This window comes from Dendrobates tinctorius, unplaced genomic scaffold, assembly GCF_039654945.1.
Source record: "Dendrobates tinctorius isolate UK_male_01 unplaced genomic scaffold, ASM3965494v1 ptg000204l, whole genome shotgun sequence".
Classification (NCBI taxonomy): domain Eukaryota; kingdom Metazoa; phylum Chordata; class Amphibia; order Anura; family Dendrobatidae; genus Dendrobates; species Dendrobates tinctorius.
This window is the reverse complement of record NW_027361871.1, coordinates 2,188,745-2,248,016: the sequence shown is the minus strand read 5'-3', so window position 1 is coordinate 2,248,016 and position 59,272 is coordinate 2,188,745. Positions and strand designations below refer to the sequence as shown.

Below are 59,272 nucleotides of genomic sequence, written 5' to 3'. Positions count from 1 at the left end.
AAACCAGTGGATTTACAGATCTGACTCTGCAAAGTTTGATAGCAGCACAGGAGTATTGTAAAATTTCATGCTTGAAGTGTCCACCGCTTCACCCATGCACAATGGATTAGCAGTCCATCTCCTTAACCACTCGGCCACCTCGTCTACATAGCGCCCGTGCGTTTAGGTGGGAAGATGTTGAGAGGTTTTTTACCAGTCAGTGTTTTTTCACTGAAGATTGTATGTTGGCTTTTGTCAGAGTTGCCTTATCTCGTCAACTACAGTGCCTGTTGTTTGAAGTTAGCTTGGGGAAAACTCTATCAGAAATGAACCAGTGCTGAGGTTTTTAATATCAATTAGTCATAATTTTTCCTCCTTTTGGTTTTGCCATGGCATTTCTTCAATCTGTCTATTCTGTGTCATAACTTGGAAGCAAAACAAGTCCCAAATTTCAGCTGTGCTAAAAGATGGCTCATTCAATTGCAAAACTTGAAAGCCTTTGTCCTCGATACAGCTTCTGTAAATTTGTCAGTCTTTTTAATGAATGCTCTTCAAAATTTACTTGGCTTCTTAAGTGTTATGACTGAGATTGAAATCTTAATCCATGTTTCTGCTCTACGTGGAATGGAACTCAAGCTCAATATTGTTTTGCTGCGCTAACCAGTTGAATGTTCGATTGGTGCTTCAATCTTCCTTGGATTTCAAATGCATGCTATTTTCTGGTGCTGTGGCTTAGTTGGTTAAAGCGCCTGTCTAGTAAACAGGAGATCCTAAGTTCGAATCTCAGCAGTGCCTTGTTTTCATCTCCTCACAAATAAGCTTCCTATCTTAAAAATAGGTGTTTCACTTGCGACTGATAGTGCAATTGTGAGATTAAAAATCTCTTCTATCTAAGCGATATAAAGGAAGAAAGATGGCTTCAAGCATGACAATGTAAAACCAGTTGATTTAGTTTTGAAATGCCTCCTTTCTATGCATCTCTAATCCGTTTATCCAATGTATCTCACGTTTATGTCCTTTGGCTTAGTTGGTCAAAGAGCCTGTTTAGCAAACAGAAAATCTTGAATTTGAATGCCAGCAGTGCTATTCTTTCTTTATGTCAGTTTGGGGCTTCTTAACTCTCTAAGCAGGCTTTCTAATGTATCACACCTGTTTGTCCTTTGTCTTAGTTGGTCAAAGAGCCTATTTAGTAAATGGAAAATCTTGAATTTGAATGCCAGCAGTCCTTTTCCTTCTTTATCTCAGTTTAGGGCTGTTTAACTCTCTAAGCAGGCTTTTTAATGTTTTTCACCTGTTTGTCCTTTGGCTTAGTTGGTCAAAGAGCCTATTTAGTAAAAGGAAAATCTTGATTTTGAATGTCAGCAGTGCTTTCTATTCTTCATCTCATTTTGTGGGTTTTTACCAGAAAAAAAAGAGGACTTTTACTCTTGCTTGTCATCAAATATTAATTTCCCATAGCCCTAATATAATGCAATTGAGAAAAAAAATTCTCTGCTGTTGAAACACTTTAAAAGGAATTAGAGGATATAATTTTCTTTACAGAATATACGATGGCATCAAGCTTTACAAATTAAAACCAGTGGATTTACAGATCTGACTCTGCAAAGTTTGATAGCAGCACAGGAGTATTGTAAACTTTCATGCTTGAAGTGTCCACCGCTTCACCCATGCACAATGGATTAGCAGTCCATCTCCTTAACCACTCGGCCACCTCGTCTACATAGCGCTTGTGCGTTTAGGTGGGAAGATGTTGAGAGGGTTTTTACCAGTCAGTGTTTTTTCACTGAAGATTGTATGTTGGCTTTTGTCAGAGTTGCCTTATCTCGTCAACTACAGTGCCTGTTGTTTGAAGTTAGCTTGGGGAAAACTCTATCAGAAATGAACCAGTGCTGAGGTTTTTAATATCAATTAGTCATAATTTTTCCTCCTTTTGGTTTTGCCATGGCATTTCTTCAATCTGTCTATTCTGTGTCATAACTTGGAAGCAAAACAAGTCCCAAATTTCAGCTGTGCTAAAAGATGGCTCATTCAATTGCAAAACTTCAAAGCCTTTGTCCTCGATACAGCTTCTGTAAATTTGTCAGTCTTTTAAATGAATGCTCTTCAAAATTTACTTGGCTTCTTAAGTGTTATGACTGAGATTGAAATCTTATTCCATGTTTCTGCTCTACGTGGAATGGAACTCAAGCTCAATATTGTTTTGCTGCACTAATCAGTTGAATGTTCGATTGGTGCTTCAATCTTACTTGGATTTCAATTGCATGCCATCTTCTGGTGCTGTGGCTTAGTTTGTTAAAATGCCTGTCTAGTAAACAAGAGATCCTAAGTTCGAATCTCAGCAGTGCCTTGTTTTCATCTCCTCACAAATAAGCTTCCTATCTTAAAAATAGGTGTTTCACTTGCGACTGATAGTGCAATTGTGAGATTAAAAATCTCTTCTATCTAAGAGATATAAAGGAAGAAAGATGGCTTCAAGCCAAAGTAAAACCAGTTAATATAGTTTTGAAATGCCTCCTTTCTATGCACCTCTAATCCGTTTATCCAATGTATCTCACCTTTATGTCCTTTGGCTTAGTTGGTCAAAGAGCCTGTTTAGTAAACAGAAAATCTTGAATTTGAATGCCAGCAGTGCTATTCTTTCTTTATGTCAGTTTGGGGCTTCTTAACTCTCTAAGCAGGCTTTCTAATGTATCACACCTGTTTGTCCTTTGTCATAGTTGGTCAAAGAGCCTGTTTAGTAAACAGAAAATCTTGAATTTGAATGCCAGCAGTCCTCTTCCTTCTTTATCTCAGTTTAGGGCTGTTTAACTCTCTAAGCAGGCTTTCTAATGTATCTCACCTGTTTGTCCTTTGTCTTAGTTTGTCAAAGAGCCTATTTAGTAAATGGAAAATCTTGAATTTGAATGCCAGCAGTCCTTTTCCTTCTTTATCTCAGTTTAGGGCTGTTTAACTCTCTAAGCAGGCTTTTTAATGTTTTGCACCTGTTTGTCCTTTGGCTTAGTTGGTCAAAGAGCCTATTTAGTAAATGGAAAATCTTGATTTTGAATGTCAGCAGTGCTTTCTATTCTTCATCTCATTTTGTGGGTTTTTACCCCAAAAAGAGGACTTTTACTCTTGTTTGTCATCAAATATTAATTTCCCACAGCCCTAATATAGTGCAATTGAGAAAAAAAATTCTCTCCTGTTGAAACACTTTAAAAGGAATTAGAGGATATAATTTTCTTTACAGAATATAGGATGGCATCAAGCTTTACAAATTAAAACCAGTGGATTTACAGATCTGACTCTGCAAAGTTTGATAGCAGCACAGGAGTATTGTAAACTTTCATGCTTGAAGTGTCCACCGCTTGGGTTAAAAATGAAAACCAAACCATTCAAGATGATAGAAGAAGCAGATTAATCCAACGAGGATGGGATTCGAACCCATGCATGCAGAGAACAATGGATTAGCAGTCCATCGCCATAACCACTCGGCCACCTCTTCTACATAGCGCCCGTGCGTTTAGGTGGGAAGATGTTGAGAGGGTTTTTACCAGTCAGTGTTTTTTCACTGAAGATTGTATGTTGGCTTTTGTCAGAGTTGCCTTATCTCGTCAACTACAGTGCCTGTTGTTTGAAGTTAGCTTGGGGAAAACTCTATCAGAAATGAACCAGTGCTGAGGTTTTTAATATCAATTAGTCATAATTTTTCCTCCTTTTGGTTTTGCCATGGCATTTCTTCAATCTGTCTATTCTGTGTCATAACTTGGAAGCAAAACAAGTCCCAAATTTCAGCTGTGCTAAAAGATGGCTCATTCATTTGCAAAACTTGAAAGCCTTTGTCCTCGATACAGCTTCTGTAAATTTGTCAGTCTTTTTAATGAATGCTCTTCAAAATTTACTTGGCTTCTTAAGTGTTATGACTGAGATTGAAATCTTAATCCATGTTTCTGCTCTACGTGGAATGGAACTCAAGCTCAATATTGTTTTGCTGCGCTAACCAGTTGAATGTTCGATTGGTGCTTCAATCTTCCTTGGATTTCAAATGCATGCCATCTTCTGGTGCTGTGGCTGAGTTGGTTAAAGTGCCTGTCTAGTAAACAGAAGATCCTGAGTTCGAATCTCAGCAGTGCCGTGTTTTCATCTCCTCACAAAGAAGCTTCCTATCTTAAAAATAGGTGTTTCACTTGCGACTGATAGTGCAATTGTGAGATTAAAAATCTCTTATATTTAAGACATATAAAGGAAGAAAGATGGCTTCAAGCATGACAATGTAAAACCAGTTGACTTCGTTTTGAAATGCCTCCTTTCTATGCATCTCTAATCCGTTTATCCAATGTATCTCACCTTTATGTCCTTTGGCTTAGTTGGTCAAAGAGCCTGTTTAGTAAACAGAAAATATTGAATTTGAATGCCAGCAGTGCTATTCTTTCTTTATGTCAGTTTGGGGCTTCTTAACTCTCTAAGCAGGCTTTCTAATGTATCACACCTGTTTGTCCTTTGTCTTAGTTGGTCAAAGAGCCTGTTTAGTAAACAGAAAATCTTGAATTTGAATGCCAGCAGTCCTCTTCCTTCTTTATCTCAGTTTAGGGCTGTTTAACTCTCTAAGCAGGCTTTCTAATGTATCACACCTGTTTGTCCTTTGTCTTAGTTGGTCAAAGAGCCTATTTAGTAAATGGAAAATCTTGAATTTGAATGCCAGCAGTCCTCTTCCTTCTTTATCTCAGTTTAGGGCTGTTTAACTCTCTAAGCAGGCTTTTTAATGTTTTGCACCTGTTTGTCCTTTGGCTTAGTTGGTCAAAGAGCCTATTTAGTAAAAGGAAAATCTTGATTTTGAATGTCAGCAGTGCTTTCTATTCTTCATCTCATTTTGTGGGTTTTTACCCCAAAAAGAGGACTTTTACTCTTGTTTGTCATCAAATATTAATTTCCCACAGCCCTAATATAGTGCAATTGAGAAAAAAAATTCTCTGCTGTTGAAACACTTTAAAAGGAATTAGAGGATATAATTTTCTTTACAGAATATAGGATGGCATCAAGCTTTACAAATTAAAACCAGTGGATTTACAGATCTGACTCTGCAAAGTTTGATAGCAGCACAGGAGTATTGTAAAATTTCATGCTTGAAGTGTCCACCGCTTCACCCATGCACAATGGATTAGCAGTCCATCTCCTTAACCACTCGGCCACCTCGTCTACATAGCGCCCGTGCGTTTAGGTGGGAAGATGTTGAGAGGTTTTTTACCAGTCAGTGTTTTTTCACTGAAGATTGTATGTTGGCTTTTGTCAGAGTTGCCTTATCTCGTCAACTACAGTGCCTGTTGTTTGAAGTTAGCTTGGGGAAAACTCTATCAGAAATGAACCAGTGCTGAGGTTTTTAATATCAATTAGTCATAATTTTTCCTCCTTTTGGTTTTGCCATGGCATTTCTTCAATCTGTCTATTCTGTGTCATAACTTGGAAGCAAAACAAGTCCCAAATTTCAGCTGTGCTAAAAGATGGCTCATTCAATTGCAAAACTTGAAAGCCTTTGTCCTCGATACAGCTTCTGTAAATTTGTCAGTCTTTTTAATGAATGCTCTTCAAAATTTACTTGGCTTCTTAAGTGTTATGACTGAGATTGAAATCTTAATCCATGTTTCTGCTCTACGTGGAATGGAACTCAAGCTCAATATTGTTTTGCTGCGCTAACCAGTTGAATGTTCGATTGGTGCTTCAATCTTCCTTGGATTTCAAATGCATGCTATTTTCTGGTGCTGTGGCTTAGTTGGTTAAAGCGCCTGTCTAGTAAACAGGAGATCCTAAGTTCGAATCTCAGCAGTGCCTTGTTTTCATCTCCTCACAAATAAGCTTCCTATCTTAAAAATAGGTGTTTCACTTGCGACTGATAGTGCAATTGTGAGATTAAAAATCTCTTCTATCTAAGCGATATAAAGGAAGAAAGATGGCTTCAAGCATGACAATGTAAAACCAGTTGATTTAGTTTTGAAATGCCTCCTTTCTATGCATCTCTAATCCGTTTATCCAATGTATCTCACGTTTATGTCCTTTGGCTTAGTTGGTCAAAGAGCCTGTTTAGCAAACAGAAAATCTTGAATTTGAATGCCAGCAGTGCTATTCTTTCTTTATGTCAGTTTGGGGCTTCTTAACTCTCTAAGCAGGCTTTCTAATGTATCACACCTGTTTGTCCTTTGTCTTAGTTGGTCAAAGAGCCTATTTAGTAAATGGAAAATCTTGAATTTGAATGCCAGCAGTCCTTTTCCTTCTTTATCTCAGTTTAGGGCTGTTTAACTCTCTAAGCAGGCTTTTTAATGTTTTTCACCTGTTTGTCCTTTGGCTTAGTTGGTCAAAGAGCCTATTTAGTAAAAGGAAAATCTTGATTTTGAATGTCAGCAGTGCTTTCTATTCTTCATCTCATTTTGTGGGTTTTTACCAGAAAAAAAAGAGGACTTTTACTCTTGCTTGTCATCAAATATTAATTTCCCATAGCCCTAATATAATGCAATTGAGAAAAAAAATTCTCTGCTGTTGAAACACTTTAAAAGGAATTAGAGGATATAATTTTCTTTACAGAATATACGATGGCATCAAGCTTTACAAATTAAAACCAGTGGATTTACAGATCTGACTCTGCAAAGTTTGATAGCAGCACAGGAGTATTGTAAACTTTCATGCTTGAAGTGTCCACCGCTTCACCCATGCACAATGGATTAGCAGTCCATCTCCTTAACCACTCGGCCACCTCGTCTACATAGCGCTTGTGCGTTTAGGTGGGAAGATGTTGAGAGGGTTTTTACCAGTCAGTGTTTTTTCACTGAAGATTGTATGTTGGCTTTTGTCAGAGTTGCCTTATCTCGTCAACTACAGTGCCTGTTGTTTGAAGTTAGCTTGGGGAAAACTCTATCAGAAATGAACCAGTGCTGAGGTTTTTAATATCAATTAGTCATAATTTTTCCTCCTTTTGGTTTTGCCATGGCATTTCTTCAATCTGTCTATTCTGTGTCATAACTTGGAAGCAAAACAAGTCCCAAATTTCAGCTGTGCTAAAAGATGGCTCATTCAATTGCAAAACTTCAAAGCCTTTGTCCTCGATACAGCTTCTGTAAATTTGTCAGTCTTTTAAATGAATGCTCTTCAAAATTTACTTGGCTTCTTAAGTGTTATGACTGAGATTGAAATCTTATTCCATGTTTCTGCTCTACGTGGAATGGAACTCAAGCTCAATATTGTTTTGCTGCACTAATCAGTTGAATGTTCGATTGGTGCTTCAATCTTACTTGGATTTCAATTGCATGCCATCTTCTGGTGCTGTGGCTTAGTTTGTTAAAATGCCTGTCTAGTAAACAAGAGATCCTAAGTTCGAATCTCAGCAGTGCCTTGTTTTCATCTCCTCACAAATAAGCTTCCTATCTTAAAAATAGGTGTTTCACTTGCGACTGATAGTGCAATTGTGAGATTAAAAATCTCTTCTATCTAAGAGATATAAAGGAAGAAAGATGGCTTCAAGCATGACAATATAAAACCAGTTGATTTAGTTTTGAAATGCCTCCTTTCTATGCATCTCTAATCCGTTTATCCAATGTATCTCACCTTTATGTCCTTTGGCTTAGTTGGTCAAAGAGCCTGTTTAGTAAACAGAAAATCTTGAATTTGAATGCCAGCAGTGCTATTCTTTCTTTATGTCAGTTTGGGGCTTCTTAACTCTCTAAGCAGGCTTTCTAATGTATCACACCTGTTTGTCCTTTGTCTTAGTTGGTCAAAGAGCCTGTTTAGTAAACAGAAAATCTTGAATTTGAATGCCAGCAGTCCTCTTCCTTCTTTATCTCAGTTTAGGGCTGTTTAACTCTCTAAGCAGGCTTTCTAATGTATCACACCTGTTTGTCCTTTGTCTTAGTTGGTCAAAGAGCCTATTTAGTAAATGGAAAATCTTGAATTTGAATGCCAGCAGTCCTTTTCCTTCTTCATCTCAGTTTAGGGCTGTTTAACTCTCTAAGCAGGCTTTTTAATGTTTCGCACCTGTTTGTCCTTTGGCTTAGTTGGTCAAAGAGCCTATTTAGTAAAAGGAAAATCTTGATTTTGAATGTCAGCAGTGCTTTCTATTCTTCATCTCATTTTGTGGGTTTTTACCCCAAAAAGAGGACTTTTACTCTTGTTTGTCATCAAATATTAATTTCCCACAGCCCTAATATAGTGCAATTGAGAAAAAAAATTCTCTGCTGTTGAAACACTTTAAAAGGAATTAGAGGATATAATTTTCTTTACAGAATATACGATGGCATCAAGCTTTACAAGTTAAAACCAGTGGATTTACAGATCTGACTCTGCAAAGTTTGATAGCAGCACAGGAGTATTGTAAACTTTCATGCTTGAAGTGTCCACCGCTTGGGTTAAAAATGAAAACCAAACCATTCAACACGAAAGAAGAAGCAGGTTAATCCGACGAGGATGGGATTCGAACCCATGCATGCAGAGCACAATGGATTAGCAGTCCATCACCTTAACCACTCGTCCACCTCGTCTACATAGCGCCTGTGCGTTTAGGTGGGAAGATGTTGAGAGGGTTTTTACCAGTCAGTGTTTTTTCACTGAAGATTGTATGTTGGCTTTTGTCAGATTTGACTTATCTCGTCAACTACAGTGCCTGTTGTTTGAAGTTAGCTTGGGGAAAACTCTATCAGAAATGAACCAGTGCTGAGGTTTTTAATATCAATTAGTCATAATTTTTCCTCCTTTTGGTTTTGCCATGGCATTTCTTCAATCTGTCTATTCTGTGTCATAACTTGGAAGCAAAACAAGTCCCAAATTTCAGCTGTGCTAAAAGATGGCTCATTCAATTGCAAAACTTCAAAGCCTTTGTCCTCGATACAGCTTCTGTAAATTTGTCAGTCTTTTAAATGAATGCTCTTCAAAATTTACTTGGCTTCTTAAGTGTTATGACTGAGATTGAAATCTTATTCCATGTTTCTGCTCTACGTGGAATGGAACTCAAGCTCAATATTGTTTTGCTGCGCAAACCAGTTGAATGTTCGATTGGTGCTTCAATCTTCCTTGGATTTCAAATGCATGCCATCTTCTGGTGCTGTGGCTTAGTTGGTTAAAGCGCCTGTCTAGTAAACAGGATGATCCTGAGTTCGAATCTCAGCAGTGCCTTGTTTTCATCTCCTCACAAAGAAGCTTCCTATCTTAAAAATAGGTGTTTCACTTGCGACTGATAGTGCAATTGTGAGATTAAAAATCTCTTCTATCTAAGAGATATAAAGGAAGAAAGATGGCTTCAAGCATGACAATGTAAAACCAGTTGATTTAGTTTTGAAATGCCTCCTTTCTATGCATCTCTAATCCGTTTATCCAATGTATCTCACCTTTATGTCCTTTGGCTTAGTTGGTCAAAGAGCCTGTTTAGTAAACAGAAAATCTTGAATTTGAATGCCAGCAGTGCTATTCTTTCTTTATGTCAGTTTGGGGCTTCTTAACTCTCTAAGCAGGCTTTCTAATGTATCACACCTGTTTGTCCTTTGTCATAGTTGGTCAAAGAGCCTGTTTAGTAAACAGAAAATCTTGAATTTGAATGCCAGCAGTCCTCTTCCTTCTTTATCTCAGTTTAGGGCTGTTTAACTCTCTAAGCAGGCTTTCTAATGTATCACACCTGTTTGTCCTTTGTCTTAGTTTGTCAAAGAGCCTATTTAGTAAATGGAAAATCTTGAATTTGAATGCCAGCAGTCCTTTTCCTTCTTTATCTCAGTTTAGGGCTGTTTAACTCTCTAAGCAGGCTTTTTAATGTTTTTCACCTGTTTGTCCTTTGGCTTATTTGGTCAAAGAGCCTATTTAGTAAAAGGAAAATCTTGATTTTGAATGTCAGCAGTGCTTTCTATTCTTCATCTCATTTTGTGGGTTTTTACCCCAAAAAGAGGACTTTTACTCTTGCTTGTCATCAAATATTAATTTCGCATAGCCCTAATATAATGCAATTGAGAAAAAAAATTCTCTGCTGTTGAAACACTTTAAAAGGAATTAGAGGATATAATTTTCTTTACAGAATATAGGATGGCATCAAGCTTTACAAATTAAAACCAGTGGATTTACAGATCTGACTCTGCAAAGTTTGATAGCAGCACAGGAGTATTGTAAACTTTCATGCTTGAAGTGTCCACCGCTTGGGTTAAAAATGAAAACCAAACCATTCAACACGAAAGAAGAAGCAGATTAATCCGACGAGGATGGGATTCGAACCCATGCATGCAGAGCACAATGGATTAGCAGTCCATCGCCTTAACCACTCGGCCACCTCGTCTACATTGCACCTGTGTGTTTAGGTGGGAAGATGTTGAGAGGGTTTTTACCAGTCAGTGTTTTTTCACTGAAGATTGTATGTTGGCTTTTGTCAGATTTGACTTATCTCGTCAACTACAGTGCCTGTTGTTTGAAGTTAGCTTGGGGAAAACTCTATCAGAAATGAACCAGTGCTGAGGTTTTTAATATCAATTAGTCATAATTTTTCCTCCTTTTGGTTTTGCCATGGTATTTCTTCAATCTGTCTATTCTGTGCCATAACTTGGAAGCAAAACAAGTCCCAAATTTCATACTGTGCTAAAAGATGGCTCATTCAATTGCAAAACTTCAAAGCCTTTGTCCTCGATACAGCTTCTGTAAATTTGTCAGTCTTTTAAATGAATGCTCTTCAAAATTTACTTGGCTTCTTAAGTGTTATGACTGAGATTGAAATCTTATTCCATGTTTCTGCTCTACGTGGAATGGAACTCAAGCTCAATATTGTTTTGCTGCGCTAACCAGTTGAATGTTCGATTGGTGCTTCAATCTTCCTTGGATTTCAAATGCATGCCATCTTCTGGTGCTGTGGCTTAGTTGGTTAAAGCGCCTGTCTAGTAAACAGGAGATCCTGAGTTCGAATCTCAGCAGTGCCTTGTTTTCATCTCCTCACAAAGAAGTTTCCTATCTTAAAAATAGGTGTTTCACTTGCGACTGATAGTGCAATTGTGAGATTAAAAATCTCTTCTATCTAAGAGATATAAAGGAAGAAAGATGGCTTCAAGCCAAAGTAAAACCAGTTAATATAGTTTTGAAATGCCTCCTTTCTATGCACCTCTAATCCGTTTATCCAATGTATCTCACCTTTATGTCCTTTGGCTTAGTTGGTCAAAGAGCCTGTTTAGTAAACAGAAAATCTTGAATTTGAATGCCAGCAGTGCTATTCTTTCTTTATGTCAGTTTGGGGCTTCTTAACTCTCTAAGCAGGCTTTCTAATGTATCACACCTGTTTGTCCTTTGTCATAGTTGGTCAAAGAGCCTGTTTAGTAAACAGAAAATCTTGAATTTGAATGCCAGCAGTCCTCTTCCTTCTTTATCTCAGTTTAGGGCTGTTTAACTCTCTAAGCAGGCTTTCTAATGTATCTCACCTGTTTGTCCTTTGTCTTAGTTTGTCAAAGAGCCTATTTAGTAAATGGAAAATCTTGAATTTGAATGCCAGCAGTCCTTTTCCTTCTTTATCTCAGTTTAGGGCTGTTTAACTCTCTAAGCAGGCTTTTTAATGTTTTGCACCTGTTTGTCCTTTGGCTTAGTTGGTCAAAGAGCCTATTTAGTAAATGGAAAATCTTGATTTTGAATGTCAGCAGTGCTTTCTATTCTTCATCTCATTTTGTGGGTTTTTACCCCAAAAAGAGGACTTTTACTCTTGTTTGTCATCAAATATTAATTTCCCACAGCCCTAATATAGTGCAATTGAGAAAAAAAATTCTCTCCTGTTGAAACACTTTAAAAGGAATTAGAGGATATAATTTTCTTTACAGAATATAGGATGGCATCAAGCTTTACAAATTAAAACCAGTGGATTTACAGATCTGACTCTGCAAAGTTTGATAGCAGCACAGGAGTATTGTAAACTTTCATGCTTGAAGTGTCCACCGCTTGGGTTAAAAATGAAAACCAAACCATTCAAGATGATAGAAGAAGCAGATTAATCCAACGAGGATGGGATTCGAACCCATGCATGCAGAGAACAATGGATTAGCAGTCCATCGCCATAACCACTCGGCCACCTCTTCTACATAGCGCCCGTGCGTTTAGGTGGGAAGATGTTGAGAGGGTTTTTACCAGTCAGTGTTTTTTCACTGAAGATTGTATGTTGACTTTTGTCAGAGTTGCCTTATCTCGTCAACTACAGTGCCTGTTGTTTGAAGTTAGCTTGGGGAAAACTCTATCAGAAATGAACCAGTGCTGAGGTTTTTAATATCAATTAGTCATAATTTTTCCTCCTTTTGGTTTTGCCATGGCATTTCTTCAATCTGTCTATTCTGTGTCATAACTTGGAAGCAAAACAAGTCCCAAATTTCAGCTGTGCTAAAAGATGGCTCATTCATTTGCAAAACTTGAAAGCCTTTGTCCTCGATACAGCTTCTGTAAATTTGTCAGTCTTTTTAATGAATGCTCTTCAAAATTTACTTGGCTTCTTAAGTGTTATGACTGAGATTGAAATCTTAATCCATGTTTCTGCTCTACGTGGAATGGAACTCAAGCTCAATATTGTTTTGCTGCGCTAACCAGTTGAATGTTCGATTGGTGCTTCAATCTTCCTTGGATTTCAAATGCATGCCATCTTCTGGTGCTGTGGCTGAGTTGGTTAAAGTGCCTGTCTAGTAAACAGAAGATCCTGAGTTCGAATCTCAGCAGTGCCGTGTTTTCATCTCCTCACAAAGAAGCTTCCTATCTTAAAAATAGGTGTTTCACTTGCGACTGATAGTGCAATTGTGAGATTAAAAATCTCTTATATTTAAGACATATAAAGGAAGAAAGATGGCTTCAAGCATGACAATGTAAAACCAGTTGACTTCGTTTTGAAATGCCTCCTTTCTATGCATCTCTAATCCGTTTATCCAATGTATCTCACCTTTATGTCCTTTGGCTTAGTTGGTCAAAGAGCCTGTTTAGTAAACAGAAAATATTGAATTTGAATGCCAGCAGTGCTATTCTTTCTTTATGTCAGTTTGGGGCTTCTTAACTCTCTAAGCAGGCTTTCTAATGTATCACACCTGTTTGTCCTTTGTCTTAGTTGGTCAAAGAGCCTGTTTAGTAAACAGAAAATCTTGAATTTGAATGCCAGCAGTCCTCTTCCTTCTTTATCTCAGTTTAGGGCTGTTTAACTCTCTAAGCAGGCTTTCTAATGTATCACACCTGTTTGTCCTTTGTCTTAGTTGGTCAAAGAGCCTATTTAGTAAATGGAAAATCTTGAATTTGAATGCCAGCAGTCCTCTTCCTTCTTTATCTCAGTTTAGGGCTGTTTAACTCTCTAAGCAGGCTTTTTAATGTTTTGCACCTGTTTGTCCTTTGGCTTAGTTGGTCAAAGAGCCTATTTAGTAAAAGGAAAATCTTGATTTTGAATGTCAGCAGTGCTTTCTATTCTTCATCTCATTTTGTGGGTTTTTACCCCAAAAAGAGGACTTTTACTCTTGTTTGTCATCAAATATTAATTTCCCACAGCCCTAATATAGTGCAATTGAGAAAAAAAATTCTCTGCTGTTGAAACACTTTAAAAGGAATTAGAGGATATAATTTTCTTTACAGAATATAGGATGGCATCAAGCTTTACAAATTAAAACCAGTGGATTTACAGATCTGACTCTGCAAAGTTTGATAGCAGCACAGGAGTATTGTAAAATTTCATGCTTGAAGTGTCCACCGCTTCACCCATGCACAATGGATTAGCAGTCCATCTCCTTAACCACTCGGCCACCTCGTCTACATAGCGCCCGTGCGTTTAGGTGGGAAGATGTTGAGAGGTTTTTTACCAGTCAGTGTTTTTTCACTGAAGATTGTATGTTGGCTTTTGTCAGAGTTGCCTTATCTCGTCAACTACAGTGCCTGTTGTTTGAAGTTAGCTTGGGGAAAACTCTATCAGAAATGAACCAGTGCTGAGGTTTTTAATATCAATTAGTCATAATTTTTCCTCCTTTTGGTTTTGCCATGGCATTTCTTCAATCTGTCTATTCTGTGTCATAACTTGGAAGCAAAACAAGTCCCAAATTTCAGCTGTGCTAAAAGATGGCTCATTCAATTGCAAAACTTGAAAGCCTTTGTCCTCGATACAGCTTCTGTAAATTTGTCAGTCTTTTTAATGAATGCTCTTCAAAATTTACTTGGCTTCTTAAGTGTTATGACTGAGATTGAAATCTTAATCCATGTTTCTGCTCTACGTGGAATGGAACTCAAGCTCAATATTGTTTTGCTGCGCTAACCAGTTGAATGTTCGATTGGTGCTTCAATCTTCCTTGGATTTCAAATGCATGCTATTTTCTGGTGCTGTGGCTTAGTTGGTTAAAGCGCCTGTCTAGTAAACAGGAGATCCTAAGTTCGAATCTCAGCAGTGCCTTGTTTTCATCTCCTCACAAATAAGCTTCCTATCTTAAAAATAGGTGTTTCACTTGCGACTGATAGTGCAATTGTGAGATTAAAAATCTCTTCTATCTAAGCGATATAAAGGAAGAAAGATGGCTTCAAGCATGACAATGTAAAACCAGTTGATTTAGTTTTGAAATGCCTCCTTTCTATGCATCTCTAATCCGTTTATCCAATGTATCTCACGTTTATGTCCTTTGGCTTAGTTGGTCAAAGAGCCTGTTTAGCAAACAGAAAATCTTGAATTTGAATGCCAGCAGTGCTATTCTTTCTTTATGTCAGTTTGGGGCTTCTTAACTCTCTAAGCAGGCTTTCTAATGTATCACACCTGTTTGTCCTTTGTCTTAGTTGGTCAAAGAGCCTATTTAGTAAATGGAAAATCTTGAATTTGAATGCCAGCAGTCCTTTTCCTTCTTTATCTCAGTTTAGGGCTGTTTAACTCTCTAAGCAGGCTTTTTAATGTTTTTCACCTGTTTGTCCTTTGGCTTAGTTGGTCAAAGAGCCTATTTAGTAAAAGGAAAATCTTGATTTTGAATGTCAGCAGTGCTTTCTATTCTTCATCTCATTTTGTGGGTTTTTACCAGAAAAAAAAGAGGACTTTTACTCTTGCTTGTCATCAAATATTAATTTCCCATAGCCCTAATATAATGCAATTGAGAAAAAAAATTCTCTGCTGTTGAAACACTTTAAAAGGAATTAGAGGATATAATTTTCTTTACAGAATATACGATGGCATCAAGCTTTACAAATTAAAACCAGTGGATTTACAGATCTGACTCTGCAAAGTTTGATAGCAGCACAGGAGTATTGTAAACTTTCATGCTTGAAGTGTCCACCGCTTCACCCATGCACAATGGATTAGCAGTCCATCTCCTTAACCACTCGGCCACCTCGTCTACATAGCGCTTGTGCGTTTAGGTGGGAAGATGTTGAGAGGGTTTTTACCAGTCAGTGTTTTTTCACTGAAGATTGTATGTTGGCTTTTGTCAGAGTTGCCTTATCTCGTCAACTACAGTGCCTGTTGTTTGAAGTTAGCTTGGGGAAAACTCTATCAGAAATGAACCAGTGCTGAGGTTTTTAATATCAATTAGTCATAATTTTTCCTCCTTTTGGTTTTGCCATGGCATTTCTTCAATCTGTCTATTCTGTGTCATAACTTGGAAGCAAAACAAGTCCCAAATTTCAGCTGTGCTAAAAGATGGCTCATTCAATTGCAAAACTTCAAAGCCTTTGTCCTCGATACAGCTTCTGTAAATTTGTCAGTCTTTTAAATGAATGCTCTTCAAAATTTACTTGGCTTCTTAAGTGTTATGACTGAGATTGAAATCTTATTCCATGTTTCTGCTCTACGTGGAATGGAACTCAAGCTCAATATTGTTTTGCTGCACTAATCAGTTGAATGTTCGATTGGTGCTTCAATCTTACTTGGATTTCAATTGCATGCCATCTTCTGGTGCTGTGGCTTAGTTTGTTAAAATGCCTGTCTAGTAAACAAGAGATCCTAAGTTCGAATCTCAGCAGTGCCTTGTTTTCATCTCCTCACAAATAAGCTTCCTATCTTAAAAATAGGTGTTTCACTTGCGACTGATAGTGCAATTGTGAGATTAAAAATCTCTTCTATCTAAGAGATATAAAGGAAGAAAGATGGCTTCAAGCATGACAATATAAAACCAGTTGATTTAGTTTTGAAATGCCTCCTTTCTATGCATCTCTAATCCGTTTATCCAATGTATCTCACCTTTATGTCCTTTGGCTTAGTTGGTCAAAGAGCCTGTTTAGTAAACAGAAAATCTTGAATTTGAATGCCAGCAGTGCTATTCTTTCTTTATGTCAGTTTGGGGCTTCTTAACTCTCTAAGCAGGCTTTCTAATGTATCACACCTGTTTGTCCTTTGTCTTAGTTGGTCAAAGAGCCTGTTTAGTAAACAGAAAATCTTGAATTTGAATGCCAGCAGTCCTCTTCCTTCTTTATCTCAGTTTAGGGCTGTTTAACTCTCTAAGCAGGCTTTCTAATGTATCACACCTGTTTGTCCTTTGTCTTAGTTGGTCAAAGAGCCTATTTAGTAAATGGAAAATCTTGAATTTGAATGCCAGCAGTCCTTTTCCTTCTTCATCTCAGTTTAGGGCTGTTTAACTCTCTAAGCAGGCTTTTTAATGTTTCGCACCTGTTTGTCCTTTGGCTTAGTTGGTCAAAGAGCCTATTTAGTAAAAGGAAAATCTTGATTTTGAATGTCAGCAGTGCTTTCTATTCTTCATCTCATTTTGTGGGTTTTTACCCCAAAAAGAGGACTTTTACTCTTGTTTGTCATCAAATATTAATTTCCCACAGCCCTAATATAGTGCAATTGAGAAAAAAAATTCTCTGCTGTTGAAACACTTTAAAAGGAATTAGAGGATATAATTTTCTTTACAGAATATACGATGGCATCAAGCTTTACAAGTTAAAACCAGTGGATTTACAGATCTGACTCTGCAAAGTTTGATAGCAGCACAGGAGTATTGTAAACTTTCATGCTTGAAGTGTCCACCGCTTGGGTTAAAAATGAAAACCAAACCATTCAACACGAAAGAAGAAGCAGGTTAATCCGACGAGGATGGGATTCGAACCCATGCATGCAGAGCACAATGGATTAGCAGTCCATCACCTTAACCACTCGTCCACCTCGTCTACATAGCGCCTGTGCGTTTAGGTGGGAAGATGTTGAGAGGGTTTTTACCAGTCAGTGTTTTTTCACTGAAGATTGTATGTTGGCTTTTGTCAGATTTGACTTATCTCGTCAACTACAGTGCCTGTTGTTTGAAGTTAGCTTGGGGAAAACTCTATCAGAAATGAACCAGTGCTGAGGTTTTTAATATCAATTAGTCATAATTTTTCCTCCTTTTGGTTTTGCCATGGCATTTCTTCAATCTGTCTATTCTGTGTCATAACTTGGAAGCAAAACAAGTCCCAAATTTCAGCTGTGCTAAAAGATGGCTCATTCAATTGCAAAACTTCAAAGCCTTTGTCCTCGATACAGCTTCTGTAAATTTGTCAGTCTTTTAAATGAATGCTCTTCAAAATTTACTTGGCTTCTTAAGTGTTATGACTGAGATTGAAATCTTATTCCATGTTTCTGCTCTACGTGGAATGGAACTCAAGCTCAATATTGTTTTGCTGCGCAAACCAGTTGAATGTTCGATTGGTGCTTCAATCTTCCTTGGATTTCAAATGCATGCCATCTTCTGGTGCTGTGGCTTAGTTGGTTAAAGCGCCTGTCTAGTAAACAGGATGATCCTGAGTTCGAATCTCAGCAGTGCCTTGTTTTCATCTCCTCACAAAGAAGCTTCCTATCTTAAAAATAGGTGTTTCACTTGCGACTGATAGTGCAATTGTGAGATTAAAAATCTCTTCTATCTAAGAGATATAAAGGAAGAAAGATGGCTTCAAGCATGACAATGTAAAACCAGTTGATTTAGTTTTGAAATGCCTCCTTTCTATGCATCTCTAATCCGTTTATCCAATGTATCTCACCTTTATGTCCTTTGGCTTAGTTGGTCAAAGAGCCTGTTTAGTAAACAGAAAATCTTGAATTTGAATGCCAGCAGTGCTATTCTTTCTTTATGTCAGTTTGGGGCTTCTTAACTCTCTAAGCAGGCTTTCTAATGTATCACACCTGTTTGTCCTTTGTCTTAGTTGGTCAAAGAGCCTGTTTAGTAAACAGAAAATCTTGAATTTGAATGCCAGCAGTCCTCTTCCTTCTTTATCTCAGTTTAGGGCTGTTTAACTCTCTAAGCAGGCTTTCTAATGTATCACACCTGTTTGTCCTTTGTCTTAGTTGGTCAAAGAGCCTATTTAGTAAATGGAAAATCTTGAATTTGAATGCCAGCAGTCCTTTTCCTTCTTTATCTCAGTTTAGGGCTGTTTAACTCTCTAAGCAGGCTTTTTAATGTTTCGCACCTGTTTGTCCTTTGGCTTAGTTGGTCAAAGAGCCTATTTAGTAAAAGGAAAATCTTGATTTTGAATGTCAGCAGTGCTTTCTATTCTTCATCTCATTTTGTGGGTTTTTACCCCAAAAAGAGGACTTTTACTCTTGTTTGTCATCAAATATTAATTTCCCACAGCCCTAATATAGTGCAATTGAGAAAAAAAATTCTCTGCTGTTGAAACACTTTAAAAGGAATTAGAGGATATAATTTTCTTTACAGAATATACGATGGCATCAAGCTTTACAAGTTAAAACCAGTGGATTTACAGATCTGACTCTGCAAAGTTTGATAGCAGCACAGGAGTATTGTAAACTTTCATGCTTGAAGTGTCCACCGCTTGGGTTAAAAATGAAAACCAAACCATTCAACACGAAAGAAGAAGCAGATTAATCCGACGAGGATGGGATTCGAACCCATGCATGCAGAGCACAATGGATTAGCAGTCCATCACCTTAACCACTCGTCCACCTCGTCTACATAGCGCCTGTGCGTTTAGGTGGGAAGATGTTGAGAGGGTTTTTACCAGTCAGTGTTTTTTCACTGAAGATTGTATGTTGGCTTTTGTCAGATTTGACTTATCTCGTCAACTACAGTGCCTGTTGTTTGAAGTTAGCTTGGGGAAAACTCTATCAGAAATGAACCAGTGCTGAGGTTTTTAATATCAATTAGTCATAATTTTTCCTCCTTTTGGTTTTGCCATGGCATTTCTTCAATCTGTCTATTCTGTGTCATAACTTGGAAGCAAAACAAGTCCCAAATTTCAGCTGTGCTAAAAGATGGCTCATTCAATTGCAAAACTTCAAAGCCTTTGTCCTCGATACAGCTTCTGTAAATTTGTCAGTCTTTTAAATGAATGCTCTTCAAAATTTACTTGGCTTCTTAAGTGTTATGACTGAGATTGAAATCTTATTCCATGTTTCTGCTCTACGTGGAATGGAACTCAAGCTCAATATTGTTTTGCTGCGCAAACCAGTTGAATGTTCGATTGGTGCTTCAATCTTCCTTGTATTTCAAATGCATGCCATCTTCTGGTGCTGTGGCTTAGTTGGTTAAAGCGCCTGTCTAGTAAACAGGATGATCCTGAGTTCGAATCTCAGCAGTGCCTTGTTTTCATCTCCTCACAAAGAAGCTTCCTATCTTAAAAATAGGTGTTTCACTTGCGACTGATAGTGCAATTGTGAGATTAAAAATCTCTTCTATCTAAAAGATATAAAGGAAGAAAGATGGCTTCAAGCATGACAATGTAAAACCATTTGATTTAGTTTAGAAATGCCTCCTTTCTATGCATCTCTAATCCGTTTATCCAATGTATCTCACCTTTATGTCCTTTGGCTTAGTTGGTCAAAGAGCCTGTTTAGTAAACAGAAAATCTTGAATTTGAAAGCCAGCAGTGCTATTCTTTCTTTATGTCAATTTGGGGCTTCTTAACTCTCTAAGCAGGCTTTCTAATGTATCACACCTGTTTTTCCTTTGTCTTAGTTGGTCAAAGAGCCTGTTTAGTAAACAGAAAATCTTGAATTTGAATGCCAGCAGTCCTCTTCCTTCTTTATCTCAGTTTAGGGCTGTTTAACTCTCTAAGCAGGCTTTCTAATGTATCACACCTGTTTGTCCTTTGTCTTAGTTGGTCAAAGAGCCTATTTAGTAAATGGAAAATCTTGAATTTGAATGCCAGCAGTGCTATTCTTTCTTTATGTCAGTTTGGGGCTTCTTAACTCTCTAAGCAGGCTTTCTAATGTATCACACCTGTTTGTCCTTTGTCTTAGCTGGACAAAGAGCCTATTTAGTAAATGGAAAATCTTGAATTTGAATGCCAGCAGTCCTTTTCCTTCTTTATCTCAGTTTAGGGCTGTTTAACTCTCTAAGCAGGCTTTCTAATGTATCACACCTGTTTGTCCTTTGTCTTAGTTGGTCAAAGAGCCTATTTAGTAAACAGAAAATCTTGAATTTGAATGCCAGCAGTCCTCTTCCTTCTTTATCTCAGTTTAGGGCTGTTTAACTCTCTAACCAGGCTTTCTAATGTATCACACCTGTTTGTCCTTTGGCTTAGTTGGTCAAAGAGCCTATTTAGTAAATGGAAAATCTTGATTTTGAATGTCAGCAGTGCTTTCTATTCTTCATCTCATTTTGTGGGTTTTTACCCCAAAAAGAGGACTTTTACTCTTGTTTGTCATCAAATATTAATTTCCCACAGCCCTAATATAGTGCAATTGAGAAAAAAAAATTCTCTGCTGTTGAAACACTTTAAAAGGAATTAGAGGATATAATTTTCTTTACAGAATATAGGATGGCATCAACCTTTACAAATTAAAACCAGTGGATTTACAGATCTGACTCTGCAAAGTTTGATAGCAGCACAGGAGTATTGTAAACTTTCATGCTTGAAGTGTCCACCGCTTGGGTTAAAAATGAAAACCAAACCATTCAACGCGAAAGAAGAAGCAGATTAATCCGACGAGGATGGGATTCGAACCCATGCATGCAGAGCACAACGGATTAGCAGTCCATCGCCTTAACCACTCGGCCACCTCGTCTACATAGCACCTGTCCGTTTAGGTGGGAAGATGTTGAGAGGGTTTTTACCAGTCAGTGTTTTTTCACTGAAGATTGTATGTTGGCTTTTGTCAGAGTTGCCTTATCTCGTCAACTACAGTGCCTGTTGTTTGAAGTTAGCTTGGGGAAAACTCTATCAGAAATGAACCAGTGCTGAGGTTTTTAATATCAATTAGTCATAATTTTTCCTCCTTTTGGTTTTGCCATGGCATTTCTTCAATCTGTCTATTCTGTGTCATAACTTGGAAGCAAAACAAGTCCCAAATTTCAGCTGTGCTAAAAGATGGCTCATTCAATTGCAAAACTTCAAAGCCTTTGTCCTCGATACAGCTTCTGTAAATTTGTCAGTCTTTTAAATGAATGCTCTTCAAAATTTACTTGGCTTCTTAAGTGTTATGACTGAGATTGAAATCTTATTCCATGTTTCTGCTCTACGTGGAATGGAACTCAAGCTCAATATTGTTTTGCTGCGCTAACCAGTTGAATGTTCGATTGGTGCTTCAATCTTCCTTGGATTTCAAATGCATGCCATCTTCTGGTGCTGTGACTTAGTTGGTTAAAGCGCCTGTCTAGTAAACAGGATGATCCTGAGTTCAAATCTCAGCAGTGCCTTGTTTTCATCTCCTCACAAAGAAGCTTCCTATCTTAAAAATAGGTGTTTCACTTGCGACTGATAGTGCAATTGTGAGATTAAAAATCTCTTCTATCTAAGAGATATAAAGGAAGAAAGATGGCTTCAAGCATGACAATGTAAAACCAGTTGATTTAGTTTTGAAGTGCCTCCTTTCTATGCATCTCTAATCCGTTTATCCAATGTATCTCACCTTTATGTCCTTTGGCTTAGTTGGTCAAAGAGCCTGTTTAGTAAACAGAAAATCTTGAATTTGAATGCCAGCAGTGCTATTCTTTCTTTATGTCAGTTTGGGGCTTCTTAACTCTCTAAGCAGGCTTTCTAATGTATCACACCTGTTTGTCCTTTGTCTTAGTTGGTCAAAGAGCCTGTTTAGTAAACAGAAAATCTTGAATTTGAATGCCAGCAGTCCTTTTCCTTCTTTATCTCAGTTTAGGGCTGTTTAACTCTCTAAGCATGCTTTTTATTGTTTCGCACCTGTTTGTCCTTTGGCTTAGTTGGTCAAAGAGCCTATTTAGTAAAAGGAAAATCTTGATTTTGAATGTCAGCAGTGCTTTCTATTCTTCATCTCATTTTGTGGGTTTTTACCCCAAAAAGAGGACTTTTACTCTTGTTTGTCATCAAATATTAATTTCCCACAGCCCTAATATAGTGCAATTGAGAAAAAAAATTCTCTGCTGTTGAAACACTTTAAAAGGAATTAGAGGATATAATTTTCTTTACAGAATATAGGATGGCATCAAGCTTTACAAATTAAAACCAGTGGATTTACAGATCTGACTCTGCAAAGTTTGATAGCAGCACAGGAGTATTGTAAACTTTCATGCTTGAAGTGTCCACCGCTTGGGTTAAAAATGAAAACCAAACCATTCAACACGAAAGAAGAAGCAGATTAATCCGACGAGGATGTGATTCGAACCCAAGCATGCATATCACAATGGATTAGCAGTCCATCACCTTAACCACTCGGCCACCTCGTCTACATAGCACCTGTGCGTTTAGGTGGGAAGATGTTGAGAGGGTTTTTACCAGTCAGTGTTTTTTCACTGAAGATTGTATGTTGGCTTTTGTCAGAGTTGCCTTATCTCATCAACTACAGTGCCTGTTGTTTGAAGTTACCTTGGGAAAACTCTATCAGAAATGAACCAGTGCTGAGGTTTTTAATATCAATTAGTCATAATTTTTCCTCCTTTTGGTTTTGCCATGGCATTCCTTCAATCTTTCTATTCTGTGTCATAACTTGGAAGCAAAACAAGTCCCAAATTTCAGCTGTGCTAAAAGATGGCTCATTCAATTGCAAAACTTCAAAGCCTTTGTCCTCGATACAGCTTCTGTAAATTTGTCAGTCTTTTAAATGAATGCTCTTCAAAATTTACTTGGCTTCTTAAGTGTTATGACTGAGATTGAAATCTTATTCCATGTTTCTGCTCTACGTGGAATGGAACTCAAGCTCAATATTGTTTTGCTGCGCTAACCAGTTGAATGTTCGATTGGTGCTTCAATCTTCCTTGGATTTCAAATGCGTGCCATCTTATGGTGCTGTGGCTTAGTTGGTTAAAGCGCCTGTCTAGTAAACAGGAGATCCTGAGTTCGAATCTCAGCAGTGCTTTATTTTCATCTCCTCACAAAGAAGCTTCCTATTTTAAAAATAGGTGTTTCACTTGCGACTGATAGTGCAATTGTGAGATTAAAAATCTCTTCTATCTAAGAGATATAAAGGAAGAAAGATGGCTTCAAGCATGACAATGTAAAACCAGTTGATTTAGTTTTGAAATGCCTCCTTTCTATGCATCTCTAATCCGTTTATCCAATGTCTCTCACCTTTATGTCCTTTGGCTTAGTTGGTCAAAGAGCCTGTTTAGTAAACAGAAAATCTTGAATTTGAATGCCAGCAGTGCTATTCTTTCTTTATGTCAGTTTGGGGCTTCTTAACTCTCTAAGCAGGCTTTCTAATGTATCACACCTGTTTGTCCTTTGTCTTAGTTGGTCAAAGAGCCTGTTTAGTAAACAGAAAATCTTGAATTTGAATGCCAGCAGTCCTTTTCCTTCTTTATCTCAGTTTAGGGCTGTTTAACTCTCTAAGCATGCTTTTTAATGTTTCGCACCTGTTTGTCCTTTGGCTTAGTTGGTCAAAGAGCCTATTTAGTAAAAGGAAAATCTTGATTTTGAATGTCAGCAGTGCTTTCTATTCTTCATCTCATTTTGTGGGTTTTTACCCCAAAAAGAGGACTTTTACTCTTGTTTGTCATCAAATATTAATTTCCCACAGCCCTAATATAGTGCAATTGAGAAAAAAAATTCTCTGCTGTTGAAACACTTTAAAAGGAATTAGAGGATATAATTTTCTTTACAGAATGTAGGATGGCATCAAGCTTTACAAATTAAAACAAGTGGATTTACAGATCTGACTCTGCAAAGTTTGATAGCAGCACAGGAGTATTGTAAACTTTCATGCTTGAAGTGTCCACCGCTTGGGTTAAAAATGAAAACCAAACCATTCAACACGAAAGAAGAAGCAGATTAATCCGACGAGGATGGGATTCGAACACATGCATGCAGAGAACAATGGATTAGCAGTCCATCGCCTTAACCACTCGGCCACCTCTTCTACATAGCACCTGTGCGTTTAGGTGGGAAGATGTTGAGAGGGTTTTTACCAGTCAGTGTTTTTTCACTGAAGATTGTATGTTGGCTTTTGTCAGAGTTGCCTTATCTCGTCAACTACAGTGCCTGTTGTTTGAAGTTAGCTTGGGGAAAACTCTATCAGAAATGAACCAGTGCTGAGGTTTTTAATATCAATTAGTCATAATTTTTCCTCCTTTTGGTTTTGCCATGGCATTTCTTCAATCTGTCTATTCTGTGTCATTTCTTGGAAGCAAAACAAGTCCCAAATTTCAGCTGTGCTAAAAGATGGCTCATTCAATTGCAAAACTTCAAAGCCTTTGTCCTCGATACAGCTTCTGTAAATTTGTCAGTCTTTTAAATGAATGCTCTTCAAAATTTACTTGGCTTCTTTAGTGTTATGACTGAGATTGAAATCTTATTCCATGTTTCTGCTCTACGTGGAATGGAACTCAAGCTCAATATTGTTTTGCTGCGCTAACCAGTTGAATGTTCGATTGGTGCTTCAATATTCCTTGGATTTCAAATGCATGCCATCTTCTGGTGCTGTGGCTTAGTTGGGTAAAGCGTCTGTCTAGTAAACAGGAGATCCTGAGTTCGAATCTCAGCAGTGCTTTGTTTTCATCTCCTCACAAAGAAGCTTCCTATCTTAAAAATAGGTGTTTCACTTGCGACTGATAGTGCAATTGTGAGATTAAAAATCTCTTCTATCTAAGAGATATAAAGGAAGAAAGATGGCTTCAAGCATGACAATGTAAAACCAGTTGATTTAGTTTTGAAATGCCTCCTTTCTATGCATCTCTAATCCGTTTATCCAATGTCTCTCACCTTTATGTCCTTTGGCTTAGTTGGTCAAAGAGCCTGTTTAGTAAACAGAAAATCTTGAATTTGAATGCCAGCAGTGCTATTCTTTCTTTATGTCAGTTTGGGGCTTCTTAACTCTCTAAGCAGGCTTTCTAATGTATCACACCTGTTTGTCCTTTGTCTTAGTTGGTCAAAGAGCCTGTTTAGTAAACAGAAAATCTTGAATTTGAATGCCAGCAGTCCTTTTCCTTCTTTATCTCAGTTTAGGGCTGTTTAACTCTCTAAGCATGCTTTTTAATGTTTCGCACCTGTTTGTCCTTTGGCTTAGTTGGTCAAAGAGCCTATTTAGTAAAAGGAAAATCTTGATTTTGAATGTCAGCAGTGCTTTCTATTCTTCATCTCATTTTGTGGGTTTTTACCCCAAAAAGAGGACTTTTACTCTTGTTTGTCATCAAATATTAATTTCCCACAGCCCTAATATAGTGCAATTGAGAAAAAAAATTCTCTGCTGTTGAAACACTTTAAAAGGAATTAGAGGATATAATTTTCTTTACAGAATGTAGGATGGCATCAAGCTTTACAAATTAAAACAAGTGGATTTACAGATCTGACTCTGCAAAGTTTGATAGCAGCACAGGAGTATTGTAAACTTTCATGCTTGAAGTGTCCACCGCTTGGGTTAAAAATGAAAACCAAACCATTCAACACGAAAGAAGAAGCAGATTAATCCGACGAGGATGGGATTCGAACACATGCATGCAGAGAACAATGGATTAGCAGTCCATCGCCTTAACCACTCGGCCACCTCTTCTACATAGCACCTGTGCGTTTAGGTGGGAAGATGTTGAGAGGGTTTTTACCAGTCAGTGTTTTTTCACTGAAGATTGTATGTTGGCTTTTGTCAGAGTTGCCTTATCTCGTCAACTACAGTGCCTGTTGTTTGAAGTTAGCTTGGGGAAAACTCTATCAGAAATGAACCAGTGCTGAGGTTTTTAATATCAATTAGTCATAATTTTTCCTCCTTTTGGTTTTGCCATGGCATTTCTTCAATCTGTCTATTCTGTGTCATTTCTTGGAAGCAAAACAAGTCCCAAATTTCAGCTGTGCTAAAAGATGGCTCATTCAATTGCAAAACTTCAAAGCCTTTGTCCTCGATACAGCTTCTGTAAATTTGTCAGTCTTTTAAATGAATGCTCTTCAAAATTTACTTGGCTTCTTTAGTGTTATGACTGAGATTGAAATCTTATTCCATGTTTCTGCTCTACGTGGAATGGAACTCAAGCTCAATATTGTTTTGCTGCGCTAACCAGTTGAATGTTCGATTGGTGCTTCAATCTTCCTTGGATTTCAAATGCATGCCATCTTCTGGTGCTGTGGCTTAGTTGGGTAAAGCGTCTGTCTAGTAAACAGGAGATCCTGAGTTCGAATCTCAGCAGTGCTTTGTTTTCATCTCCTCACAAAGAAGCTTCCTATCTTAAAAATAGGTGTTTCACTTGCGACTGATAGTGCAATTGTGAGATTAAAAATCTCTTCTATCTAAGAGATATAAAGGAAGAAAGACGGCTTCAAGCATGACAATGTAAAACCAGTTGCTTCAGTTTTGAAATGCCTCCTTTCTATGCATCTCTAATCCGTTTATCCAATGTCTCTCACCTTTATGTCCTTTGGCTTAGTTGGTCAAAGAGCCTGTTTAGTAAACAGAAAATCTTGAATTTGAATTCCAGCAGTGCTATTCTTTCTTTATGTCAGTTTGGGGCTTCTTAACTCTCTATGTAGGCTTTCTAATGTATCACACCTGTTTGTACTTTGTCTTAGTTGGTCAAAGAGCCTGTTTAGTAAACAGAAAATCTTGAATTTGAATGCCAGCAGTGCTATTCTTTCTTTATGTCAGTTTGGGGCTTCTTAACTCTCTAAGCAGGCTTTCTAATGTATCACACCTGTTTGTCCTTTGTCTTAGTTGGTCAAAGAGCCTGTTTAGTAAACAGAAAATTTTGAATTTGAATGCCAGCAGTCCTCTTCCTTCTTTATCTCATTTTAGGGCTGTTTAACTCTCTAAGCAGGCTTTCTAATGTATCACACCTGTTTGTCCTTTGTCTTAGTTGGTCAAAGAGCCTATTTAGTAAACAGAAAATCTTGAATTTGAATGCCAGCAGTCCTCTTCCTTCTTTATCTCAGTTTAGGGCTGTTTAACTCTCTAAGCAGGCTTTCTAATGTATCACACCTGTTTGTCCTTTGGCTTAGTTGGTCAAGGAGCCTATTTAGTAAATGGAAAATCTTGATTTTGAATGTCAGCAGTGCTTTCTATTCTTCATCTCATTTTGTGGGTTTTTACCCCAAAAAGAGGACTTTTACTCTTGTTTGTCATCAAATATTAATTTCCCACAGCCCTAATATAGTGCAATTGAGAAAAAAAATTCTCTGCTGTTGAAACACTTTAAAAGGAATTAGAGGATATAATTTTCTTTACAGAATATAGGATGGCATCAAGCTTTACAAATTAAAACAAGTGGATTTACAGATCTGACTCTGCAAAGTTTGATAGCAGCACAGGCGTATTGTAAACTTTCATGCTTGAAGTGTCCACCGCTTGGGTTAAAAATGAAAACCAAACCATTCAACACAAAAGAAGAAGCAGATTAATCCGACGAGGATGGGATTCGAACCCATGCATGCAGAGAACAATGGATTAGCAGTCCATCGCCTTAACCACTCGGCCACCTCGTCTACATAGCACCTGTGCGTTTAGGTGGGAAGATGTTGAGAGGGCTTTTACCAGTCAGTGTTTTTTCACTGAAGATTGTATGTTGGCTTTTGTCAGAGTTGCCTTATCTCGTCAACTACAGTGCCTGTTGTTTGAAGTTAGCTTGGGGAAAACTCTATCAGAAATGAACCAGTGCTGAGGTTTTTAATATCAATTAGTCATAATTTTTCCTCCTTTTGGTTTTGCCATGGCATTTCTTCAGTCTGTCTATTCTGTGTCATAACTTGGAAGCAAAACAAGTCCCAAATTTCAGCTGTGCTAAAAGATGGCTCATTCAATTGCAAAACTTCAAGGCCTTTGTCCTCGATACAGCTTCTGTAAATTTGTCAGTCTTTTAAATGAATGCTCTTCAAAATTTACTTGGCTTCTTAAGTGTTATGACTGAGATTGAAATCTTATTCCATGTTTCTGCTCTACGTGGAATGGAACTCAAGCTCAATATTGTTTTGCTGCGCTAACCAGTTGAATGTTCGATTGGTGCTTCAATCTTCCTTGGATTTCAAATGCATGCCATCTTCAGGTGCTGTGGCTTAGTTGGTTAAAGCACCTGTCTAGTAAACAGGAGATCCTGAGTTTGAATCTCAGCAGTGCCTTGTTTTCATCTCCTCACAAAGAAGCTTCCTATCTTAAAAATAGGTGTTTCACTTGCGACTGATAGTGCAATTGTGAGATTAAAAATCTCTTCAATCTATGAGATATAAAGGAAGAAAGATGGCTTCAAGCATGACAATGTAAAACCAGTTGCTTTTGTTTTGAAATGCCTCCTTTCTATGCATCTCTAATCCGTTTATCCAATGTCTCTCACCTTTATGTCCTTTGGCTTAGTTGGTCAAAGAGCCTGTTTAGTAAACAGAAAATCTTGAATTTGAATGCCAGCAGTGCTATTCTTTCTTTATGTCAGTTTGGGGCTTCTTAACTCTCTATGCAGGCTTTCTAATGTATCACACCTGTTTGTACTTTGTCTTAGTTGGTCAAAGAGCCTGTTTAGTAAACAGAAAATCTTGAATTTGAATGCCAGCAGTGCTATTCTTTCTTTATGTCAGTTTGGGGCTTCTTAACTCTCTAAGCAGGCTTTCTAATGTATCACACCTGTTTGTCCTTTGTCTTAGTTGGTCAAAGAGCCTGTTTAGTAAACAGAAAATTTTGAATTTGAATGCCAGCAGTCCTCTTCCTTCTTTATCTCATTTTAGGGCTGTTTAACTCTCTAAGCAGGCTTTCTAATGTATCACACCTGTTTGTCCTTTGGCTTAGTTGGTCAAAGAGCCTATTTAGTAAATGGAAAATCTTGATTTTGATTGTCAGCAGTGCTTTCTATTCTTCATCTCATTTTGTGGGTTTTTACCCCAAAAAGAGGACTTTTACTCTTGTTTGTCATCAAATATTAATTTCCCACAGCCCTAATATAGTGCAATTGAGAAAAAAAATTCTCTGCTGTTGAAACACTTTAAAAGGAATTAGAGGATATAATTTTCTTTACAGAATATAGGATGGCATCAACCTTTACAAATTAAAACCAGTGGATTTACAGATCTGACTCTGCAAAGTTTGAAAGCAGCACAGGAGTATTGTAAACTTTCATGCTTGAAGTGTCCACCGCTTGGGTTAAAAATGAAAACCAAACCATTCAACACGAAAGAAGAAGCAGATTAATCCGACGAGGATGGGATTCAAACCCATGCATGCAGAGCACAATGGATTAGCAGTCCATCGCCTTAACCACTCGGCCACCTCGTCTACATAGCACCTGTGCATTTAGGTGGGAAGATGTTGAGAGGGTTTTTACCAGTCAGTGTTTTTTCACTGAAGATTGTATGTTGGCTTTTGTCAGAGTTGCCTTATCTCGTCAACTACAGTGCCTGTTGTTTGAAGTTAGCTTGGGGAAAACTCTATCAGAAATGAACCAGTGCTGAGGTTTTTAATATCAAATAGTCAAAATTTTTCCTCCTTTTGGTTTTGCCATGGCATTTCTTCAGTCTGTCTATTCTGTGTCATAACTTGGAAGCAAAACAAGTCCCAAATTTCAGCTGTGCTAAAAGATGGCTCATTCAATTGCAAAACTTCAAAGCCTTTGTCCTCGATACAGCTTCTGTAAATTTGTCAGTCTTTTAAATGAATGCTCTTCAAAATTTACTTGGCTTCTTAAGTGTTATGACTGAGATTGAAATCTTATTCCATGTTTCTGCTCTACGTGGAATGGAACTCAAGCTCAATATTGTTTTGCTGCGCTAACCAGTTGAATGTTCGATTGGTGCTTCAATCTTCCTTGGATTTCAAATGCATGCCATCTTCAGGTGCTGTGGCTTAGTTGGTTAAAACGCCTGTCTAGTAAACAGGAGATCCTGAGTTTGAATCTCAGCAGTGCCTTGTTTTCATCTCCTCACAAAGAAGCTTCCTATCTTAAAAATAGGTGTTTCACTTGCGACTGATAGTGCAATTGTGAGATTAAAAATCTCTTCTATCTATGAGATTTAAAGGAAGAAAGATGGCTTCAAGCATGACAATGTAAAACCAGTTGCTTTTGTTTTGAAATGCCTCCTTTCTATGCATCTCTAATCCGTTTATCCAATGTCTCTCATCTTTATGTCCTTTGGCTTAGTTGGTCAAAGAGCCTGTTTAGTAAACAGAAAATCTTGAATTTGAATTCCAGCAGTGCTATTCTTTCTTTATGTCAGTTTGGGGCTTCTTAACTCTCTATGTAGGCTTTCTAATGTATCACACCTGTTTGTACTTTGTCTTAGTTGGTCAAAGAGCCTGTTTAGTAAACAGAAAATCTTGAATTTGAATGCCAGCAGTGCTATTCTTTCTTTATGTCAGTTTGGGGCTTCTTAACTCTCTAAGCAGGCTTTCTAATGTATCACACCTGTTTGTCCTTTGTCTTAGTTGGTCAAAGAGCCTGTTTAGTAAACAGAAAATTTTGAATTTGAATGCCAGCAGTCCTCTTCCTTCTTTATCTCATTTTAGGGCTGTTTAACTCTCTAAGCAGGCTTTCTAATGTATCACACCTGTTTGTCCTTTGTCTTAGTTGGTCAAAGAGCCTATTTAGTAAACAGAAAATCTTGAATTTGAATGCCAGCAGTCCTCTTCCTTCTTTATCTCAGTTTAGGGCTGTTTAACTCTCTAAGCAGGCTTTCTAATGTATCACACCTGTTTGTCCTTTGGCTTAGTTGGTCAAAGAGCCTATTTAGTAAATGGAAAATCTTGATTTTGAATGTCAGCAGTGCTTTCTATTCTTCATCTCATTTTGTGGGTTTTTACCCCAAAAAGAGGACTTTTACTCTTGTTTGTCATCAAATATTAATTTCCCACAGCCCTAATATAGTGCAATTGAGAAAAAAAATTCTCTGCTGTTGAAACACTTTAAAAGGAATTAGAGGATATAATTTTCTTTACAGAATATAGGATGGCATCAAGCTTTACAAATTAAAACAAGTGGATTTACAGATCTGACTCTGCAAAGTTTGATAGCAGCACAGGCGTATTGTAAACTTTCATGCTTGAAGTGTCCACCGCTTGGGTTAAAAATGAAAACCAAACCATTCAACACAAAAGAAGAAGCAGATTAATCCAACGATGATGGGATTCGAACCCATGCATGCAGAGCACAATGGATTAGCAGTCCATCGCCTTAACCACTCGACCACCTCGTCTACATAGCACCTGTGCGTTTAGGTGGGAAGATGTTGAGAGGGTTTTTACCAGTCAGTGTTTTTTCACTGAAGATTGTATGTTGGCTTTTGTCAGAGTTGCCTTATCTCGTCAACTACAGTGCCTGTTGTTTGAAGTTAGCTTGGGGAAAACTCTATCAGAAATGAACCAGTGCTGAGGTTTTTAATATCAATTAGTCATAATTTTTCCTCCTTTTGGTTTTGCCATGGCATTTCTTCAGTCTGTCTATTCTGTGTCATAACTTGGAAGCAAAACAAGTCCCAAATTTCAGCTGTGCTAAAAGATGGCTCATTCAATTGCAAAACTTCAAAGCCTTTGTCCTCGATACAGCTTCTGTAAATTTGTCAGTCTTTTAAATGAATGCTCTTCAAAATTTACTTGGCTTCTTAAGTGTTATGACTGAGATTGAAATCTTATTCCATGTTTCTGCTCTGCGTGGAATGGAACTCAAGCTCAATATTGTTTTGCTGCGCTAACCAGTTGAATGTTCGATTGGTGCTTCAATCTTCCTTGGATTTCAAATGCATGCCATCTTCAGGTGCTGTGGCTTAGTTGGTTAAAGCGCCTGTCTAGTAAACAGGAGATCCTGAGTTTGAATCTCAGCAGTGCCTTGTTTTCATCTCCTCACAAAGAAGCTTCCTATCTTAAAAATAGGTGTTTCACTTGCGACTGATAGTGCAATTGTGAGATTAAAAATCTCTTCTATCTATGAGATTTAAAGGAAGAAAGATGGCTTCAAGCATGACAATGTAAAAGCAGTTGCTTTTGTTTTGAAATGCCTCCTTTCTATGCATCTCTAATCCGTTTATCCAATGTCTCTCATCTTTATGTCCTTTGGCTTAGTTGGTCAAAGAGCCTGTTTAGTAAACAGAAAATCTTGAATTTGAATGCCAGCAGTGCTATTCTTTCTTTATGTCAGTTTGGGGCTTCTTAACTCTCTATGCAGGCTTTCTAATGTATCACACCTGTTTGTACTTTGTCTTAGTTGGTCAAAGAGCCAGTTTAGTAAACAGAAAATCTTGAATTTGAATGCCAGCAGTGCTATTCTTTCTTTATGTCAGTTTGGGGCTTCTTAACTCTCTAAGCAGGCTTTCTAATGTATCACACCTGTTTGTCATTTGTCTTAGTTGGTCAAAGAGCCTGTTTAGTAAACAGAAAATTTTGAATTTGAATGCCAGCAGTCCTCTTCCTTCTTTATCTCATTTTAGGGCTGTTTAACTCTCTAAGCAGGCTTTCTAATGTATCACACCTGTTTGTCCTTTGTCTTAGTTGGTCAAAGAGCCTATTTAGTAAACAGAAAATCTTGAATTTGAATGCCAGCAGTCCTCTTCCTTCTTTATCTCAGTTTAGGGCTGTTTAACTCTCTAAGCAGGCTTTCTAATGTATCACACCTGTTTGTCCTTTGGCTTAGTTGGTCAAAGAGCCTATTTAGTAAATGGAAAATCTTGATTTTGAATGTCAGCAGTGCTTTCTATTCTTCATCTCATTTTGTGGGTTTTTACCCCAAAAAGAGGACTTTTACTCTTGTTTGTCATCAAATATTAATTTCCCACAGCCCTAATATAGTGCAATTGAGAAAAAAAATTCTCTGCTGTTGAAACACTTTAAAAGGAATTAGAGGATATAATTTTCTTTACAGAATATAGGATCGCATCAAGCTTTACAAATTAAACAAGTGGATTTACAGATCTGACTCTGCAAAGTTTGATAGCAGCACAGGCGTATTGTAAACTTTCATGCTTGAAGTGTCCACCGCTTGGGTTAAAAATGAAAACCAAACCATTCAACACGAAAGAAGAAGCAGATTAATCCGACGAGGATGGGATTCGAACACATGCATGCAGAGCACAATGGATTAGCAGTCCATCGCCTTAACCACTCGGCCACCTCGTCTACATAGCACCTGTGCGTTTAGGTGGGAAGATGTTGAGAGGGTTTTTACCAGTCAGTGTTTTTTCACTGAAGATTGTATGTTGGCTTTTGTCAGAGTTGCCTTATCTCGTCAACTACAGTGCCTGTTGTTTGAAGTTAATTTGGGGAAAACTCTATCAGAAATGAACCAGTGCTGAGGTTTTTAATATCAATTAGTCATAATTTTTCCTCCTTTTGGTTTTGCCATGGCATTTCTTCAATCTGTCTATTCTGTGTCATAACTTGGAAGCAAAACAAGTCCCAAATTTCAGCTGTGCTAAAAGATGGCTCATTCAATTGCAAAACTTCAAAGCCTTTGTCCTCGATACAGCTTCTGTAAATTTGTCAGTCTTTTAAATGAATGCTCTTCAAAATTTACTTGGCTTCTTAAGTGTTATGACTGAGATTGAAATCTTATTCCATGTTTCTGCTCTACGTGGAATGGAACTCAAGCTCAATATTGTTTTGCTGCGCTAACCAGTTGAATGTTCGATTGGTGCTTCAATCTTCCTTGGATTTCAAATGCATGCCATCTTCTGGTGCTGTGGCTTAGTTGGTTAAAGCGCCTGTCTAGTAAACAGGAGATCCTGAGTTTGAATCTCAGCAGTGCCTTGTTTTCATCTCCTCACAAAGAAGCTTCCTATCTTAAAAATAGGTGTTTCACTTGCGACTGATAGTGCAATTGTGAGATTAAAAATCTCTTCTATCTATGAGATTTAAAGGAAGAAAGATGGCTTCAAGCATGACAATGTAAAAGCAGTTGCTTTTGTTTTGAAATGCCTCCTTTCTATGCATCTCTAATCCGTTTATCCAATGTCTCTCATCTTTATGTCCTTTGGCTTAGTTGGTCAAAGAGCCTGTTTAGTAAACAGAAAATCTTGAATTTGAATGCCAGCAGTGCTATTCTTTCTTTATGTCAGTTTGGGGCTTCTTAACTCTCTATGCAGGCTTTCTAATGTATCACACCTGTTTGTACTTTGTCTTAGTTGGTCAAAGAGCCAGTTTAGTAAACAGAAAATCTTGAATTTGAATGCCAGCAGTGCTATTCTTTCTTTATGTCAGTTTGGGGCTTCTTAACTCTCTAAGCAGGCTTTCTAATGTATCACACCTGTTTGTCATTTGTCTTAGTTGGTCAAAGAGCCTGTTTAGTAAACAGAAAATTTTGAATTTGAATGCCAGCAGTCCTCTTCCTTCTTTATCTCATTTTAGGGCTGTTTAACTCTCTAAGCAGGCTTTCTAATGTATCACACCTGTTTGTCCTTTGTCTTAGTTGGTCAAAGAGCCTATTTAGTAAACAGAAAATCTTGAATTTGAATGCCAGCAGTCCTCTTCCTTCTTTATCTCAGTTTAGGGCTGTTTAACTCTCTAAGCAGGCTTTCTAATGTATCACACCTGTTTGTCCTTTGGCTTAGTTGGTCAAAGAGCCTATTTAGTAAATGGAAAATCTTGATTTTGAATGTCAGCAGTGCTTTCTATTCTTCATCTCATTTTGTGGGTTTTTACCCCAAAAAGAGGACTTTTACTCTTGTTTGTCATCAAATATTAATTTCCCACAGCCCTAATATAGTGCAATTGAGAAAAAAAATTCTCTGCTGTTGAAACACTTTAAAAGGAATTAGAGGATATAATTTTCTTTACAGAATATAGGATCGCATCAAGCTTTACAAATTAAACAAGTGGATTTACAGATCTGACTCTGCAAAGTTTGATAGCAGCACAGGCGTATTGTAAACTTTCATGCTTGAAGTGTCCACCGCTTGGGTTAAAAATGAAAACCAAACCATTCAACACGAAAGAAGAAGCAGATTAATCCGACGAGGATGGGATTCGAACACATGCATGCAGAGCACAATGGATTAGCAGTCCATCGCCTTAACCACTCGGCCACCTCGTCTACATAGCACCTGTGCGTTTAGGTGGGAAGATGTTGAGAGGGTTTTTACCAGTCAGTGTTTTTTCACTGAAGATTGTATGTTGGCTTTTGTCAGAGTTGCCTTATCTCGTCAACTACAGTGCCTGTTGTTTGAAGTTAATTTGGGGAAAACTCTATCAGAAATGAACCAGTGCTGAGGTTTTTAATATCAATTAGTCATAATTTTTCCTCCTTTTGGTTTTGCCATGGCATTTCTTCAATCTGTCTATTCTGTGTCATAACTTGGAAGCAAAACAAGTCCCAAATTTCAGCTGTGCTAAAAGATGGCTCATTCAATTGCAAAACTTCAAAGCCTTTGTCCTCGATACAGCTTCTGTAAATTTGTCAGTCTTTTAAATGAATGCTCTTCAAAATTTACTTGGCTTCTTAAGTGTTATGACTGAGATTGAAATCTTATTCCATGTTTCTGCTCTACGTGGAATGGAACTCAAGCTCAATATTGTTTTGCTGCGCTAACCAGTTGAATGTTCGATTGGTGCTTCAATCTTCCTTGGATTTCAAATGCATGCCATCTTCTGGTGCTGTGGCTTAGTTGGTTAAAGCGCCTGTCTAGTAAACAGGAGATCCTGAGTTTGAATCTCAGCAGTGCCTTGTTTTCATCTCCTCACAAAGAAGCTTCCTATCTTAAAAATAGGTGTTTCACTTGCGACTGATAGTGCAATTGTGAGATTAAAAATCTCTTCTATCTATGAGATATAAAGGAAGAAAGATGGCTTCAAGCATGACAATGTAAAACCAGTTGCTTTTGTTTTGAAATGCCTCCTTTCTATGCATCTCTAATCCGTTTATCCAATGTCTCTCATCTTTATGTCCTTTGGCTTAGTTGGTCAAAGAGCCTGTTTAGTAAACAGAAAATCTTGAATTTGAATGCCAGCAGTGCTATTCTTTCTTTATGTCAGTTTGGGGCTTCTTAACTCTCTAAGCAGGCTTTCTAATGTATCACACCTGTTTGTACTTTGTCTTAGTTGGTCAAAGAGCCTGTTTAGTAAACAGAAAAATTTGAATTTGAATGCCAGCAGTCCTCTTCCTTCTTTATCTCATTTTAGGGCTGTTTAACTCTCTAAGCAGGCTTTCTAATGTATCACACCTGTTTGTCCTTTGTCTTAGTTGGTCAAAGAGCCTATTTAGTAAACAGAAAATCTTGAATTTGAATGCCAGCAGTCCTCTTCCTTCTTTATCTCAGTTTAGGGCTGTTTAACTCTCTAAGCAGGCTTTCTAATGTATCACACCTGTTTGTCCTTTGGCTTAGTTGGTCAAAGAGCCTATTTAGTAAATGGAAAATCTTGATTTTGAATGTCAGCAGTGCTTTCTATTCTTCATCTCATTTTGTGGGTTTTTACCCCAAAAAGAGGACTTTTACTCTTGTTTGTCATCAAATATTAATTTCCCACAGCCCTAATATAGTGCAATTGAGAAAAAAAATTCTCTGCTGTTGAAACACTTTAAAAGGAATTAGAGGATATAATTTTCTTTACAGAATATAGGATGGCATCAAGCTTTACAAATTAAAACAAGTGGATTTACAGATCTGACTCTGCAAAGTTTGATAGCAGCACAGGCGTATTGTAAACTTTCATGCTTGAAGTGTCCACCGCTTGGGTTAAAAATGAAAACCAAACCATTCAACACGAAAGAAGAAGTAGATTAATCCGACGAGGATGGGATTCGAACCCATGCATGCAGAGCACAATGGATTAGCAGTCCATCGCCTTAACCACTCGGCCACCTCGTCTACATAGCACCTGTGCGTTTAGGTGGGAAAATGTTGAGAGGGTTTTTACCAGTCAGTGTTTTTTCACTGAAGATTGTATGTTGGCTTTTGTCAGATTTGACTTATCTCGTCAACTACAGTGCCTGTTGTTTGAAGTTAGCTTGGGGAAAACTCTATCAGAAATGAACCAGTGCTGAGGTTTTTAATATCAATTAGTCATAATCTTTCCTCCTTTTGGTTTTGCCATGGCATTTCTTCAATCTGTCTATTCTGTGTCATAACTTGGAAGCAAAACAAGTCCCAAATTTCAGCTGTGCTAAAAGATGGCTCATTCAATTGCAAAACTTCAAAGCCTTTGTCCTCGATACAGCTTCTGTAAATTTGTCAGTCTTTTAAATGAATGCTCTTCAAAATTTACTTGGCTTCTTAAGTGTTATGACTGAGATTGAAATCTTATTCCATGTTTCTGCTCTACGTGGAATGGAACTCAAGCTCAATATTGTTTTGCTGCGCTAATCAGTTGAATGTTCGATTGGTGCTTCAATCTTCCTTGGATTTCAAATGCATGCCATCTTCTGGTGCTGTGGCTTAGTTGGTTAAAGCGCCTGTCTAGTAAACAGGAGATCCTGAGTTTGAATCTCAGCAGTGCCTTGTTTTCATCTCCTCACAAAGAAGCTTCCTATCTTAAAAATAGGTGTTTCACTTGCGACTGATAGTGCAATTGTGAGATTAAAAATCTCTTCTATCTATGAGATATAAAGGAAGAAAGATGGCTTCAAGCATGACAATGTAAAACCAGTTGCTTTTGTTTTGAAATGCCTCCTTTCTATGCATCTCTAATCCGTTTATCCAATGTCTCTCATCTTTATGTCCTTTGGCTTAGTTGGTCAAAGAGCCTGTTTAGTAAACAGAAAATCTTGAATTTGAGTGCCAGCAGTGCTATTCTTTCTTTATGTCAGTTTGGGGCTTCTTAACTCTCTAAGCAGGCTTTCTAATGTATCACACCTGTTTGTCCTTTGTCTTAGTTGGTCAAAGAGCCTGTTTAGTAAACAGAAAATCTTGAATTTGAATGCCAGCAGTCCTCTTCCTTCTTTATCTCAGTTTAGGGCTGTTTAACTCTCTAAGCAGGCTTTCTAATGTATCACACCTGTTTGTCCTTTGTCTTAGTTGGTCAAAGAGCCTATTTAGTAAATGGAAAATCTTGAATTTGAATGCCAGCAGTCCTTTTCCTTCTTTATCTCAGTTTAGGGCTGTTTAACTCTCTAAGCAGGCTTTTTAATGTTTTTCACCTGTTTGTCCTTTGGCTTAGTTGGTCAAAGAGCCTATTTAGTAAAAGGAAAATCTTGATTTTGAATGTCAGCAGTGCTTTCTATTCTTCATCTCATTTTGTGGGTTTTTACCCCAAAAAGAGGACTTTTACTCTTGCTTGTCATCAAATATTAATTTCCCATAGCCCTAATATAATGCAATTGAGAAAAAAAATTCTCTGCTGTTGAAACACTTTAAAAGGAATTAGAGGATATAATTTTCTTTACAGAATATAGGATGGCATCAAGCTTTACAAATTAAAACCAGTGGATTTACATATCTGACTCTGCAAAGTTTGATAGCAGCACAGGAGTATTGTAAACTTTCATGCTTGAAGTGTCCACCGCTTGGGTTAAAAATGAAAACCAAACCATTCAACACGAAAGAAGAAGCAGATTAATCCGACGAGGATGGGATTCGAACCCATGCATGCAGAGCACAATGGATTAGCAGTCCATCGCCTTAACCACTCGGCCACCTCGTCTACATAGCACCTGTGCGTTTAGGTGGGAAAATGTTGAGAGGGTTTTTACCAGTCAGTGTTTTTTCACTGAAGATTGTATGTTGGCTTTTGTCAGATTTGACTTATCTCGTCAACTACAGTGCCTGTTGTTTGAAGTTAGCTTGGGGAAAACTCTATCAGAAATGAACCAGTGCTGAGGTTTTTAATATCAATTAGTCATAATTTTTCCTCCTTTTGGTTTTGCCATGGCATTTCTTCAATCTGTCTATTCTGTGTCATAACTTGGAAGCAAAACAAGTCCCAAATTTCAGCTGTGCTAAAAGATGGCTCATTCAATTGCAAAACTTCAAAGCCTTTGTCCTCGATACAGCTTCTGTAAATTTGTCAGTCTTTTAAATGAATGCTCTTCAAAATTTACTTGGCTTCTTAAGTGTTATGACTGAGATTGAAATCTTATTCCATGTTTCTGCTCTACGTGGAATGGAACTCAAGCTCAATATTGTTTTGCTGCGCTAACCAGTTGAATGTTCGATTGGTGCTTCAATCTTCCTTGGATTTCAAATGCATGCTATTTTCTGGTGCTGTGGCTTAGTTGGTTAAAGCGCCTGTCTAGTAAACAGGAGATCCTGAGTTCGAATCTCAGCAGTGCCTTGTTTTCATCTCCTCACAAAGAAGCTTCCTATCTTAAAAATAGGTGTTTCACTTGCGACTGATAGTGCAATTGTGAGATGAAAAATCTCTTCTATCTAAGAGATATAAAGGAAGAAAGATGGCTTCAAGCATGACAATGTAAAACCAGTTGATTTAGTTTTGAAATGCCTCCTTTCTATGCATCTCTAATCCGTTTATCCAATGTATCTCACCTTTATGTCCTTTGGCTTAGTTGGTCAAAGAGCCTGTTTAGTAAACAGAAAATCTTGAATTTGAATGCCAGCAGTGCTATTCTTTCTTTATGTCAGTTTGGGGCTTCTTAACTCTCTAAGCAGGCTTTCTAATATATCACACCTGTTTGTCCTTTGTCATAGTTGGTCAAAGAGCCTGTTTAGTAAACAGAAAATCTTGAATTTGAATGCCAGCAGTGCTATTCTTTCTTTATGTCAGTTTGGGGCTTCTTAACTCTCTAAGCAGGCTTTCTAATGTATCACACCTGTTTGTCCTTTGTCTTAGTTGGTCAAAGAGCCTGTTTAGTAAACAGAAAATCTTGAATTTGAATGCCAGCAGTCCTCTTCCTTCTTTATCTCAGTTTAGGGCTGTTTAACTCTCTAAGCAGGCTTTCTAATGTATCACACCTGTTTGTCCTTTGTCTTAGTTGGTCAAAGAGCCTATTTAGTAAATGGAAAATCTTGAATTTGAATGCCAGCAGTCCTTTTCCTTCTTTATCTCAGTTTAGGGCTGTTTAACTCTCTAAGCAGGCTTTTTAATGTTTTTCACCTGTTTGTCCTTTGGCTTAGTTGGTCAAAGAGCCTATTTAGTAAAAGGAAAATCTTGATTTTGAATGTCAGCAGTGCTTTCTATTCTTCATCTCATTTTGTGGGTTTTTACCAGAAAAAAAAGAGGACTTTTACTCTTGCTTGTCATCAAATATTAATTTCCCATAGCCCTAATATAATGCAATTGAGAAAAAAAATTCTCTGCTGTTGAAACACTTTAAAAGGAATTAGAGGATATAATTTTCTTTACAGAATATAGGATGGCATCAAGCTTTACAAATTAAAACCAGTGGATTTACAGATCTGACTCTGCAAAGTTTGATAGCAGCACAGGAGTATTGTAAACTTTCATGCTTGAAGTGTCCACCGCTTGGGTTAAAAATGAAAATCAAACCATTCAACACGAAAGAAGAAGCAGATTAATCCGACGAGGATGGGATTCGAACCCATGCATGCAGAGCACAATGGATTAGCAGTCCATCGCCTTAACCACTCGGCCACCTCGTCTACATAGCACCTGTGCGTTTAGGTGGGAAAATGTTGAGAGGGTTTTTACCAGTCAGTGTTTTTTCACTGAAGATTGTATGTTGGCTTTTGTCAGATTTGACTTATCTCGTCAACTACAGTGCCTGTTGTTTGAAGTTAGCTTGGGGAAAACTCTATCAGAAATGAACCAGTGCTGAGGTTTTTAATATCAATTAGTCATAATTTTTCCTCCTTTTGGTTTTGCCATGGCATTTCTTCAATCTGTCTATTCTGTGTCATAACTTGGAAGCAAAACAAGTCCCAAATTTCAGCTGTGCTAAAAGATGGCTCATTCAATTGCAAAACTTCAAAGCCTTTGTCCTCGATACAGCTTCTGTAAATTTGTCAGTCTTTTAAATGAATGCTCTTCAAAATTTACTTGGCTTCTTAAGTGTTATGACTGAGATTGAAATCTTATTCCATGTTTCTGCTCTACGTGGAATGGAACTCAAGCTCAATATTGTTTTGCTGCGCTAACCAGTTGAATGTTCGATTGGTGCTTCAATCTTCCTTGGATTTCAAATGCATGCCATTTTCTGGTGCTGTAGCTTAGTTGGTTAAAGCGCCTGTCTAGTAAACAGGAGATCCTGAGTTCGAATCTCAGCAGTGCCTTGTTTTCATCTCCTCACAAAGAAGCTTCCTATCTTAAAAATAGGTGTTTCACTTGCGACTGATAGTGCAATTGTGAGATGAAAAATCTCTTCTATCTAAGAGATATAAAGGAAGAAAGATGGCTTCAAGCATGACAATGTAAAACCAGTTGGTTTAGTTTTGAAATGCCTCCTTTCTATGCATCTCTAATCCGTTTATCCAATGTATCTCACCTTTATGTCCTTTGGCTTAGTTGGTCAAAGAGCCTGTTTAGTAAACAGAAAATCTTGAATTTGAATGCCAGCAGTGCTATTCTTTCTTTATGTCAGTTTGGGGCTTCTTAACTCTCTAAGCAGGCTTTCTAATGTATCACACCTGTTTGTCCTTTGTCATAGTTGGTCAAAGAGCCTGTTTAGTAAACAGAAAATCTTGAATTTGAATGCCAGCAGTCCTCTTCCTTCTTTATCTCAGTTTAGGGCTGTTTAACTCTCTAAGCAGGCTTTCTAATGTATCACACCTGTTTGTCCTGTGTCTTAGTTTGTCAAAGAGCCTATTTAGTAAATGGAAAATCTTGAATTTGAATGCCAGCAGTCCTTTTCCTTCTTTATCTCAGTTTAGGGCTGTTTAACTCTCTAAGCAGGCTTTTTAATGTTTTTCACCTGTTTGTCCTTTGGCTTAGTTGGTCAAAGAGCCTATTTAGTAAAAGGAAAATCTTGATTTTGAATGTCAGCAGTGCTTTCTATTCTTCATCTCATTTTGTGGGTTTTTACCCCAAAAAGAGGACTTTTACTCTTGTTTGTCATCAAATATTAATTTCCCACAGCCCTAATATAGTGCAATTGAGAAAAAAAATTATCTGCTGTTGAAACACTTTAAAAGGAATTAGAGGATATAATTTTCTTTACAGAATATAGGATGGCATCAAGCTTTACAAATTAAAACAAGTGGATTTACAGATCTGACTCTGCAAAGTTTGATAGCAGCACAGGCGTATTGTAAACTTTCATGCTTGAAGTGTCCACCGCTTGGGTTAAAAATGAAAACCAAACCATTCAACACGAAAGAAGAAACAGATTAATCTGACGAGGATGGGATTCGAACCCATGCATGCAGAGCACAATGGATTAGCAGTCCATCGCCTTAACCACTCGGCCACCTCGTCTACATAGCACCTGTGCGTTTAGGTGGGAAGATGTTGAGAGGGTTTTTACCAGTCAGTGTTTTTTCACTGAAGATTGTATGTTGGCTTTTGTCAGAGTTGCCTTATCTCGTCAACTACAGTGCCTGTTGTTTGAAGTTAGCTTGGGGAAAACTCTATCAGAAATGAACCAGTGCTGAGGTTTTTAATATCAATTAGTCATAATTTTTCCTCCTTTTGGTTTTGCCATGGCATTTCTTCAGTCTGTCTATTCTGTGTCATAATTTGGAAGCAAAACAAGTCCCAAATTTCAGCTGTGCTAAAAGATGGCTCATTCAATTGCAAAACTTCAAAGCCTTTGTCCTCGATACAGCTTCTGTAAATTTGTCAGTCTTTTAAATGAATGCTCTTCAAAATTTACTTGGCTTCTGAAGTGTTATGACTGAGATTCAAATCTTATTCCATGTTTCTGCTCTACGTGGTATGGAACTCAAGCTCAATATTGTTTTGCTGCGCTAACCAGTTGAATGTTCGATTGGTGCTTCAATCTTCCTTGGATTTCAAATGCATGCCATCTTCAGGTTCTGTGGCTTAGTTGGTTAAAGCGCCTGTCTAGTAAACAGGAGATCCTGAGTTTGAATCTCAGCAGTGTCTTGTTTTCATCTCCTCACAAAGAAGCTTCCTATCTTAAAAATAGATGTTTCACTTGCGACTGATTGTGCAATTGTGAGATTAAAAATCTCTTCTATCTATGAGATATAAAGGAAGTAAGATGGCTTCAAGCATGACAATGTAAAACCAGTTGCTTTTGTTTTGAAATGCCTCCTTTCTATGCATCTCTAATCCGTTTATCCAATGTCTCTCACCTTTATGTCCTTTGGCTTAGTTGGTCAAAGAGCCTGTTTAGTAAACAGAAAATCTTGAATTTGAATGCCAGCAGTGCTATTCTTTCTTTATGTCAGTTTGGGGCTTCTTAACTCTCTATGCAGGCTTTCTAATGTATCACACCTGTTTGTACTTTGTCTTAGTTGGTCAAAGAGCCTGTTTAGTAAACAGAAAATCTTGAATTTGAATGCCAGCAGTGCTATTCTTTCTTTATGTCAGTTTGGGGCTTCTTAACTCTCTAAGCAGGCTTTCTAATGTATCACACCTGTTTGTACTTTGTCTTAGTTGGTCAAAGAGCCTGTTTAGTAAACAGAAAATTTTGAATTTGAATGCCAGCAGTCCTCTTCCTTCTTTATCTCATTTTAGGGCTGTTTAACTCTCTAAGCAGGCTTTCTAATGTATCACACCTGTTTGTCCTTTGTCTTAGTTGGTCAAAGAGCCTATTTAGTAAACAGAAAATCTTGAATTTGAATGCCAGCAGTCCTCTTCCTTCTTTATCTCAGTTTAGGGCTGTTTAACTCTCTAAGCAGGCTTTCTAATGTATCACACCTGTTTGTCCTTTGGCTTAGTTGGTCAAAGAGCCTATTTAGTAAATGGAAAATCTTGATTTTGAATGTCAGCAGTGCTTTCTATTCTTCATCTCATTTTGTGGGTTTTTACCCCAAAAAGAGGACTTTTACTCTTGTTTGTCATCAAATATTAATTTCCCACAGCCCTAATATAGTGCAATTGAGAAAAAAAATTATCTGCTGTTGAAACACTTTAAAAGGAATTAGAGGATATAATTTTCTTTACAGAATATAGGATGGCATCAAGCTTTACAAATTAAAACAAGTGGATTTACAGATCTGACTCTGCAAAGTTTGATAGCAGCACAGGCGTATTGTAAACTTTCATGCTTGAAGTGTCCACCGCTTGGGTTAAAAATGAAAACCAAACCATTCAACACGAAAGAAGAAACAGATTAATCCGACGAGGATGGGATTCGAACCCATGCATGCAGAGCACAATGGATTAGCAGTCCATCGCCTTAACCACTCGGCCACCTCGTCTACATAGCACCTGTGCGTTTAGGTGGGAAGATGTTGAGAGGGTTTTTACCAGTCAGTGTTTTTTCACTGAAGATTGTATGTTGGCTTTTGTCAGAGTTGCCTTATCTCGTCAACTACAGTGCCTGTTGTTTGAAGTTAGCTTGGGGAAAACTCTATCAGAAATGAACCAGTGCTGAGGTTTTTAATATCAATTAGTCATAATTTTTCCTCCTTTTGGTTTTGCCATGGCATTTCTTCAGTCTGTCTATTCTGTGTCATAATTTGGAAGCAAAACAAGTCCCAAATTTCAGCTGTGCTAAAAGATGGCTCATTCAATTGCAAAACTTCAAAGCCTTTGTCCTCGATACAGCTTCTGTAAATTTGTCAGTCTTTTAAATGAATGCTCTTCAAAATTTACTTGGCTTCTGAAGTGTTATGACTGAGATTCAAATCTTATTCCATGTTTCTGCTCTACGTGGTATGGAACTCAAGCTCAATATTGTTTTGCTGCGCTAACCAGTTGAATGTTCGATTGGTGCTTCAATCTTCCTTGGATTTCAAATGCATGCCATCTTCAGGTTCTGTGGCTTAGTTGGTTAAAGCGCCTGTCTAGTAAACAGGAGATCCTGAGTTTGAATCTCAGCAGTGTCTTGTTTTCATCTCCTCACAAAGAAGCTTCCTATCTTAAAAATAGATGTTTCACTTGCGACTGATTGTGCAATTGTGAGATTAAAAATCTCTTCTATCTATGAGATATAAAGGAAGTAAGATGGCTTCAAGCATGACAATGTAAAACCAGTTGCTTTTGTTTTGAAATGCCTCCTTTCTATGCATCTCTAATCCGTTTATCCAATGTCTCTCACCTTTATGTCCTTTGGCTTAGTTGGTCAAAGAGCCTGTTTAGTAAACAGAAAATCTTGAATTTGAATGCCAGCAGTGCTATTCTTTCTTTATGTCAGTTTGGGGCTTCTTAACTCTCTATGCAGGCTTTCTAATGTATCACACCTGTTTGTACTTTGTCTTAGTTGGTCAAAGAGCCTGTTTAGTAAACAGAAAATCTTGAATTTGAATGCCAGCAGTGCTATTCTTTCTTTATGTCAGTTTGGGGCTTCTTAACTCTCTAAGCAGGCTTTCTAATGTATCACACCTGTTTGTCCTTTGTCTTAGTTGGTCAAAGAGCCTGTTTAGTAAACAGAAAATTTTGAATTTGAATGCCAGCAGTCCTCTTCCTTCTTTATCTCATTTTAGGGCTGTTTAACTCTCTAAGCAGGCTTTCTAATGTATCACACCTGTTTGTCCTTTGTCTTAGTTGGTCAAAGAGCCTATTTAGTAAACAGAAAATCTTGAATTTGAATGCCAGCAGTCCTCTTCCTTCTTTATCTCAGTTTAGGGCTGTTTAACTCTCTAAGCAGGCTTTCTAATGTATCACACCTGTTTGTCCTTTGGCTTAGTTGGTCAAAGAGCCTATTTAGTAAATGGAAAATCTTGATTTTGAATGTCAGCAGTGCTTTCTATTCTTCATCTCATTTTGTGGGTTTTTACCCCAAAAAGAGGACTTTTACTCTTGTTTGTCATCAAATATTAATTTCCCACAGCCCTAATATAGTGCAATTGAGAAAAAAAATTCTCTGCTGTTGAAACACTTTAAAAGGAATTAGAGGATATAATTTTCTTTACAGAATATAGGATGGCATCAAGCTTTACAAATTAAAACAAGTGGATTTACAGATCTGACTCTGCAAAGTTTGATAGCAGCACAGGCGTATTGTAAACTTTCATGCTTGAAGTGTCCACCGCTTGGGTTAAAAATGAAAACCAAACCATTCAACACGAAAGAAGAAGCAGATTAATCCGACGAGGATGGGATTCGAACCCATGCATGCAGAGCACAATGGATTAGCAGTCCATCGCCTTAACCACTCGGCCACCTCGTCTACATAGCACCTGTGCGTTTAGGTGGGAAGATGTTGAGAGGGTTTTTACCAGTCAGTGTTTTTTCACTGAAGATTGTATGCTGGCTTTTGTCAGAGTTGCCTTATCTCGTCAACTACAGTGCCTGTTGTTTGAAGTTAGCTTGGGGAAAACTCTATCAGAAATGAACCAGTGCTGAGGTTTTTAATATCAATTAGTCATAATTTTTCCTCCTTTTGGTTTTGCCATGGCATTTCTTCAGTCTGTCTATTCTGTGTCATAACTTGGAAGCAAAACAAGTCCCAAATTTCAGCTGTGCTAAAAGATGGCTCATTCAATTGCAAAACTTCAAAGCCTTTGTCCTCGATACAGCTTCTGTAAATTTGTCAGTCTTTTAAATGAATGCTCTTCAAAATTTACTTGGCTTCTTAAGTGTTATGACTGAGATTGAAATCTTATTCCATGTTTCTGCTCTACGTGGAATGGAACTCAAGCTCAATATTGTTTTGCTGCGCTAACCAGTTGAATGTTCGATTGGTGCTTCAATCTTCCTTGGATTTCAAATGCATGCCATCTTCAGGTTCTGTGGCTTAGTTGGTTAAAGCGCCTGTCTAGTAAACAGGAGATCCTGAGTTTGAATCTCAGCAGTGCCTTGTTTTCATCTCCTCACAAAGAAGCTTCCTATCTTAAAAATAGGTGTTTCACTTGCGACTGATAGTGCAATTGTGAGATTAAAAATCTCTTCTATCTATGAGATATAAAGGAAGAAAGATGGCTTCAAGCATGACAATGTAAAACCAGTTGCTTTTGTTTTGAAATGCCTCCTTTCTATGCATCTCTAATCCGTTTATCCAATGTCTCTCACCTTTATGTCCTTTGGCTTAGTTGGTCAAAGAGCCTGTTTAGTAAACAGAAAATCTTGAATTTGAATGCCAGCAGTGCTATTCTTTCTTTATGTCAGTTTGGGGCTTCTTAACTCTCTATGCAGGCTTTCTAATGTATCACACCTGTTTGTACTTTGTCTTAGTTGGTCAAAGAGCCTGTTTAGTAAACAGAAAATCTTGAATTTGAATGCCAGCAGTGCTATTCTTTCTTTATGTCAGTTTGGGGCTTCTTAACTCTCTAAGCAGGCTTTCTAATGTATCACACCTGTTTGTCCTTTGTCTTAGTTGGTCAAAGAGCCTGTTTAGTAAACAGAAAATTTTGAATTTGAATGCCAGCAGTCCTCTTCCTTCTTTATCTCATTTTAGGGCTGTTTAACTTTCTAAGCAGGCTTTCTAATGTATCACACCTGTTTGTCCTTTGGCTTAGTTGGTCAAAGAGCCTATTTAGTAAATGGAAAATCTTGATTTTGAATGTCAGCAGTGCTTTCTATTCTTCATCTCATTTTGTGGGTTTTTACCCCAAAAAGAGGACTTTTACTCTTGTTTGTCATCAAATATTAATTTCCCACAGCCCTAATATAGTGCAATTGAGAAAAAAAATTCTCTGCTGTTGAAACACTTTAAAAGGAATTAGAGGATATAATTTTCTTTACAGAATATAGGATGGCATCAACCTTTACAAATTAAAACCAGTGGATTTACAGATCTGACTCTGCAAAGTTTGATAGCAGCACAGGAGTATTGTAAACTTTCATGCTTGAAGTGTCCACCGCTTGGGTTAAAAATGAAAACCAAACCATTCAACACGAAAGAAGAAGCAGATTAATCCGACGAGGATGGGATTCGAACCCATGCATTCAGAGCACAATGGATTAGCAGTCAATCGCCTTAACCACTCGGCCACCTCGTCTACATAGCACCTGTGCGTTTAGGTGGGAAGATGTTGAGAGGGTTTTTACCAGTCAGTGTTTTTTCACTGAAGATTGTATGTTGGCTTTTGTCAGAGTTGCCTTATCTCGTCAACTACAGTGCCTGTTGTTTGAAGTTAGCTTGGGGAAAACTCTATCAGAAATAAACCAGTGCTGAGGTTTTTAATATCAATTAGTCATAATTTTTCCTCCTTTTGGTTTTGCCATGGCATTTCTTCAATCTGTCTATTCTGTGTCATAACTTGGAAGCAAAACAAGTCCCAAATTTCAGCTGTGCTAAAAGATGGCTCATTCAATTGCAAAACTTCAAAGCCTTTGTCCTCGATACAGCTTCTGTAAATTTGTCAGTCTTTTAAATGAATGCTCTTCAAAATTTACTTGGCTTCTTAAGTGTTATGACTGAGATTGAAATCTTATTCCATGTTTCTGCTCTACGTGGAATGGAACTCAAGCTCAATATTGTTTTGCTGCGCTAACCAGTTGAATGTTCGATTGGTGCTTCAATCTTCCTTGGATTTCAAATGCATGCCATCTTCAGGTTCTGTGGCTTAGTTGGTTAAAGCGCCTGTCTAGTAAACAGGCGATCCTAAGTTTGAATCTCAGCAGTGCCTTGTTTTCATCTCCTCACAAAGAAGCTTCCTATCTTAAAAATAGGTGTTTCACTTGCGACAGATAGTGCAATTGTGAGATTAAAAATCTCTTCTATCTATGAGATATAAAGGAAGAAAGATGGTTTCAAGCATGACAATGTAAAACCAGTTGCTTTTGTTTTGAAATGCCTCCTTTCTATGCATCTCTAATCCGTTTATCCAATGTCGATCACCTTTATGTCCTTTGGCTTAGTTGGTCAAAGAGCCTGTTTAGTAAACAGAAAATCTTGAATTTGAATGCCAGCAGTGCTATTCTTTCTTTATGTCAGTTTGGGGCTTCTTAACTCTCTATGCAGGCTTTCTAATGTATCACACCTGTTTGTACTTTGTCTTAGTTGGTCAAAGAGCCTGTTTAGTAAACAGAAAATCTTGAATTTGAATGCCAGCAGTGCTATTCTTTCTTTATGTCAGTTTGGGGCTTCGTAACTCTCTAAGCAGGCTTTCTAATGTATCACACCTGTTTGTCCTTTGTCTTAGTTGGTCAAAGAGCCTGTTTAGTAAACAGAAAATTTTGAATTTGAATGCCAGCAGTCCTCTTCCTTCTTTATCTCATTTTAGGGCTGTTTAACTCTCTAAGCAGGCTTTCTAATGTATCACACCTGTTTTTCCTTTGGCTTAGTTTGTCAAAGAGCCTATTTAGTAAATGGAAAATCTTGATTTTGAATGTCAGCAGTCCTCTTCCTTCTTTATCTCAGTTTAGGGCTGTTTAACTCTCTAAGCAGGCTTTCTAATGTATCACACCTGTTTGTCCTTTGGCTTAGTTGGTCAAAGAGCCTATTTAGTAAATGGAAAATCTTGATTTTGAATGTCAGCAGTGCTTTCTATTCTTCATCTCATTTTGTGGGTTTTTACCCCAAAAAGAGGACTTTTACTCTTGTTTGTCATCAAATATTAATTTCCCACAGCCCTAATATAGTGCAATTGAGAAAAAAAATTATCTGCTGTTGAAACACTTTAAAAGGAATTAGAGGATATAATTTTCTTTACAGAATATAGGATGGCATCAAGCTTTACAAATTAAAACAAGTGGATTTACAGATCTGACTCTGCAAAGTTTGATAGCAGCACAGGCGTATTGTAAACTTTCATGCTTGAAGTGTCCACCGCTTGGGTTAAAAATGAAAACCAAACCATTCAACACGAAAGAAGAAGCAGATTAATCCGACGAGGATGGGATTCGAACCCATGCATGCAGAGCACAATGGATTAGCAGTCCATCGCCTTAACCACTCGGCCACCTCGTCTACATAGCACCTCTGCGTTTAGGTGGGAAGATGTTGAGAGGGTTTTTACCAGTCAGTGTTTTTTCACTGAAGATTGTATGTTGGCTTTTGTCAGAGTTGCCTTATCTCGTCAACTACAGTGCCTGTTGTTTGAAGTTAGCTTGGGGAAAACTCTATCAGAAATGAACCAGTGCTGAGGTTTTTAATATCAATTAGTCATAATTTTTCCTCCTTTTGGTTTTGCCATGGCATTTCTTCAGTCTGTCTATTCTGTGTCATAACTTGGAAGCAAAACAAGTCCCAAATTTCAGCTGTGCTAAAAGATGGCTCACTCAATTGCAAAACTTCAAAGCCTTTGTCCTCGATACAGCTTCTGTAAATTTGTCAGTCTTTTAAATGAATGCTCTTCAAAATTTACTTAGCTTCTTAAGTGTTATGACTGAGATTGAAATCTTATTCCATGTTTCTGCTCTACGTGGAATGGAACTCAAGCTCAATATTGTTTTGCTGCGCTAACCAGTTGAATGTTCGTTTGGTGCTTCAATCTTCCTTGGATTTCAAATGCATGCCATCTTCAGGTGCTGTGGCTTAGTTGGTTAAAGCGCCTGTCTAGTAAACAGGAGATCCTGAGTTTGAATCTCAGCAGTGCCTTGTTTTCATCTCCTCACAAAGAAGCTTCCTATCTTAAAAATAGGTGTTTCACTTGCGACTGATAGTGCAATTGTGAGATTAAAAATCTCTTCTATCTATGAGATATAAAGGAAGAAAGATGGCTTCAAGCATGACAATGTAAAACCAGTTGCTTTTGTTTTGAAATGCCTCCTTTCTATGCATCTCTAATCCGTTTATCCAATGTCTCTCACCTTTATGTCCTTTGGCTTAGTTGGTCAAAGAGCCTGTTTAGTAAACAGAAAATCTTGAATTTGAATGCCAGCAGTGCTATTCTTTCTTTATGTCAGTTTGGGGCTTCTTAACTCTCTATGCAGGCTTTCTAATGTATCACACCTGTTTGTACTTTGTCTTAGTTGGTCAAAGAGCCTGTTTAGTAAACAGAAAATCTTGAATTTGAATGCCAGCAGTGCTATTCTTTCTTTATGTCAGTTTGGGGCTTCTTAACTCTCTAAGCAGGCTTTCTAATGTATCACACCTGTTTGTCCTTTGTCTTAGTTGGTCAAAGAGCCTGTTTAGTAAACAGAAAATTTTGAATTTGAATGCCAGCAGTCCTCTTCCTTCTTTATCTCATTTTAGGGCTGTTTAACTCTCTAAGCAGGCTTTCTAATGTATCACACCTGTTTTTCCTTTGGCTTAGTTTGTCAAAGAGCCTATTTAGTAAATGGAAAATCTTGATTTTGAATGTCAGCAGTCCTCTTCCTTCTTTATCTCAGTTTAGGGCTGTTTAACTCTCTAAGCAGGCTTTCTAATGTATCACACCTGTTTGTCCTTTGGCTTAGTTGGTCAAAGAGCCTATTTAGTAAATGGAAAATCTTGATTTTGAATGTCAGCAGTGCTTTCTATTCTTCATCTCATTTTGTGGGTTTTTACCCCAAAAAGAGGACTTTTACTCTTGTTTGTCATCAAATATTAATTTCCCACAGCCCTAATATAGTGCAATTGAGAAAAAAAATTATCTGCTGTTGAAACACTTTAAAAGGAATTAGAGGATATAATTTTCTTTACAGAATATAGGATGGCATCAAGCTTTACAAATTAAAACAAGTGGATTTACAGATCTGACTCTGCAAAGTTTGATAGCAGCACAGGCGTATTGTAAACTTTCATGCTTGAAGTGTCCACCGCTTGGGTTAAAAATGAAAACCAAACCATTCAACACGAAAGAAGAAGCAGATTAATCCGACGAGGATGGGATTCGAACCCATGCATGCAGAGCACAATGGATTAGCAGTCCATCGCCTTAACCACTCGGCCACCTCGTCTACATAGCACCTCTGCGTTTAGGTGGGAAGATGTTGAGAGGGTTTTTACCAGTCAGTGTTTTTTCACTGAAGATTGTATGTTGGCTTTTGTCAGAGTTGCCTTATCTCGTCAACTACAGTGCCTGTTGTTTGAAGTTAGCTTGGGGAAAACTCTATCAGAAATGAACCAGTGCTGAGGTTTTTAATATCAATTAGTCATAATTTTTCCTCCTTTTGGTTTTGCCATGGCATTTCTTCAGTCTGTCTATTCTGTGTCATAACTTGGAAGCAAAACAAGTCCCAAATTTCAGCTGTGCTAAAAGATGGCTCACTCAATTGCAAAACTTCAAAGCCTTTGTCCTCGATACAGCTTCTGTAAATTTGTCAGTCTTTTAAATGAATGCTCTTCAAAATTTACTTAGCTTCTTAAGTGTTATGACTGAGATTGAAATCTTATTCCATGTTTCTGCTCTACGTGGAATGGAACTCAAGCTCAATATTGTTTTGCTGCGCTAACCAGTTGAATGTTCGTTTGGTGCTTCAATCTTCCTTGGATTTCAAATGCATGCCATCTTCAGGTGCTGTGGCTTAGTTGGTTAAAGCGCCTGTCTAGTAAACAGGAGATCCTGAGTTTGAATCTCAGCAGTGCCTTGTTTTCATCTCCTCACAAAGAAGCTTCCTATCTTAAAAATAGGTGTTTCACTTGCGACTGATAGTGCAATTGTGAGATTAAAAATCTCTTCTATCTATGAGATATAAAGGAAGAAAGATGGCTTCAAGCATGACAATGTAAAACCAGTTGCTTTTGTTTTGAAATGCCTCCTTTCTATGCATCTCTAATCCGTTTATCCAATGTCTCTCACCTTTATGTCCTTTGGCTTAGTTGGTCAAAGAGCCTGTTTAGTAAACAGAAAATCTTGAATTTGAATGCCAGCAGTGCTATTCTTTCTTTATGTCAGTTTGGGGCTTCTTAACTCTCTATGCAGGCTTTCTAATGTATCACACCTGTTTGTACTTTGTCTTAGTTGGTCAAAGAGCCTGTTTAGTAAACAGAAAATCTTGAATTTGAATGCCAGCAGTGCTATTCTTTCTTTATGTCAGTTTGGGGCTTCTTAACTCTCTAAGCAGGCTTTCTAATGTATCACACCTGTTTGTCCTTTGTCTTAGTTGGTCAAAGAGCCTGTTTAGTAAACAGAAAATTTTGAATTTGAATGCCAGCAGTCCTCTTCCTTCTTTATCTCATTTTAGGGCTGTTTAACTCTCTAAGCAGGCTTTCTAATGTATCACACCTGTTTGTCCTTTGGCTTAGTTGGTCAAAGAGCCTATTTAGTAAACAGAAAATCTTGAATTTGAATGCCAGCAGTCCTCTTCCTTCTTTATCTCAGTTTAGGGCTGTTTAACTCTCTAAGCAGGCTTTCTAATGTATCACACCTGTTTGTCCTTTGGCTTAGTTAGTCAAAGAGCCTATTTAGTAAATGGAAAATCTTGATTTTGAATGTCAGCAGTGCTTTCTATTCTTCATCTCATTTTGTGGGTTTTTACCCCAAAAAGAGGACTTTTACTCTTGTTTGTCATCAAATATTAATTTCCCACAGCCCTAATATAGTGCAATTGAGAAAAAAAATTCTCTGCTGTTGAAACACTTTAAAAGGAATTAGAGGATATAATTTTCTTTACAGAATATAGGATGGCATCAAGCTTTACAAATTAAAACAAGTGGATTTACAGATCTGACTCTGCAAAGTTTGATAGCAGCACAGGCGTATTGTAAACTTTCATGCTTGAAGTGTCCACCGCTTGGGTTAAAAATGAAAACCAAACCATTCAACACGAAAGAAGAAGCAGATTAATCCGACGAGGATGGGATTCGAACCCATGCATGCAGAGCACAATGGATTAGCAGTCCATCGCCTTAACCACTCGGCCACCTCGTCTACATAGCACCTGTGCGTTTAGGTGGGAAGATGTTGAGAGGGTTTTTACCAGTCAGTGTTTTTTCACTGAAGATTGTATGTTGGCTTTTGTCAGAGTTGCCTTATCTCGTCAACTACAGTGCCTGTTGTTTGAAGTTAGCTTGGGGAAAACTCTATCAGAAATGAACCAGTGCTGAGGTTTTTAATATCAATTAGTCATAATTTTTCCTCCTTTTGGTTTTGCCATGGCATTTCTTCAGTCTGTCTATTCTGTGTCATAACTTGGAAGCAAAACAAGTCCCAAATTTCAGCTGTGCTAAAAGATGGCTCATTCAATTGCAAAACTTCAAAGCCTTTGTCCTCGATACAGCTTCTGTAAATTTGTCAGTCTTTTAAATGAATGCTCTTCAAAATTTACTTGGCTTCTTAAGTGTTATGACTGAGATTGAAATCTTATTCCATGTTTCTGCTCTACGTGGAATGGAACTCAAGCTCAATATTGTTTTGCTGCGCTAACCAGTTGAATGTTCGATTGGTGCTTCAATCTTCCTTGGATTTCAAATGCATGCCATCTTCAGGTTCTGTGGCTTAGTTGGTTAAAGCGCCTGTCTAGTAAACAGGAGATCCTGAGTTTGAATCTCAGCAGTGCCTTGTTTTCATCTCCTCACAAAGAAGCTTCCTATCTTAAAAATAGGTGTTTCACTTGCGACTGATAGTGCAATTGTGAGATTAAAAATCTCTTCTATCTATGAGATATAAAGGAAGAAAGATGGCTTCAAGCATGACAATGTAAAACCAGTTGCTTTTGTTTTGAAATGCCTCCTTTCTATGCATCTCTAATCCGTTTATCCAATGTCTCTCACCTTTATGTCCTTTGGCTTAGTTGGTCAAAGAGCCTGTTTAGTAAACAGAAAATCTTGAATTTGAATGCCAGCAGTGCTATTCTTTCTTTATGTCAGTTTGGGGCTTCTTAACTCTCTATGCAGGCTTTCTAATGTATCACACCTGTTTGTACTTTGTCTTAGTTGGTCAAAGAGCCTGTTTAGTAAACAGAAAATCTTGAATTTGAATGCCAGCAGTGCTATTCTTTCTTTATGTCAGTTTGGGGCTTCTTAACTCTCTAAGCAGGCTTTCTAATGTATCACACCTGTTTGTCCTTTGTCTTAGTTGGTCAAAGAGCCTGTTTAGTAAACAGAAAATTTTGAATTTGAATGCCAGCAGTCCTCTTCCTTCTTTATCTCATTTTAGGGCTGTTTAACTCTCTAAGCAGGCTTTCTAATGTATCACACCTGTTTGTCCTTTGGCTTAGTTGGTCAAAGAGCCTATTTAGTAAATGGAAAATCTTGATTTTGAATGTCAGCAGTGCTTTCTATTCTTCATCTCATTTTGTGGGTTTTTACCCCAAAAAGAGGACTTTTACTCTTGTTTGTCATCAAATATTAATTTCCCACAGCCCTAATATAGTGCAATTGAGAAAAAAAATTCTCTGCTGTTGAAACACTTTAAAAGGAATTAGAGGATATAATTTTCTTTACAGAATATAGGATGGCATCAACCTTTACAAATTAAAACCAGTGGATTTACAGATCTGACTCTGCAAAGTTTGATAGCAGCACAGGAGTATTGTAAACTTTCATGCTTGAAGTGTCCACCGCTTGGGTTAAAAATGAAAACCAAACCATTCAACACGAAAGAAGAAGCAGATTAATCCGACGAGGATGGGATTCGAACCCATGCATTCAGAGCACAATGGATTAGCAGTCAATCGCCTTAACCACTCGGCCACCTCATCTACATAGCACCTGTGCGTTTAGGTGGGAAGATGTTGAGAGGGTTTTTACCAGTCAGTGTTTTTTCACTGAAGATTGTATGTTGGCTTTTGTCAGAGTTGCCTTATCTCGTCAACTACAGTGCCTGTTGTTTGAAGTTAGCTTGGGGAAAACTCTATCAGAAATGAACCAGTGCTGAGGTTTTTAATATCAATTAGTCATAATTTTTCCTCCTTTTGGTTTTGCCATGGCATTTCTTCAATCTGTCTATTCTGTGTCATAACTTGGAAGCAAAACAAGTCCCAAATTTCAGCTGTGCTAAAAGATGGCTCATTCAATTGCAAAACTTCAAAGCCTTTGTCCTCGATACAGCTTCTGTAAATTTGTCAGTCTTTTAAATGAATGCTCTTCAAAATTTACTTGGCTTCTTAAGTGTTATGACTGAGATTGAAATCTTATTCCATGTTTCTGCTCTACGTGGAATGGAACTCAAGCTCAATATTGTTTTGCTGCGCTAACCAGTTGAATGTTCGATTGGTGCTTCAATCTTCCTTGGATTTCAAATGCATGCCATCTTCAGGTTCTGTGGCTTAGTTGGTTAAAGCGCCTGTCTAGTAAACAGGAGATCCTAAGTTTGAATCTCAGCAGTGCCTTGTTTTCATCTCCTCACAAAGAAGCTTCCTATCTTAAAAATAGGTGTTTCACTTGCGACAGATAGTGCAATTGTGAGATTAAAAATCTCTTCTATCTATGAGATATAAAGGAAGAAAGATGGCTTCAAGCATGACAATGTAAAACCAGTTGCTTTTGTTTTGAAATGCCTCCTTTCTATGCATCTCTAATCCGTTTATCCAATGTCGATCACCTTTATGTCCTTTGGCTTAGTTGGTCAAAGAGCCTGTTTAGTAAACAGAAAATCTTGAATTTGAATGCCAGCAGTGCTATTCTTTCTTTATGTCAGTTTGGGGCTTCTTAACTCTCTATGCAGGCTTTCTAATGTATCACACCTGTTTGTACTTTGTCTTAGTTGGTCAAAGAGCCTGTTTAGTAAACAGAAAATCTTGAATTTGAATGCCAGCAGTGCTATTCTTTCTTTATGTCAGTTTGGGGCTTCTTAACTCTCTAAGCAGGCTTTCTAATGTATCACACCTGTTTGTCCTTTGTCTTAGTTGGTCAAAGAGCCTGTTTAGTAAACAGAAAATTTTGAATTTGAATGCCAGCAGTCCTCTTCCTTCTTTATCTCATTTTAGGGCTGTTTAACTCTCTAAGCAGGCTTTCTAATGTATCACACCTGTTTTTCCTTTGGCTTAGTTTGTCAAAGAGCCTATTTAGTAAATGGAAAATCTTGATTTTGAATGTCAGCAGTGCTTTCTATTCTTCATCTCATTTTGTGGGTTTTTACCCCAAAAAGAGGACTTTTACTCTTGTTTGTCATCAAATATTAATTTCCCACAGCCCTAATATAGTGCAATTGAGAAAAAAAATTCTCTGCTGTTGAAACACTTTAAAAGGAATTAGAGGATATAATTTTCTTTACAGAATATAGGATGGCATCAACCTTTACAAATTAAAACAAGTGGATTTACAGATCTGACTCTGCAAAGTTTGATAGCAGCACAGGCGTATTGTAAACTTTCATGCTTGAAGTGTCCACCGCTTGGGTTAAAAATGAAAACCAAACCATTCAACACGAAAGAAGAAGCAGATTAATCCGACGAGGATGGGATTCGAACCCATGCATGCAGAGCACAATGGATTAGCAGTCCATCGCCTTAACCACTCGGCCACCTCGTCTACATAGCACCTCTGCGTTTAGGTGGGAAGATGTTGAGAGGGTTTTTACCAGTCAGTGTTTTTTCACTGAAGATTGTATGTTGGCTTTTGTCAGAGTTGCCTTATCTCGTCAACTACAGTGCCTGTTGTTTGAAGTTAGCTTGGGGAAAACTCTACCAGAAATGAACCAGTGCTGAGGTTTTTAATATCAATTAGTCATAATTTTTCCTCCTTTTGGTTTTGCCATGGCATTTCTTCAGTCTGTCTATTCTGTGTCATAACTTGGAAGCAAAACAAGTCCCAAATTTCAGCTGTGCTAAAAGATGGCTCACTCAATTGCAAAACTTCAAAGCCTTTGTCCTCGATACAGCTTCTGTAAATTTGTCAGTCTTTTAAATGAATGCTCTTCAAAATTTACTTGGCTTCTTAAGTGTTATGACTGAGATTGAAATCTTATTCCATGTTTCTGCTCTACGTGGAATGGAACTCAAGCTCAATATTGTTTTGCTGCGCTAACCAGTTGAATGTTCGTTTGGTGCTTCAATCTTCCTTGGATTTCAAATGCATGCCATCTTCAGGTTCTGTGGCTTAGTTGGTTAAAGCGCCTGTCTAGTAAACAGGAGATCCTGAGTTTGAATCTCAGCAGTGCCTTGTTTTCATCTCCTCACAAAGAAGCTTCCTATCTTAAAAATAGGTGTTTCACTTGCGACTGATAGTGCAATTGTGAGATTAAAAATCTCTTCTATCTATGAGATATAAAGGAAGAAAGATGGCTTCAAGCATGACAATGTAAAACCAGTTGCTTTTGTTTTGAAATGCCTCCTTTCTATGCATCTCTAATCCGTTTATCCAATGTCTCTCACCTTTATGTCCTTTGGCTTAGTTGGTCAAAGAGCCTGTTTAATAAACAGAAAATCTTGAATTTGAATGCCAGCAGTGCTATTCTTTCTTTATGTCAGTTTGGGGCTTCTTAACTCTCTATGCAGGCTTTCTAATGTATCACACCTGTTTGTACTTTGTCTTAGTTGGTCAAAGAGCCTGTTTAGTAAACAGAAAATCTTGAATTTGAATGCCAGCAGTGCTATTCTTTCTTTATGTCAGTTTGGGGCTTCTTAACTCTCTAAGCAGGCTTTCTAATGTATCACACCTGTTTGTCCTTTGTCTTAGTTGGTCAAAGAGCCTGTTTAGTAAACAGAAAATTTTGAATTTGAATGCCAGCAGTCCTCTTCCTTCTTTATCTCATTTTAGGGCTGTTTAACTCTCTAAGCAGGCTTTCTAATGTATCACACCTGTTTGTCCTTTGGCTTAGTTGGTCAAAGAGCCTATTTAGTAAATGGAAAATCTTGATTTTGAATGTCAGCAGTGCTTTCTATTCTTCATCTCATTTTGTGGGTTTTTACCCCAAAAAGAGGACTTTTACTCTTGTTTGTCATCAAATATTAATTTCCCACAGCCCTAATATAGTGCAATTGAGAAAAAAAATTCTCTGCTGTTGAAACACTTTAAAAGGAATTAGAGGATATAATTTTCTTTACAGAATATAGGATGGCATCAACCTTTACAAATTAAAACCAGTGGATTTACAGATCTGACTCTGCAAAGTTTGATAGCAGCACAGGAGTATTGTAAACTTTCATGCTTGAAGTGTCCACCGCTTGGGTTAAAAATGAAAACCAAACCATTCAACACGAAAGAAGAAGCAGATTAATCCGACGAGGTTGGGATTCGAACCCATGCATTCAGAGCACAATGGATAAGCAGTCCATCGCCTTAACCACTCGCCCACCTCGTCTACATAGCACCTGTGCGTTTAGGTGGGAAGATGTTGAGAGGGTTTTTACCAGTCAGTGTTTTTTCACTGAAGATTGTATGTTGGCTTTTGTCAGAGTTGCCTTATCTCGTCAACTACAGTGCCTGTTGTTTGAAGTTAGCTTGGGGAAAACTCTATCAGAAATGAACCAGTGCTGAGGTTTTTAATATCAATTAGTCATAATTTTTCCTCCTTTTGGTTTTGCCAT

General features: G+C 37.7%; 17 non-coding genes across 17 annotated transcripts; 3 read left to right on the top strand and 14 right to left on the bottom strand.

The window, feature by feature from the left end:
• Positions 1-10,167: 10,167 nt before the first annotated feature.
• On the bottom strand, positions 10,168-10,249 carry TRNAS-GCU (transfer RNA serine (anticodon GCU)). Its single transcript has one exon. It is a non-coding gene; the product is annotated as a tRNA-Ser (tRNA).
• A 557-nt stretch (positions 10,250-10,806) lies between these two features.
• TRNAT-AGU (transfer RNA threonine (anticodon AGU)) lies at positions 10,807-10,880 on the top strand. Its single transcript has one exon. It is a non-coding gene; the product is annotated as a tRNA-Thr (tRNA).
• A 9,898-nt stretch (positions 10,881-20,778) lies between these two features.
• On the bottom strand, positions 20,779-20,860 carry TRNAS-GCU (transfer RNA serine (anticodon GCU)). The gene has a single exon. It is a non-coding gene; the product is annotated as a tRNA-Ser (tRNA).
• Positions 20,861-27,578: 6,718 nt separating this feature from the next.
• On the bottom strand, positions 27,579-27,660 carry TRNAS-GCU (transfer RNA serine (anticodon GCU)). Its single transcript has one exon. It is a non-coding gene; the product is annotated as a tRNA-Ser (tRNA).
• Positions 27,661-29,349: 1,689 nt separating this feature from the next.
• TRNAS-GCU (transfer RNA serine (anticodon GCU)) lies at positions 29,350-29,431 on the bottom strand. Its single transcript has one exon. It is a non-coding gene; the product is annotated as a tRNA-Ser (tRNA).
• Positions 29,432-36,857: 7,426 nt separating this feature from the next.
• TRNAS-GCU (transfer RNA serine (anticodon GCU)) lies at positions 36,858-36,939 on the bottom strand. The gene has a single exon. It is a non-coding gene; the product is annotated as a tRNA-Ser (tRNA).
• Positions 36,940-38,628: 1,689 nt separating this feature from the next.
• On the bottom strand, positions 38,629-38,710 carry TRNAS-GCU (transfer RNA serine (anticodon GCU)). Its single transcript has one exon. It is a non-coding gene; the product is annotated as a tRNA-Ser (tRNA).
• A 556-nt stretch (positions 38,711-39,266) lies between these two features.
• TRNAT-AGU (transfer RNA threonine (anticodon AGU)) lies at positions 39,267-39,340 on the top strand. Its single transcript has one exon. It is a non-coding gene; the product is annotated as a tRNA-Thr (tRNA).
• A 1,204-nt stretch (positions 39,341-40,544) lies between these two features.
• TRNAS-GCU (transfer RNA serine (anticodon GCU)) lies at positions 40,545-40,626 on the bottom strand. Its single transcript has one exon. It is a non-coding gene; the product is annotated as a tRNA-Ser (tRNA).
• A 556-nt stretch (positions 40,627-41,182) lies between these two features.
• On the top strand, positions 41,183-41,256 carry TRNAT-AGU (transfer RNA threonine (anticodon AGU)). The gene has a single exon. It is a non-coding gene; the product is annotated as a tRNA-Thr (tRNA).
• Positions 41,257-42,315: 1,059 nt separating this feature from the next.
• On the bottom strand, positions 42,316-42,397 carry TRNAS-GCU (transfer RNA serine (anticodon GCU)). Its single transcript has one exon. It is a non-coding gene; the product is annotated as a tRNA-Ser (tRNA).
• Positions 42,398-44,228: 1,831 nt separating this feature from the next.
• Positions 44,229-44,310, bottom strand: TRNAS-GCU (transfer RNA serine (anticodon GCU)). Its single transcript has one exon. It is a non-coding gene; the product is annotated as a tRNA-Ser (tRNA).
• A 1,831-nt stretch (positions 44,311-46,141) lies between these two features.
• On the bottom strand, positions 46,142-46,223 carry TRNAS-GCU (transfer RNA serine (anticodon GCU)). Its single transcript has one exon. It is a non-coding gene; the product is annotated as a tRNA-Ser (tRNA).
• A 3,602-nt stretch (positions 46,224-49,825) lies between these two features.
• Positions 49,826-49,907, bottom strand: TRNAS-GCU (transfer RNA serine (anticodon GCU)). The gene has a single exon. It is a non-coding gene; the product is annotated as a tRNA-Ser (tRNA).
• Positions 49,908-51,738: 1,831 nt separating this feature from the next.
• TRNAS-GCU (transfer RNA serine (anticodon GCU)) lies at positions 51,739-51,820 on the bottom strand. The gene has a single exon. It is a non-coding gene; the product is annotated as a tRNA-Ser (tRNA).
• A 1,831-nt stretch (positions 51,821-53,651) lies between these two features.
• Positions 53,652-53,733, bottom strand: TRNAS-GCU (transfer RNA serine (anticodon GCU)). Its single transcript has one exon. It is a non-coding gene; the product is annotated as a tRNA-Ser (tRNA).
• A 3,460-nt stretch (positions 53,734-57,193) lies between these two features.
• On the bottom strand, positions 57,194-57,275 carry TRNAS-GCU (transfer RNA serine (anticodon GCU)). Its single transcript has one exon. It is a non-coding gene; the product is annotated as a tRNA-Ser (tRNA).
• Between the last annotated feature and the right edge of the window lie 1,997 nt (positions 57,276-59,272).